Below are 71,003 nucleotides of genomic sequence, written 5' to 3' on the forward strand. Positions count from 1 at the left end.
GTCCTTGTCACCAGCCCCCTTGGCGGCGTCCTCGGCTTCAGCAGCATCCATCGATATCTGTGCGACGACCTCGTTCGCTGGTGGCCCCACAGCTGCAGCGTACGTACGCGCGCACTGTTCTTCGGAGTGTCCAAAGCTACGACATCAAGCGTAACATGGTACCTTGCACTCGCGACGGACGTGTCCGACACCCTTGCATCGTAGGCACTGCATCGGCCGTCCAGGCGCTACGACTAGGGCAAGTTCACCGGCAACTGGGATTTGGTGCAGGAGGTCATCGACTTTCATCACGCTCTTCAACTTCAGCAGAACGGTCCGAGACGTTGAGTCTTTGTCGCCTACTCCTCTGACCCGCCATCGTTCTCTCGTCACTTCCACGACGTTGCCAAAGGCCGCCAGCGCTGCCTTTATATCTTCGTCAGCCACCCAATACAGCAGCCAATGAAGGCGGAGTCGTACTTGTTGGTCTTGAGGGTCAACGATTACGCAGCAACGCCCCTTCACGTTGAGCTCTTTCAACGCCAGCATCCTTTTGTTGCTTCGTCACTGGAGAAGGTGACTGCCCATACGTGGTTGATCTGGTAGGCTCCTAGGGCCATGACCTCCGGCAGCAATGCAGTCGGCGCGAGTGCATCCCGAAAGTCTTCGACCCTATAGCGCCTCGCTCGCACGTCACCATGCAAAAACACGGTTTTTTTCACGACAGATTCCTTGGGCAGTGGTGGTAAAATATTCTGGTAGCTCGCTTCCTCGTTTTCGTCGATAAACATGTTACCGCGGCCGGCGGCCGTAAACGCCGCTCCTACGGAGCCCATGATCCACACGTCCGTACATCTCTGCTGCCGGAAGCGGAATCATGTATGAAGCGCACGTGATAACCACTATACCATGGGAACGGAGCGCGGAGACTGCTATTTCTCTCTATTTTCTTCTGCGTATTCGCGGTCGCAAAGAAAACAAAAGTGTAATGCACTGTTCCCGCCCGGGATGGAACCGGGGCCTTGCGCGTGTGAAGCGCACAAGATAACCACTACACCACGGGAACTTTTTTTTTTATCGCCGGCTTTGAGGTACACAAACAATACAGAAAAAGGAAAAACATGTCAACAAGGATTTTGCTGGCGCGACATATCAAAATTTTTTTCAATGCTGCAAGTTTATCTAACATGTCAATCCATGTTGGTTGTTCAGGGAGTGCCCGATGGACATCCCTGAACCGTACAACAGATTCAATGAAGTGATCACGTGTTGGTCGCGAATTGACATCAGCATTGTTGAACTGCGTTCTAGCTTTCCACAAACTGTGGAGGCCCAGGAGCGTTATAGCGTCATACGGAAAAGCCTCCGTTTCTACCGGTAAGAATCTTATTACATGTGGATCTAAAGGTAACTCTTTAAAGTCCTTTGTAGCACATCCCAGAAAAAGATGGGATCCCAGCAATCTATAAACGCATGCTCTATCGTTTCAGGTTTCTTGCATAAGAAGCATTTAATGCACCACGGGACAAAAATACCCCTGTTATGCATCCATGTTTTAACTGATAATGTGTTAGTGTGTAGTTTAAAAAAAAAGTTTTTACCGAAGGGTGGACTGGCATTCTTTTAACCCTTTTGAGGACATCTCCTGGGCCTCCACGGTTTGACATACGGTAAATCGGTACAGGGAGCATAGTGTCAATTAGGTCCTTATGCACTTTTTTTCCTAGAAATATTGGCGAGATACTGCACAGGAAACCGCACATGCAACATTCTGTACGCAAGCACGACTTCTCGCAGGTAACCCCTTAACGGAACCATGCATTGCACCATTGTAGGGGGCTCTAAAGCGGAATTTCTGTCGTTACTGCACCACGGGAACTGAGGACGGTGACGGCTATTTCTCTCCATCTTTTCTTCTGCGTATTCGCGATTGCAAAGAAAACAAAAGTCTAATGCACCGTTCCCGCCCGGGATCGAACGGGGGGCCTTGCGCGTGTGAAGCGCACGTGATAACCACTAGGGATTCTACTTCCGGCCGTGATAGCAAACGGACGCGTGTGGAATGTGCTCCGCCGGAGCGGTATCAGCGGCCCAGTCGGGCCGCGGAAACAGGTTTTCGCTGATGAAGCCCTGGACTATCAAGTTATTCTGCCGTCGCTGCCAACAGGTGCGTCTGTAGCGAATACTATTTTTCTTCACGGGGATTTGAAAGCCAGGCCTTAACGTGTCGAAGACTTTCGGGACATGTTGGTTCAGCTCGGAGTGCTTCCTGAAGTGATAGCTTTGGGGGCGTTCCAGATGAACCATGTTTGGGCAGTCACTTTAAAAGTGCAGAAGCTACGAAGAAGATGGTAGAAATTGGGGAAGTTCTGGTCAAGGAGAAACGGTGCCTTGTGGTTGACCCAGAAAATGAAGAAGTACGTATCAAGCTCTACTGGGTGCTACATAATGTTCCGGACGAAGAAATGCGCTCTCCTCTAGCACCGTACGGAAAAGCAAGCGATATCTACTAGGAGCGCTGGCGAGTGCACGGAATAGCTGACTAAGGCTTATCTACGCGCACGGTTGGTCTAAACCTCAAGCCTGGTGTAACTCTAGAAGATTTACCCCATCAGTTGCGGGTTGCAGGAATCATGGCTCTACTCGTTGCGGCGGGACGCCCGCCGCTATGCTTGAGGTGCCATGCCACTGGCCACATCAGGCGCGACTGCCGGGTGCCGCGTTGTGCCAAATGTCGGCGATATGGCCACGATGAAAGCGTCCGTGTGCGAACCTTCGCAAACGTGGCCGCAGTCAATGCAAGCGATGAACAGTCGACGGAACATCTAATGGACGAGGCAGACGCGGCCAAAACTACCCCCGAGGCGGACAGCTCGCGAACTATTGGTGCAGCAAACATGTCACATCTGAAGCAAAAGCCTGCAGTCAATATTGCGGAAGACACAGCCCTCGCTTCAACAGAGGCTGTAGAGACAGTGGCGATGGGCGCTCCAACGAGCGAAGACATTGCACCTGGCGCGAGTGTCGAGCAAAGCCCTGAGACTACAGACGTCATTATGGCGAGTACCAGCAGCCCTGCACCAAAACGACTCCATGAGGACGGCAAAGAAGGGCACAAGACCGACCAGAATGCAACGGATAAGCCGCTTGTGAAAACGACACCCCATGGAAGGACTACATTTAAACCCGCACCGAAAATACCGCTCGAGCCACGGCCCGAGCGGAAACCGCCGGCCCCGACGGTGTCGTGAAAATGTGTCGAGCCTTCTTTTTTTCCAACCGGGCACTATCAGCAGAAGGGACCGGAAAGACAGTGCATTGACGTCGTCACGGCGAAGTCTAAACTCTAATCAAAATGGCTGGAACGACTGGGATTTTCTTTAAAAATGTGATTGTTTTGCCGTCTTGTGATAAGCAAGGGATGCTATGCGGTTTGCGTTTATAAAAAAATGGCTGCTACTCTCCAAACGCCTCTTTATGTAGGCACTCTTAACGTGCGGGGCCTGTCGACACGGAGAAAACAATACCAGCTGAGTCGACTTTTTATGGAAAATGAAGTGGACGTAATTGCCATACAGGAAACGAACATCGAAAGTCAGGAAGGAATAAACCGCATGGTTGAACCTTTTAGGGCGTACTACAACGTATGCGTTGCGCATGCAGTAGGTACAGCCGGTGGTTGTGCGCTGTTCTTGAAGCATTCCACAGGAATATCTGTTGATAGTGTGTACGCGTGTGACACTGGAAGACTTATTGTGTGTGACATAACGTTGCAAGCCCAGAAGTTCCGAATAGTTTGTTTACAGGCCCCAAATGCACAAAGTGAGCGCAGATTGTATTTTGAAAGTGTTGAACATTATGTGAATTGTGACAGGGCAATGATAATGATGGGGGACTTTAATTGCGTATCCAGAGTAGAAGACAGGACAAGAGATGCACCGATACGAGATGCGAGTGTGTCAGTACTAAATGCGCTGACTGAAGGTCACCTGTTCGAATATGTAGGGTGCTTCCTGTCAAATGGCACATTGGCTCGGTTTACCCACTACCAGGGGGACAGCCACGCTAGATTAGATCGTATTTATGTTTCGCCAGATTTGGAACCCGTCTGCAATAAGTATGACATTAAAAACGTTTTCTTGGTGTGTGCGCTAGGTCCGAGAAAACCAGCGAAATTTAACTGGCAGCTGTTGAAATGCAATGTTAAACTCCTCATTTATGAGGTATATATGAAGGAAACAAAAGGAAAAATTGGAGACCTGCTGGCAAATGAACCGGAGTGTTATGCGGAGGCATGGGAACATGTTAAGGAAAACTCAAAAATCTCAGCCATCGAAAGAGCCGGGGCATTGCGGAGGAAGTAAAACAAAGAAGAAACTGAGCTCCAAAGCCAGCTAGATTTTTATTTGAATGCAGAAGCTACAGCCTCGGGTAACTTTGCCAGAGAAATAAAAGAAATTAAAAGCAAACTAGAAATTATTAATAGAGAAAAGTGCAGGGGCGCAGTTGTACGAGCGCGTGCGGAAAAAATGTAAATGGGTGAAACCCCGACCAAACGCGCTCTATCAGATGAAAAAGCTATGCGTCGCGCAACGAAATAAAAGTGATAATGTACAGAGATGAAGTTGTGAAAGACGAGGAACTGATACGTGGCGCATTTGTTGAATATTATCGGGATTTTGTTGGCCACGAACCACAGATTGTGGAACGTTTTCAAAGCGGTTGCTTGAGACACATGCCAAAACTTGAAGCAGAAGTTAAAACGAATCTCGAAGCGCCAATCAGCATTGCAGAAATTTAGGCGGCAATCGGTGAATTGAGTGCAGAGAAATCGCCAGGCCCTTATGGTTTACAAGGCTTTTAAAACGAGATAGCAGTTGTCCTCCATAACGTAATAAAAGAGGCATACAGAACTAAGAAGTTGCCTCCTTCTTTCAGGCAGAGCCATGTCGTACTTTTTCCAAAAACAGAGGATCCAGCGGCCTTGCTCTCTGTACGAGCGTATCGACCGATAACTCTAACGAACACGGGCTACAAGATCTTCGCTAATGTTTTAGGTAAGAGTCTGCAAAGTGTTATAACCAGGCTTGTGGGGCCGCATCAGACTTGCGGCATAACAGGAAGGTCGATTGTAACAAACATACACGTGGCTAGAACCGTCCTGGAGTGCTGTGATGCATACTGCGGGAATGTCGCCATGGTACAACTGGATTTAGAGAAGGCATTCGACAGAGTTGAGCATAAAGTCCATTTCAACATTCTAGAACACATCAATGTCGGGAAGGTCCTATCAGAAGGTATAGAAATGTGTTACGCAGATATTTCTAGCAGGATTAATATTAATAAATCACTAACTGCCAGTTTCCAGATAAAGTCCTCTGTTAGGCAAGGATGCCCTTTGTCTCCTTTACTGTTCGCGCTGTACCTGGAGCCTTTCTGTTTGAAAATAATGTCATCGAGTGCAGTAAAAGGTTTTAGGTTGAGCACAAGTGAGGTTAAGCTAGTTACGTACGCTGACGATATTGCAGTTTTCTGTTCTGACCAAGAAAGTGTCAGGAATGCCATCAGTGTGGCGAAGAGTTTTTGTAAAGTGACCGGAAGCGTTATGAACAGGAGCAAATCTTTGGGCTTTTAGCACGGGGATTGGGACGATAACCCGGACGTCTTTGAAAGCATGCAGTAGACGGTTTCGCTATCGAAATACCTCGGGGTGCCTTTAAATCACTACAAGGACACTGCTCATTACTGAAGAAATGAAGCGGAACAAATAAAAGAAAAATTGACCAAATTTGGAGGGAGAAACTTATCTATATTTGCAAGGTCAACAGTATGTAACCTTTTTCTTGTAGCCAAGATTTCATACGTTCTGCAAGCACTGTGTGCGACGAGAGCAAGCATTCAAAGACTCCACAGGGTGCTAGGAGTGTATATATGTGGATCAACTTGGCAACGTACAAGCCATACAAACTTATTGCGGTCAGTGAAAAGTGGTGGACTGGGCTTGGCGCATTTGTTTCTAAAACAGGTAGTATCCAGATTTCTCTTTATGCGAGAGCAAAGCAATGCTTTCCTACGTGCTGTGATTCAAATGCGATTGTGTGACGTTATGCTAGCGTTTATTGTGTCCTCCGATCCGGTTAAGGGGCCGAAAGTGCGAGGCTTCCTGCGAGAAGTTGTCTGGTCTTAGGAGTTCCTCCGGCACGGTTCTCATTACCGTATCTAAGCAATGTCACACAGAAGAAACTGTACAAAGATGTTGTTGATGTATGTATGCCAGAACCACTGTATCGCACCATGTTGTCAACAGGAGCAGGTAAAGACTTACTGAAAAGGGAGAAGCGGATGCCAGTACGGTCCACGGTGAAAACGCTCTTCTTTTACTTGCACACCGGAACTCTGCCCGTTAATCCGTGGTTAGAGCAAAAGGGTATCTTCGTGCCTTGGACGATAAACTGCTTATTGTGCAAGCAACCAGAAACTATCGACCATATTTTTCTGGATTGCGTAGATGCCACCTTCTTATGAGACATACTGCAACGTACTTTAAAAAAAGAGTTACCGATTACCCCATATGGCATCAGCTTCCTCCCAACCGATAATGATGAAGGGGTGCCGTATGACATGTTTATGACTTTATGTCTTCACAGCATCTGGAAAACAAGAATGGCAGTGTATCATGCAGATATGAACGCCCAGCCAGCCACAGAGTACTTCAAAGAAAGTATCGCGTTTATTCGTAAGATGTATACAGCACAGATTCATCCACCAGCATGGATGCCTGTATTAGATGCTCTTGTCAACTTGAAGCGGTTTTAAATACCGACGATTGCACAAAGAGGGCAAGCGTTTTTAATTACCTTATGTAGTGTGAATTTGTGATTGTATCGCTTTGTTTCAATCCTGAGAAAGGTAATAAAAAAGGAGTGATAACCACTACACCACTGGAACGGAGCAAGGAGACTGCTATTTCTCTCCCCCTTTTCTTCTGCGTATTCGCGATCGCAAAGAAAATGTAATTCACTGTTCCCTCCAGGGATCGAACCGGGGCCCTTGCGCGTGTGAAGCGCACGTGCTAACCACTACACCACGGGAACGTTTTTTTTTTAATTTAATACCGGTTTTCGACATAACACTGAATATACAAATACTACACACATGTCAGGAATACAAGCTTGCGGGGAAGAAAAAAAAGAAAAAAAATAACAATAATGCCGACTGTCCGTATGGGACCGGCGTCGTCAAATTAAAATTCATTTATGGCTGTCAGAGCTTCTAGCCTCGACAGCCAATCCGGTGCACATTCTTGCAATTTCTGTACATCAACGAACCGCGACATACATTCTCTAAAATATATGTGAACCGGGCGGGCGTCGGCATCGCAATGGTACCCTGCCATGCGAGCCCGCCATATACAGTGGAGTGCATTCAACATAATAAAGTCGTATGGAACTCCCTCTTCATCCTTAATTGGCAGATACCGGATCCCTTGGGGGTCTACAGGTAATTCTTTCTTCAGTGTTCGCTTCAAGACGTCCCAGAAGAACACAGCCGCCCAGCAGTGCAAGAACACGTGATCGATGGTTTCGGGCTTCTTGCAGATCAAGCAGTGTGAACCCCACGGCACAAGACAGCCTCGCTCTTCCATAAATGTCTTCACGGAAAGTGTTCCAGTGTGGAGCTTAAAAAAGAAGGTTTTAACCCCTGGTGGCACCTGCATGCGTTTCACCCGTTTAAGGACGTCTTGTCCTGGCCCTCCACTGTATATGGCTCTGTATAAGGGCACTGGGAACACAATGTCGCACACATCATTATACAGTGTTTTCCTTTTCACTTGACATAGATAATCTTTTGAAAAACGAACTGAAAGGAAGCGCACACTGTCGACCACTTCCTTAAGATAACCCCGAAGTTTTCCGGTCATGCTTGCCGTACTAACAACATACGCCGGCAATGCGTCGCTGAACCTGAGTTGACATACGGTGCGCAGAAAAGGATCGCGCACATCTCGAAAAAACAAAAAGCGGTTGACAAGTTGTCGAACAAAAAGATGTGCCAAGCCAACACCCCCGTCCACAACTCTTCTAAACAAATTGGTTCGGCTAGCTCTCTCCCATGCTGATCCCCAGATGAAGACCGCGAACACTCTGTGCAGCCTTTGCACATTTGCCCTGGAACAATGCAACACTTGCATAACATAATATAACTTCGCTATAAAAAACATATTACAAATTGTCGCCCTTGAAAAAATAGACTGGTTAGTGCTTGTCCATCTGTCCACTTTTTCTTTCGTTTCATTAGTTCGGTTCCTCCAGTACTCATCGCTGCTCTTGTACCTGTCGAGGGGAACACCAAGATACTTCGTCGAAGTTTTCACCCAGTTGACATTGGCGAAGTATTCCGGTGCCGAAGACCACTCCCCCTGCCACAGCCCGAGGGATTTGCCCCAATTGACTTTGCTGCCCGCGACGTCACAGAAATGTTTTACTACAGCAATTGTTTCAGTCACACTTGGTTCGTCTGTGCAACACACTGCAACGTCATCAGCATACGCTAGCAGCTTCACTTCGGATTCTGCCAATCTAAAACCACGTATATTGTTATTTGCGGTAATGGCCACAAACATTGCTTCTATGTATATAGCAAATAACAGTGGACTGAGGGGACAGGCTTGGCGCACTGAACGCATGATGTTAATGGGGGCCCCCAGCGACTTATTAACAATTAACCTTGTAGTGCAGTTCTGGTACGCCAAGGCCACACCCTCAGTGATGATGGTACCGACATTTACATGATCCAATATGGAGAACAAAATAACGTGAGCGACGCAATCGAACGCTTTCTCAAGATCAAGCTGAAGAACTGCAACGCCGCCACCGGTGACGTCACTGCACTCGAGCACACACCGCATCTTATGGATGTTAGAAAAAATTGTTCGCCCTTTGATTCCACAAGTTTGATGGTCTGTGACGATTTCCTTTATGACACTTTGAAGTCTGGTCGCTAAAATCTTCATAAATATCTTGTAATCCACATTTGTTAGTGATATGGGCCTATAGGATGATACGAATCTCAGTTTATCTAATTTATCGTTCTTCGGAATTAGAATGGTGTGCGCTTTCCCAAAAGAAGGTGGCAATGATTTCTGCTCGTACGCTTCATTAAATACTTCTACTAATAAAGGGGCCAGTTCTCTTTTCAATGTCTTATATAAGGCGGCACTGAGTCCATCTGGTCCCGGTGACTTGCCCAAGTTTAAATCGTCGATTGCCTTTTCGACCTCCCTCTCCGTTATTTTCCCTTCTAATCGCTCCATAGCTTCATCACTCAAACGCGGCATGCGGTGCAGAAAGTCCGCTTTGAAACCCTCTAAATTCGCTTCCTGAAATGCAAAGAGCGACTGATAGTATTGGAAGAAGGCGTGTGCTATGCTCTCGTTGTCGTCAACAACAGCTCCATTCATTAAAAGTTGATCGACATGGTTTCGTCTTCCGTGTGCCTTCTCTAAACCGAGCGCCCTTTTAGTGGGCGTCTCCCCTGCCGCCAGTGCATCTGCTCTTGCTCGCACGATGGCACCTTGATAACGTTCTTTGTCGAACTGTTCAAGCTTTTCCTTGACGCTCCGCACATCGTCTTTGTACAGTCCAGGCTCTCTGCACTCAAGCGTTATCAGCTGCTGAAGTAGTGTTCGCAAACCCTTTTCTTTATATTCCCTCTCAAATTTGAGGCAGCTTGACCTTTCTAAGGCTTTCATTTTAACTTTTTGTTTAACACATTCCCACTTTTCTGCTATTGTATCAGCCGCATCTTCGCGTATTTCATTAACCGCATCCCGCACTGCCTTTACAAAAGATGCATCATTTAATAACAAGTCATTGAGTTTCCATAGATGCCAATTAAATGCATGTTCCCTTTTCCTTATACCTATGTTACATTTTACCAGGCAGTGATCCGAAAATGACACGGGTACAACGCAATAACCGTGGCATCTTGGAATCGTGTCCAACGAAATGTACATGCGATCCAGTCGCGCATGACTACTGCCTTGAAAACGCGTAAATGTCACTTGACGCTCCCCTTCCAGACATTGAAAAACATCATCAAGTTCATTTTCATTAATTAATTTTGACAAAACGTCACTACTTCTATCACGCACGCCGGCATTGTTGGCTCGGTCTCTAGCACTCAACACACAATTGAAGTCCCCTAATAACACAACGCGCTTATTACAGCAAACATATTGTGAGAGGTTCGAAAAAAAGAGGACACGCTCGTCTACAGAATTCGGCGCATAAACGCATATGACGCGAAACTCAAAGTCAGAGATCGTAAAGTCACATAAAACAATCCTTCCATCCAGACAGGACCACACACTTTGAATATGTAAACCCGGCAGCTTCTTCACAAAAAGAATGCACCCCCCGGAGGTGCCTACCGCATGACTCACCACCACAAAGTACCTAGTCGTGAATCGTCGCACCATGCTCCCGGTCTCCTCCTCTCCGTCAACCTTGGTTTCCTGGACGGCTAGTACGTCTATGTCATGGTCCGTTACCAACCGTAGGACCTGACATTGCCTACGACTAGCCGCCAACCCTCGCACGTTAGTGTGGCAATACTAAGTGACGGTATTTCATCCATCTTCATCTAGCGAGAAAAGTAGGCCCGGAGCATGGTGCTTACCCTTCACGACCAGCCCTTGGCTAGCCGCCTCCGGGGCCATCCGGCTTCCCGGCATTGTTTGTCGTCGACACTTTGATCACAGGCTTTCTTTCAGGCGGCACATTCGGCTTTGGTTTCAAGCCCACCCGCCTCCCCTGGGGCGTCTTTGTCGGTGGTCCCTCGGTGGTGCTGGTCGCACCCTCGCCTTGGTCCTTGGTCTGGTCGTGGGGGCGTTTGACCGGGCCGCCAAGAGTCTCAGTCCGGTCGCCGTCTTTCACAGCCTCGTCCTGCTGCATTGCCGTCATACCGTTGTCGGGCGGGTCTTCACTAATGGTTCCCGTCGCGGGGCCCACAGCAGTCGCGCCCTGCGCCTTCCCACTCCGCTTCTCAGTACCTTGAGCAACCGTGCCTTCTGCGCCGACGGTCGACGTCTCGCCGACTGCCGCTGTCGGTACCAGGTCTCCGATGCCTGTAGCGGCGTCCTCCGTCTCGACCACGTCCATGACGTGCTCTGCGGCCACGTCGTTCACTGCTGGGCTTGTCACGGCGGCGTAGGATTTGACGCAGTCGGCGTCAACATGACCGAATCGTCTGCAGCGAGAACAGCGCGGAACTTTACACTCCCGGCGGACGTGCCCCGTGCCTTGGCAGCGCAGGCACTGCATGGGTCGACCAGGGACGACCACCAATGCCAGCTCTCCGCCGACGCGGACCTGATGAGGAAGGTCTTCCATTTTCACGCCGCTTTTCAGCTTTAGAAGCACAGTCCTGGTTGTCGACATCTTGTCGCCCAGGCCATGGACGCGCCACCTTTCCCGGCTTACCTCCTCCACCTTGCCGAAAGCCATGAACGCCGTCCGTATGTCCTCGTCTGCAACGCCATAGAGCAGCCAGTGAAGCCTAAGCTTCACCTGCTGGTGTTGCGGGTCCACGATGACACACCGTCTTCCCTTCACTTGCAGTTCCTTAAGGGCCATGAGGCGCTTCGTCGCAGTGGCGTCAGACAGGGTCACCGCCCAGACGTGGTTTATCTGGTACGCCCCTATGCATACCACGTCCGGCAGCAGTCCCGTCGGCAGAAGGGCGTCTCTAAAATCTTCGACCTTGTAAGGTCTGGCGCGTACATCACCGTGTAAAAACACGGTGTTAAAGGCAACTCGTCCTTTCGGCAGCTGAGGCAAAATAAACGGATAATCCTTATCGTCGTCGGTGATCCTGTTTCCGCGACCAAAAGTGGTCGCTGTCGCTGCCCCGGAAGAGGCCATGACCCTACGATCCGAACAGCTCGGCTGCCGGATGCAGAATGGCGGGAACGTTTTTTTTTATTTATTACCGGTTTTTCTCAGAACGTGCAGGTTACACACATTACAGTATCGCAATTGCAATACTAACAAAAAGAAAAGAAAGAAAAGAGTCACACCGTACAACAAAGCCGTTTGCTCTATTGGACAGGCGTTGTCAACTTAAAATTCCTTCATGGCTGTAAGAGGTTCTAGCCTCCACAGCCATTCCGGAACACATTGCTGCATTTTCTGTATTTCTATAAATCGCGACATACATTCTCTGAAATAAACGCGAGCGGGCCTAGCGTCAGGATCACAATAGTACCCTGCCATACGAGCCCGCCATATACAGGGGAGAGCGTTCAACATAATAAAATCATATGGAACCCCGTCATCATCCTTAATTGGCAGATAGCTTATCCCTTGGGGGCCACCGGTAACTCTTTTTTCAGGGTTCACTTTAAGATGTCCCAAAAAAAAAAACCTCCCAACATTCCAAGAAAACGTGATCTATGGTTTCCTGCTTTTTGCAGATCAAGCAATGCGTTCCCCATGGTACGATACAACCTCGCTCTTCCATGAAAGCCTTCACGGAGAGCGTTCCGGTGTGAAGCTTAAAAAAAAAAGGTTTTTACCCCTGGTGGCACCTCCATGCGTTTTACCCGTTTAAGTACATCAAGTCCTGGCCCTCCACTGTAAATGGCTCTGTACAACGGCACTGGGAAAACAATGTCGCACACATATTTATACAATCTTTTCCTTTTCACTTCGCAAAGGTATTCCATGGAAAATCGAACATAAAGAAATCTTACGCTCTCGACCACTTCCTTAAAGTAGCCACGAAGTGATCCGGTAACGCTTGCCGTACTAACAACATGTGCCGGCAAAGCGCCGCTCAACCTGAGCTGGCATACGGTGCGCAGAAAAGGATGGCGCACATCGCGAAAAAGCAAGAATCGGTTTACCAGTTGTCTAACAAAAAGATGAGCCAAACCCACACCCCCGTCCTTCACTCTTCTAAACAAATTTGTTCGGCTGCAACTTTCCCATGTTGACCCCCAGATGAAAACAGCAAACACTCTGTGCAGCCTTTGCACATTTGCTCTCGAGCAATACAACGCTTGCATGGCATTATATAACTTAATGACAAAAAACATATTACAGACTGTCGCCCTTGCAAAAATAGACAGCTTCGCACCCTTCCATCTGTCCGCTTTTTCTTTCATTTCATCGGCTTGGCTCCTCCAATATTCATCGCTACTATTGTAGCTATTGAGAGGAACACCCAGATACCTCGTCGGCGTTTTGACACAGTTGAGGTTCGCGAAGTTGTCCGGTGCAGACACCCATTTCCCGTTCCACAGGCCCAATTTATTCTACTACCCGTGACATCACAGAAATGTTTCACTACCGATACTGTTTCCGTTACACTTGGTTTGTCTGTACAACACACTGCAATGTCATCTGCGTATGCGAGCAACTTCACCTCTGTCGCTGCTAATCTGAAACCACGTATTTTGTCATTTCCGTTAATTACTACACACATTGCTTCTATATAGATGGCAAATAACAGCGGACTGAGGGGACAGCCTTGGCGTACTGAACGCATGATGTTAATGGGGGCCCCCAGAGACTTATTGGCAATTAATCTTGTTGTGCAATTCTGGTACGCCAAGGCCACGCCCTCAGTGATGATGGAACCGACATTAACATGATCCAAGATGGCAAACAAAATAACGTGAGCGACACAATCGAACGCTTTTTCCAAATCGAGCTAAAGAACTGCAACGCCACCATCGGTGACGTCACAGCACTCGAGCACGCACCGCATCTGATGGATGTTCGAAAAAATGGACCGCCCCTTGAGGCCGCAAGTTTGGTGGTCTCCGACAATTTCCTTGATGACGCTTTGAAGTCTCGCAGCTAAAATCTTCATAAAGATCTTGTAATCAATGTTTGTTAGTGATATAGGTCTATAGGATGACACGAATCTGAGTTTGTCTGTTTGATCACTCTTAGGGATTAGTATTGTGTGCGCTTTTCCAAAAGATGGGGGCAATAATTTCTTCTCGTACGCGTCATTAAATACATCTGCTAACTATGGGGCCAGTTCTCTTTTGAAAGCCTTATATAACCCCGCACAGAGTTCATCAGGCCCAGGCGACTTGCCCGAGTTCAAATCGCCGATTGCCTTTTCAACTTCGTGCTCGGTAATGTTGCCTTCCAATCGTCCTTTAGCGTCATCTGCCAGTCTCGGCATCCGCTGAAGAAAATCGGCTTTGAAACTCTCTACATTCGCGGCCTGAAATGCAAAGAGCGACTGGTAGTACTGAAAGAAGGCACGACCTATGCTTTTGTTGTCCTCAACAACAACCCCGTTCATTAAAATCTTATCGACATGGTTTCGCCGTCCGTGCGCCTTCTCGAGTCCAAGCGCCCTTTTTGTGGGCGTCTCCCCCGCCGCTAATACATCTGCTCGTGCTCGCACGATGGCACCTTGGTAACGTTCTATGTCGAACTGTTCAAGCTTTTCCTTGACGCTCCGCACATCGTCTTTGTACAGACCAGGCTCTCTGCACTCAAGCGTTATCAGCTGCTGAAGTAGCGTTCGCAACCCCTTTTCTTTAGATTTACTCTCAAACTTGAGGCAGCTTGACCTTTCTAAGGCTTTCATTTCAACTTTTTGTTTAAAACATTCCCACATTTCACCTATTGTTTCAGCTGCATCTTCGCGTATTTCATTAATGGCATCCCGTACTGCCTTTACAAAAGACTCATCATTTAATAACAAGGTATTCATTTTCCACATCTCCCAATTAAACTCATGTTTGCGTTTCCCTATACCGACCTTGCATATTACGAGACAGTGATCTGAGAACGATACGGGCACTACAGAATACCCGTGGCATCTTGGAATTGTATCCAGCGAAATGTAGATTCGGTCCAATCGCGCATGGCTACTGCCCTGAAAACGTGTAAAAGTAACGTCACGCCCCCCTTCCAGACACTCAAAAACGTCATCGAGTTCATTTTCACTAATTAGTTTTGACAAGACTTCACTGCTTCTGTCACGCACACCGGCATTATTGGCTCTGTCTCTAGCGCTCATTACACAATTGAAGTCTCCTAACAGCATAACGCGCTTATCGCATCGAACATACTGCGAAAGGTTCGAAAAGAAACGGGCACGCTCTTCTACTGAATTGGGTGCATATACGCATATGACGCGGAACTGAAAACCGCACAAAACAATATCGCAAAAAACAATCCTTCCAGACTGACAAGAAAAGGTACTTTGAATCTGCAGTCCAGGCAGCTTCTTCACAAAAAGAATGCACCCCCCAGCCGTGCCTAACGCATGGCTTACCACCGCAAAATACCTAGTCGTGAAACGGCGCACCATGCTCCCGGGCTCCTCCTCCCCGTCAACCTTAGCTTCCTGGACGGCTAGTACGTCGACATCGTGATCAGTGACCAACCGTAGGACCTGACTACGACTAGCCGCCAACCCTCTCACGTTTAAGGTGGCAATATTAAGGGACGGTATCTGAGCCATGTTGAGCTAAAGTGAAAAGTAGGCCCGGAGCATGGTGCTTAACGTTCACGACTAGCTCTCGGCTAGCCGCCTCCGGGACCTCCCGGTTTCCCGGCGTTGCTTGTGGACGGCACTTTGCCCGCAGGCTTTCTCTCAGGTGGGATATTCGGCTTTGGTTTCAAGCTCGTGCGCCTCGCAAGAGGTGTCTTTGTAGGCGGCCCTTCGTCGGTGCTGGTCGCACCCTCGTTCCGGTCCTTAGTCTGGTCGTGGGGTCGCTTAACTGGGGCACCAAGAGTCGCAGTCCGGTCGCCATCGTGGACGGCCTCGTCCTGCTGCATCGCCGTCGCGCCGTTGTCGAGCGGGTCTTCACTACTGCTCCGCGTAGACTGGCCCATAGCGGTTGCGACCTGTACCGTCCCACTCGGCTTCAGGGTAGTCTCAGCCACCTTGCTGTCTACGGCCAAAGTCGTCGTCCCACTGGCTGTCGCTGCCGGGACCATGTCTAGAGTTCCTTTAGCAGCGTCCTCCGCCTCGGCCACGTCCATGACGTGCTCTGCCGCAACGTCACAAGTTACTGGGCCTGTTACGGTGGCATAAGATCTTACGCAGTCAGCGTCGACGTGGCCGAAACGTCTGCATAGAGAACAGCGGGGGACTCTGCACTCACGGCGGACGTGTCCCGTGCCGTGGCAGCGCAGGCACTGCATCGGTCGACCGGGCACGACGACCACGGCCAACTCGCCGCCGACGCGGATCTGATGGGGCAGGTCCTCCACTTTCATGCAGCTTTTCAATTTGAGAATGACGGTCCTGGTGGTTGAGGTCTTCGTTGCCATGCCTTCGACGCGCCACCGCTCCCGCCTCACCTCCTCCACCTTGCCGAAAGGCGCGAATGCCGTTCGGACGTCCTCGTCGGCAACGCCGTGCAGCAGCCAGAGAAGCCTTAGCTTCACCTGTTGATCCTGCGGGTCAACGATGACGCACCGTCGTCCCTTCACTTGGAGTTCCTTAAGGTCCAGAAGCCTTTTTGTGGCAGTCGCATCGCTCAGGGTCACTGCCCAGAGGTGGTTGATCTGGTACGCCCCTATGCATACCCCATCAGGCAGCAGGCCCGTCGGCAGAAGGGCGTCCCGGAAATCTTCCACCTTATAAGGCCTGGCGCGAACATCACCATGCCAAAATACGGTGTTAATCACCACTTGTCCTTTAGGCAGTTGCGGCAAAATAAAGGCATACTCCTTATCGTCGTTTAGCCTGTTTCCGCGGCCAAAAGTGGCCGCTGTCGCTGCTCCACTGGAGCCCATGATTCTGCTGACCGCTCAGCTCGGCTGCCGGAAGCAGAATGCACACAACGGGGACGTAGCGCGGAGACGGCTATTTCTCTCCCTCTTTTCTTCGCGTATTCGCGATCGCAAAGAAAACAAAAGTGTAATGCACTGTTCCCGCCCGGGATCGAACCGGGGGCCTGGCGCGTGGGAAGCGCACGTGATAACCACTACACCACGGGAACGGAGCAGAGAGAGGTATATTGCTCTCCCTCTTTGCTTCTGCGTATTCGCGATCGCAAACAAAAGTGTAATGCACTGTTCCCGCCCGGGATCGAACCGGGGGCCTTGCGCGTGTGAAGCGTACGTGATAACCACTACACCACTGGAACGGAGCACGGAGAGGTATATTGCTCTCCCTCTTTGCTTCTGCGTATTCGCGATCGCAAACAAAAGTGTAATGCACTGTTCCCGCCCGGGATCGAACCGGGGACCTTGCGCGTGTGAAGCGTACGTGATAACCACTACACCACGGGAACGGAGCACGGAGAGGTATATTGCTCTCCCTCTTTGCTTCTGCGTATTCGCGATCGCAAACAAAAGTGTAATGCACTGTTCCCGCCCGGGATCGAACCGGGGGCCTTGCGCGTGTGAAGCGCAGGTGATAACCACTACACCACGGGAACGGAGCACGAAGAGGTATATTGCTCTCCCTCTTTTCTTCTGCGTATTCGCGATAGCAAAGAAAACAAAAGTGTGATGCACTGTTCCCGCCCGGGATCGAACCGGGGGCCTTGCGCGTGTGAAGCGTACGTGATAACCACTACACCACGGGAACGGAGCACGGAGAGGTATATTGCTCTCCGTCTTTGCTTCTGCGTATTCGCGATCGCAAACAAAAGTGTAATGCACTGTTCCCGCCCGGGATCGAACCGGGGGCCTTGCGCGTGTGAAGCGCACGTTTTTTTTTTTTTTATTTATTGCCGGTCTTCGACATTACTCAGACGGTACAGTTAGCACACACTTGTGTATCACAAATTCCAACCGTTGGAGGAGGAAAAAAAACGGAAGGTGCGTAAGGAAAGAAACCGCACAATAAAGCCGTCTGTCCATATTGGACTGGCTTTGTCATACTAAAATTCCTTCATGGCTGTCAGGGGTTCTAGCCTCGACAGCCAATCCGGTACACATTCTTGTATTTTATGGATTTCAATAAATCGCGATATACATTCCTTGAAGTAAGCACGAGCTGGCCTAGCATCAGGATCGCAATGGTACCCTGCCATACGAGCCCGCCATATACAGTGTAGAGCATTTAACATAACAAAGTCATAGGGAACCCCGTCGTCATCTTTAATGGCCAGATACCTGATACCTTGGGGGTCCACCGGCAGCTCTTTCTTCAGGGTTCGCTTTAAGACGTCCCAGAAGAAAACTGCCGCCCAGCAATGTAGGAAAACGTGATCTATATTTTCGGGCTTCTTGCATATCAAGCAGTGCGACCCCCAAGGTACGAGACAACCCCGTTCCTCCAGAAACGTCTTCACGGAGAGCGTTCCTGTGTGTAGCTTAAAGAAGGTCTTTACCCCTGGTGGCACCTGCATCTGTTTTACTCTTTTAAGTACATCCTGTCCTGGCCCTCCACTGTATATGGCTCTGTATAAGGGCACTGGGAAAACAATGTCGCATACATCTCTATACAATGTTTTCCTTTTCACATCACAAAGGTAATCATTTGTAGAACGAACAGAAAGGAAGCGTACACTGTCAACAACTTCCTTGAAATAACCACGCAGAGTTCCAGTCAAATTTGCCGTGCTAACAACATGTGCCGGCAAAGCGTTACTCAACCTTTGCTGACATACGGCGCGCAGAAAAGGATCGCGAAAAAACAAAAATCGGTTTACAACTTGACGAACAAAAAGATGCGCCAGGCCCACACCCCCATCCTTCACTCTTCTGAACAAATTTGTTCGGCTGCACCTTTCCCATGTTGATCCCCAGATGAAAACTGCGAACACTCTGTGCAGCCTTTGCACATTTACTCTAGAACAATACAGCGTTTGCAAGACGTAATATAACTTAGTCATAAAAAACACGTTACAAATTGTCGCTCTTGCAAAAATGGACAGGTTAGTACTTTTCCATTTGTCTACTTTTTCTTTCAGTTCCTTGGTTTGGTTCCTCCAGTATTCGTCGCTGCTATTATACCTGTCGAGGGGAACACCCAGATACCTGGTCGGAGTTTTCACCCAGTTCACGTTCGCGAAATAGTCGGGTGCAGAAAAGCAGTCCCCGTGCCACAGCCCTAGCGATTTGCCCCAGTTTACTCTGCTACCCGTTACGGCGCAGAAATGTTGTACTACAGATATGGTTTCCGTTACACTTGGTTTGTCAGTGCAACACACTGCAATGTCATCTGCATATGCGAGCAACTTCACTTCGGTCGCTGCCAATCTGAAACCACGTATTCCGTCATTTTCATTAATTGCTACACACATTGCTTCTACGTAGATAGCAAATAATAGCGGACTGAGGGGGCAGCCTTGGCGCACTGAACGCCTGATGTTAATGGGGGCCCCCAGACACTTGTTAACAATTAATCTTGTTGTGCAGTTCTGGTACGCCAAGGCCACGCCATCAGTGATGATGGAACCGACATTAACATGATCTAAGATGGCAAACAAAATAACGTGAGCGACACAATCGAACGCTTTCTCTAGGTCGAGCTGAAGTACTGCAACACGGCCACCGATGACGTCACAGCACTCGAGCACACATCGCATCTTATGGATGTTTGAAAAAATAGATCGCCCTTTGATGCCACAAGTTTGATGGTCTGCGACTATTTCCTTGATGACGCCTTGAAGCCTGCTAGCTAAAACCTTCATAAATATTTTATAATCGACGTTTGTTAGTGAAATCGGTCTGTAGGATGACACAAATCTGAGTTTGTCTATTTGATCGCCCTTCGGTATTAGAATGGTGTGCGTTTTTCCAAAGGAAGGTGGTAATGATTTCTTTTCGTATGCGTCATTAAATACATGCGCAAGCAAAGGCGCCAGCTCTCTTTTAAAAGCTTTATATAGACCCGCGCTGAGTCCATCAGGTCCCGGTGATTTACCCAAGTTCAAATTGTCGATTGCCTTTTCGACTTCTCTCTCCCTTATTTTTTCCTCTAATCGCTTTTTTACGTCATCGCTCAAACGTGGCATGCGATGCAGAAAACCTGCTTTAAAACCCTCAACATTCGCTTCCTGAAATGCGAAGAGCGAGTGATAGTACTCAAAGAAGGCGCGCTGAATGCTATCACTGTCTTCAACGACATTCCCATTCACTAAAATCTGCTCGACATGGTTTCTTCGTCCATACGCCTTCTCCAAGCCGAGCGCCCTTCTTGTGGGCGTCTCCCCTGCCGCTAGTGCATCCGCTCGTGCTCGCACGATGGCTCCTTGATAGCGTTCCTTGTCAAACAGTTCAAGTTTTTCTTTGACGTTTCGCACATCGTCTTTGTACGCACCAGGCTCTTTGCACTCAAGCGTTAGCAGCTGCCCAAGCAGTGTTCTGAAACCCCTTTCTTTGATTTCCTTCTCGAATTTTTTACAACTGGATCTTTCTATTGCTTTCATTTTAATCTTTTCTTTAAAACATTCCCACTTCTCGACGATTGTTCCCGCAGCATCACATTGAACTTCATTAATCGCATCCCGTACTACCTGTAAAAAGGGCTGGTCATTTAGTAACAAGGCATTCAGTTTCCACATATCCCACTTAAATACATGTCGCTTTTTCATTATACCTACGTTACATTTCACAAGGCAGTGATCTGAAAACGACACTGTTACTACACAGTAACCGTGGCATCTTGGAATCATATCCAATGAAATGTACATTCGGTCCAAACGCGCATGGCTGCTGCCCTGAAAACGTGTAAAAGTCACTTGATGCCCCCCTTCCAGACATTCATAAATATCATCGAGTTCATTTTCATTAATTTAATTTGATAACACTTCACTGCTTCGGTCACGCACACCTGCATTATTGACTCTGTCTCCAGCACTCAACACACAATTAAAATCCCCTAACATCATCACGCGCATATTACAACAAACATATCGTGAAAGGTTCGAAAAAAAACGGGCGCGCTCATCTACTGAATTCGGCGCATATACGCATATGATGCGGAACTCTGAATCACCCATAACAATATCACAAAGAACAATCCTTCTTGACTGACACGAAAAAATGCTCTGAATCTGCAGTCCAGGCAGCTTCTTCACAAGAAGAACGCACCCTCCAGCCGTGCCTACAGCATGGCTAACCACCGCAAAATACCTAGTCGTGAAACGTCGCACCATGCTCCCGGTCTCCTCCTCTCCTTCAACCTTAGTTTCCTGGACGGCTAGTACGTCTATGTCGTGGTCAGTGACCAAACGTAGGACCTGACTTTGCCTACGACTAGCCGCCAGCCCTCTCACGTTTAATGTGGCAATCCTCAGGGACGGTATTTGAGCCATCTTGATCTAAAAGAAAAGTAAAGTAGGCCCGGAGCATGGTGCTTACCGCTCACGACTAGCCCTCGGCTAGCCGCCTCCGGGACCTCCCGGTTTGTTGGTGTCCTTAGACGTGGCCGCTTTGTCGGCAGGCTTCCTTTCAGGCGGTACATTGGGCTTTGGCTTGTAGCCCATCCGCCTCCCATGAGGCGTCTTCGTCGGTGGTCCCTCACTGGTGCTGGGTGCCCGATCCTCGCGGTCCTTCGTCTGGTCGTGGGTGCGCTTGACGGAGGCAGCAAGAGCCCCAGTACGGTCGTCATCGGTGACTCCCTCGTCCTGCTGCATTGCGGTCGCGTCGTCAGTTGCGTCTTCACTGACGTTTCCCGTCGCCTGCCCCTGGGTCGTAGCATCCCGTTCCGTCCTACTCGGCTTCTGAGTAGCCTCAGCCGCATTGCCGTCTACCTCCAGAATCGTCGTCCCACTACTTGTCTCTGTCGACACCATGTCACCGGTTCCTTTAGCCGCGTCCTCCGCCTCGGCCACATCCATGAGGTGCTCTGCCGCAACATCATTCACTGGTTGGCCTGTCACAGCGGCATAGGACTTCACGCATTCAGCGTCGACGTGGCCGAAACGTCTGCACCGGGTACAACGCGGTACTCTGCACTCACGGCGGACGTGTCCCGTGCCGTGGCAGCGCAGGCACTGCATCGGTCCACCGGGAACGACGACCAAGGCTAACTCTCCACCGACGCGGATCTGATGGGGGAGGTCTTCCACCTTCATGCTGGCCTTCAGCTTGAGAAGGACGGTCCTGGTGGTTGAGGTCTTGGTTCCCATGCCTTCAACGCGCCACCGTTCCCGGCTCACCTCCTCCACCTTGCCGAAAGCCGCGAAAGCCGTCCGGACGTCCTCGTCGGCAACGCCGTAGAGCAGCCAGTGAAGCCTAAGCTTCACCTGTTGGTCCTGCGGGTCAATGATGAGGCACCGTCGTCCCTTCACTTGAAGTTCCTTCAGGGCAAGCAGCCTTTTCGTTGCAGTTGCATCGCAGAGGGTCACTGCCCAGACTTGGTTGATTTGGTACGCCCCTATGCATACCACATCCGGCAGCAGGCCCGTCGGCAGAAGGGCATCCCTGAAATCCTCCACCTTGTACGGCCTCGCACGTACATCACCGTGCAAAAAGACGGTGTTAATCACCAGTTGTCCTTTAGGCAGCTGCGGAAAAATAAAAGCATAATCCTTATCATCGTTGAGCCTATTTCCGCGGCCAAAAGTGGCTGCTGTCGCTGCTCCACTGGAGCCCATGATCCTGCTGACCGCTCAACTCGGCTGCCGGAAGCAGAATGATTGCGTGTGAAGCGCACGTGATAACCACTACACCACGGGAACGGAGCACGAAAATGTATATTGCTCTCCCTCGTTTCTTCTGCGTATTCGCGATAGCAAAGAAAACAAAAGTGTGATGCACTGTTCCCGCCCGGGATCGAACCGGGGGCCTTGCGCGTGTGAAACGCACGTGATAACCACTACACCACGGGAACGGAGCACGAAGAGGTACATTGCTCTCCCTCTTTTCTTCTGCATATTCGCGATAGCAAAGAAAACAAAAGTGTGATGCACTGTTCCCGCCCGGGATCGAACCGGGGGCCTTGCGCGTGTGAAGCGCACGTGATAACCACTACAGCACGGGAACGGAGCACGAAGATGTACATTGCTCTCCCTCTTTTCTTCTGCGTATTCGCGATAGCAAAGAAAACAAAAGTGTGATGCACTGTTCCCGCCCGGGATCGAACCGGGGGCCTTGCGCGTGTGAAGCGCACGTGATAACCACTACACCACGGGAACTTTTTTTTTCTTTATTGCCAGTACTCGACATAACACAACACAAATTCCTAAATGATATAAACAAAGACCAAAGAAGCAAAAAGGGATGAATACACAAACGGAACAAGGAACAGTAATATTTACATTCGCTGCCGTCCGCTACTGTGGCACGACGTTGTCGGATTAAAATTCCTTTAGTGCTGTAAGGGGTTCAACCCTCGACAGCCACTCAGGAACAGGCCGTTGCATCTTCATCACTTCCACATACCGTTGCATGGATTCACAAAAGTACAGACGCGCCGGTCGGGCATCCGGGTCACAATGGTAACCCGCCATTCTTGCGCGCCATAAACAGTGGAGGCCCGTAAGCATGATCAGGTCGTACGGGAAACCTTCGTCGTCATATACTGGCAGAAACCTGATTCCGTGGGGATCTATAGGTAGCTCCTTTTTTAGAGTCCTTTGTAACACGTCCCAGAAAAAGACCCCTTCCCAACAGTGGATGAAGACATGATCTATGCTTTCTGTTTTTTTACATATAAGGCAGTGGGTTCCCCATGGCATGTAGAACCCACGTTGTTCAAGGAAGAATTTAACAGGTACAGTACCAGTGTGTAATTTAAAAAAGAACGATTTAGTGGCTGGTTGAACTGGCATCTTCTTCACCCTTTCCAATACATCTAGGCCTGGGCCTCCACTGTACGGGGCTCTGTACATAGGTACCAGCAAAACACTGTCACATAAATCACGATATAACTTTTTCCGTTTTACACTCCACAAATATGCACTTGAAAAACGAACACGCAAAAAGGAAACACTCTGAACTATTTCCCGAAAGAAACCACGGACTGGTCCTGGCATTATTTCCGTACCTACAACGAATTCGGGAAGTGATCTTGACAGCCTCATTTGGATCACCGTGCGCAGAAATGGGTCGTTTGTATCTCGAAAGAAGGAGAATCTATTCACCGGTTGACGCAGGAAGAGGTGCGCCAACCCCAGACCACCATCCTTCACGCGCCGGAAGAGATTATCTCGGCTACATCGCTCCCAGCTTGATGCCCACACGAATACAGCGAACACGCGGTGCAGTTTCTGCACATTAATACGAGAGCACTGTAGTACCTGCATTACGTACCAGATCTTTGTCACGAGAAACATGTTGCACGCTGTAGCTCTCGCGAATATTGACAAGTAATAGGCGTTCCATCGGTCGGCTTTTTCTTTTAGTTGTTTTGTCCGCTCCTTCCAGTACTCGCTACTGTCCTTGTAGGCATCAAGGGGTGCTCCAAGGTACTTCACTGGCGTCGTGACCCAGTTTACGTTCGAAAAGTGGTCTGGTGCAGACGCCCATCTTCCATGCCAAAACCCCAAACATTTCTGCCAGTTAACGTAGCTGTTAGTGACGTTACCAAACTTTTTGACGATATTCACAGTATTCAATACACTTTGTTTGTCCTTACAGCACACAGCCACATCGTCAGCGTATGCCAGTAGCTTCACTTCTGCTGATTGAAGACTAAACCCCTTAATACATTCATTTTCAATGATGGCCAGACATAGCGTTTCTATGTAGACACAAAACAGGAGTGGACTGAGTGGACAACCCTGGCGAACGGAGCGCTTCACGTTAATGGGGGCCCCCAACATCTGATTAACTATAAGTCTGGTATAGCAGCTCCGGTACGCCATGGTCACCCCTTCAGTGATTATGTGGCCAAAATTAACGTGTTCAAGGATGGTAAGCAATATGTCGTGAGAAACACAATCAAACGCCTTCTCCAAGTCTAGCTGGAGGATGGCTACTGCATCGCACATGGCGTCACAACACTCCAGCACACACTTCATTTTATGGATGTTAGTGAAAATGGTTCTTCCACGAATACCACACGTCTGGTGTGGGCCGACTACTTCCTGAATAACTGACTGGACCCGTCGTGCCAACACCTTCATCAATATTTTGTAGTCGCAGTTAGTAAGCGCTATGGGTCTGTAGGAGGAAAGTTGCTTGAGCTTTTCGGTCTCTTCTGTTTTCGGTATTAGTACTGTATGGGACTGGCCAAAGGATGGTGGAAGTATTTTCAGTTCATATGCTTCCTTGAAAACTGCTGTTAAGATAGGAGCTAGGTGGCTTTTGAACGATTTGTACCATGCGGCACAAAGACCGTCTGGACCTGGCGACTTCCCAGGATTCAGGTCTTCGATGGCTTTCATCACTTCATGTTCTGTTAATGGTCGTTCTAAGGTTTCTTTAACCTCACTCGACAGCTGTGGGATTCGTTGCAAAAATAATTTCTTGAAATCGTGCATGTTGACAGGCCTGAATGTAAAAAGTTCTTTGTAATGCTCAAAGAAAGCACGCCCTATATTATTGTTATCCGTTAATACCACCCCTTCATATTCGATAGCCTCAATCTGCTTACGTCTCGAGTGCTTTTTTTCTAACCCCAGTGCTCTTTTCGTTGGCGTTACCCGCATGATAGCCTTTCTGCTCTGGCGCGCACTAGCGCACCTCGGAAGCGATCTTCGTCGAATACCTCGAGCTTCTTCTTAACGGCGCGCATATCTTGTTGATAGGCGCCAGGTTGCATGCATTCAAGCTTCGCAAATTTTTCTAGCAATGTTGTTAAATCCTTTTCTCTGGCCTTTTGTTCATATCGCAGTACGCTACTTCTTTCGATTGCCTTCAATTTAATGCTTTGCTTCAGCAACTCCCATTCCTCACCAAATTTCGTAGAACTGTGTGTTCCAAAAGAATTCAGAGTAGCCACTACATTTTCGTTAAAAGTTTCATCCCGTAACAGCTCTGCATTCAATTTCCACAGTTCCCAGACGAACTTGTTTCGTTCTTTCTTCCTGCCCACCGTGCATTTTACCAGGCAGTGGTCAGAATATGATATGGCCGTAACTGTGTAGCACTGGCATTTTTCAACTAAATCATATGAAAGATAGATACGGTCTAAGCGTGCGTGACTTGTGCCCTGAAAGTGAGTGTAGCTTACGTCTCCGTGACCGCGAAAACATTCTGCGATATCTTCTAATTCGAATTCGTGTGTGATCTGCGCCAGGATATCACTACTTTTGTCACAAACCACGCGACGCGTAGACCTATCCTCAGCTTTCAATACGCAGTTGAAGTCGCCTACACAGGCTATCATTTCTTGCACATGTAAATGATGCTTTAAACTCAAAAAGAAATTTGCCCTCTCTTGCACAGTATTAGGCGCATAAATGCAAAACACGCGCCATTGGACATTACAATAGCTGAAGTCACAAAAGACAAGTCGACCAGAAGTACAGGAGAAGTAACCATCAATAACAAGACCAGGGAGCTTCCTCACGAACAGCACACACCCTGCCGAAGTCCCTAAGGCGTGGCTCACTACCGTATAGTAGTTATACGTGAACCTTTGCACCATGCTCCCGGTCTCCTCCTCGCCGTCTACCTTGGTTTCTTGCACGGCTAAAACGTCGAGGTCGTGGTCCACTAGTAGTCTGTAAACCTGACTCTGTTTCCTTTTGGCGGCCAGACCTCGAACGTTTAGCGTGCCGAGGCTAAGCGACGGGTTGGTAGCCATTATTGGTGAAAACCGGAGGGGAGAAGGCCCGGAGCATGGTGCTCACCTTAACGTCTAGCTGACCGCTAGACGCCTCCGTGGCCATCCGGCGGCCGTCGCCCGGGTTCCTCTTTGGTCGGCTTCGGGGTAAGCCTACGGTCAGTCTCCAAGTTCGGCTTAGGCTTGAGGGTGGAGCGCCTTCCAGGTAGCGTCTTAGCGGGTGGTGCCTCGGAGTCACCGCCAGCCTTTCCGTCGACTTTCTCCTCGTGCTGCAGGGATCTCTTGACCGGTGCCGAGACGGATTCGACGCGGGCGCTAGCAGGGGTCGCGTTGTCGTCCGCCTCTGCCTGCGTTGCATCCGTAGCTGGCTGGTGGCTCTCATTTTCATGCGGGGCCGTCTTCACGCTCTCGACTGTTGCTGCTGGTTCTTTGGGGGGAGGGATATTCCTTCCTCCTTCGGCTTGCTTGGTCGTCACGCCGGTTTCTGCCGCCACTTTGCCGTTTCCAGCTCCCGTGGCCGCTTCCTCCGCCTCGGTCACGTCCATTACATGGTCTAACGTCGACGGCTCGCTCTCCGCCGAACCCGCGGCTACTGCGTATGAACGCACACAGTCCGCGTCGTTGTGTCCAAAAAGCCTGCACCGCGAGCAACGGGGAACCTTGCATTCACGACGAACGTGGCCAGAGCCTCGGCAGCGCAGGCACTGCATGGGACGTCCTGGGGCTACCACCAGCGCAAGCTCGCCGGCGACGCGGATCTGGTGGGGCAGGTCGTCGACTTTCATTCCTGCCTTCAGCTGCAGCAGCACTGCTCGGGTCGTCGAGCCCTTGTCGGAAACGCCATCCACTCGCCAGCGCTCCCGGGTCACTTCCGTCACCTTGCCGAAGGAGGCCAGCGCGGTCTTGACGTCTTCGTCGTCCACCCCATGCAGAAGCCAGTGGATACGAAGCTTCACCTGTTGTTCCTTGGGGTCGATGACCAGGCAGCGACGCCCCTTCACCTGCAGCTCCTTCAGGGCCGCCAGCTTTTCGGCAGCCTCGGCTGTCTTCATCGTCACCGCCCATACATGGTTGATTTGGTATGCTCCAAGGGCGACGACGCCAGAGAGCATACCAACAGCTTGAAGCGCGTCTCGAAAATCTTCTACACGAAACGGGCGAACACGAGCGTCGCCGTGCAAAAAAACTGTGTTCAAAACAATACGTCCTGTAGGTAGGCGAGGCAAAATTATCTGGTAATCTTTATCTTCTTCCGTCGAAAGCCTGTTGCCGCGGCTAACAGCCGCATATGCCGCTCCATTGGAGCCCATACACCACGGGAACGGAGCACGAAGATGTATATTGCTCTCCCTCTTTTCTTCTGCATATTCGCGATAGCAAAGAAAACAAAAGTGTGATGCACTGTTCCCGCCCGGGATCGAACCGGGGGCCTTGCGCGTGTGAAGCGCACGTGATAACCACTACACCACGGGAACGGAGCACGAAGAGGTATATTGCTCGCCCTCTTTTCTTCTGCGTAGTCGCGATAGCAAAGAAAACAAAAGTGTGATGCACTGTTCCCGCCCGGGATCGAACCTGGGGCCTTGCGCGTGTGAAGCGTACGTGACGACCGCTACGCCATTTCTTTTTTTCTTGATTGCCTGTTTGCAGCACAAACCAAGAACACATTCAAATGCTAAAACATGTCAACCACACTTTGGCTAACATTATATATTAAAATCGCTTCAGCTTGATCAGTTCATCACGAATAGCCACCCACTCGGGAGGCTCACTCTGGGCACGATATATTTCCCGAATATACGCAACACTTTCGATGAAGTTTATACTCGCGGGACGGGTATCGACATCCGAGTTTCGCACTGCCATTCTCGTTTTCCACAGACTGTGGAGGCCAAGGCGTATAAACATATCGTACGGAACTCCTCCTTCGTTATCGGTTGGCAAATATCGAATACCAAGAGGTGTAATGGGTAGTTCTTTTTTAAGTGTACGTTGTAAGACATCCCAATGAACTATTGGATCCCAGCAATCGATGAAAACGTGTTCAATGGTCTCTGGGTTTTTACAAAGTAAGCAGTTTACTGTCCATGGCACATATATTCCTCTTTCGTCTAACCATGTTTTTACGGGTAGCGTGTTTGTGTGTAGCTTAAAGAAAACCGTTTTTTGAGAGGGTCTAACTGGCATTTTTTTCACCCGTTTCAGTACATCATCTCCTTGGCCTACCCAGTTTACAGACCTGTACAATGCAATTGGCAGCACTGTGTCAACTAAGCCTTTATACAGTGTTTTTCTTGTCACAGAGCACAGATATTCCATGGAAAACCGCACACGCAATATACGAAGTGAATCAACCACTTCGCGCAGATATCCCCTAATACGTCCTCCCTTCACATCACTGGTCGTTACAACATACTGCGGCAGTGCTTTTCCCAAACGGACTTGAATTACTGTGCGTAGAAAATCATTTCTCTGATCCCGAAAAAAAGGAAAACGCGACACAATTTGTCTGATAAACAAATGCGACAGGCCTAGCCCACCACTTCGAGCTGAACGAAACAAATTGGTTCTGCTTATCCTCTCCCAACTAGAGGCCCATATGAATACGGCAAAAACACGACGCATTTTTTGCACACTTGAACGACACATTGATAACACTTGCATAATATACCACACTTTCGCTACTAAAAAGAGATTGCACACAGAAGCGCGTCCAAACATTGACAAATCTCGGCCAAGCCAACCCTTTGATTTTTCACTCATTCTATCAGCTTCATCGGAGCAGTACTGTGCGGTGTCATTATAGTGCTCGAGCGGCACACCCAAGTACTTAGTTGTCGTTGTTGAGCACCGGGCGTTTGCAAAGTGAGCTGGTATAATGTCCCAATGACCGTGCCATATACCGATGCTCTATTGCCAATTGATCTGGGATCCAGATTGTTCACAGTAGTTCTTTACAAGACGTACAGCTTCAAGAACGCTATCACGATCCTCGCAGAAGACTGCGATGTTATCAGCGTATGCCAGTACCTTCCCAGGTAACACACAAAGTCTTGAAAACGTCGTATTAAGGGATTCAACGTCTGAAAAGGATTTTTGACCAAAATCGACGCATCAAAGACGTTCCAAACAAGATAGCTTAAAAACGAGGGGTGAATACGTTTTGATAACGTTGGAAGCCAGACAGCTTAAAAACGAGGGGTGAATACGTTTTGCAAACGACTCAAAACGCCACCGCCACGCCACGGCGCGTCAGACTCTTTAGCGGCTTCTACAATATTCAACAACCCATCAACGCGATCCAACCTTGCGCAAGGTGGCGATACCGTCGTCAAATCATGTGACCAAGGTGGCCACGTGATTCGTGATGCCGGGCAGCCGGGCGAGCCGGGGCATAGTCGCGTCGTCATGGCGTCGTCACGTCACCGCACTCGCATTGCGCTGTGGTGTGTTTGCGGCTGTTCTCAACGTGCTGCCGCTGCCCTTTGCTATGTAAGTGTTGCAGTGTTTTGCTGTCAAGAAAACGATATTCTGTGATCAGTTTGGGTTGTGCGATATGTTTGTGTGGTTTTAATTTGGAAATCAGTAGTGTTTTCAATTGTTATTTGATCAAGGCGGCCACGTTATTCGTGAAGCCGGGCATAGTTACGTTATCGCACTCGCATGGCACTATGGTCTGTTTACGACTGTTCTGAATGTGCTGCCGCTGCCCTTTGTCATGTAAGTGTTGCAGTGCTTTGCTGTCAAGAAAACGACATTCTGTGATTAGTTTGGGTTGTGCGATCTGTTTGAGGCGGGCATAATAACGTTATCGCACTTGCATTGCGCTGTGGTATGATAGCGGCTGTTCTGAATGTGCTGCCGCTGCCCTTTGTCATGTAAGTGTTGCAGGGTTTTGCCGTCAAGAAAGCGACGTTCTGTGATTAGTTTGGGTTGTGCGATCTGTTTGTGTAGATTAATTTGGAAATCAGTAGTGTTTTCAATTGGAGGGCGCGGAGTGGAGGGCACTAATCAGCTCTTCAAGTTCACTGTCATGTTATGTGAGGCGCCTTTTCACTGACGCTGTAATTAAGGCATTAAGGGCAGTATAAGGACGAAAGTTAGAGGGACGAAATCGTGCCTGTGTGTCCCTAGCGTCGGGGTCGGCCGCTATGCGTGATCCTAACAAGAAAGCATTTTGCAGAATGCGAAGAAAGGCGGCAAAATTTCTGTCTGTGCGCACCTTGCCGATCTCCGCAATAGAGTCATCATCGTGGTATTTTAGTCTCCCGTTTAGCAAGAGTGTTGCAGACAAGGGAACTGGTTCAAACAGGCTTTTTTTTAATGATTCACTACTAGTGCGGTATCCCAAAAGGTGAGGTCAAGTGCTCACCCTATTTTCTTCCCTCGCGCTACAGCGCACTGACAGAATTTTGCGTGCACCATACCGTGCTTTTATCGTTTGCGCTTCAGGTTCTCGATTGTGTTTTCGCCCCCTTTACCCACGTGATGGGTATTTCATGGTATTACCGTGTACCACATGTGTCCATATATTGTGTCCAATATATGAAACGGCCAAATTCGATTTTATTTGACGCCTCAAATGGTAGTAATGTATTGAGTCCCTTGTAGCTTTGTGCTTGTTATCAATTTTACTATTTGGCGAATGGATACAGCATGTACGCTGCATAACTCGCTTGTGCATACTGCATACGTGAGTCGAGTATGCTCTTGGTATAAAATAACTTGTATGCTTTAGGTAGTACGATTGTTTGCAGTTTGGGAAATGTGTCGGAATGTACGCTGTGCGACCTTCGCGCTTTACGGCGGCCTGCCGAGTTCGTGCGGGTGCCATGTGTGCGCATGGAGTTCGCGAAGCGCTCTCGCAGTTTTTTTTTAAATATATATATACATGTGTTCTGTTCGCGCGCTTCGCACAACAGGGCATGTCGCAGTTCTTTGTCCTTGTGCAACACATTTTCCTAGCGTACGTCTGTGCATTATTTGGTACCGGTTTCACACGGGGCTCTTTTAGCCGCTATCCAGTCCGTTACAAATCGAATTTCTCGGTCGTGATGGCTCCTCTGCGCAAGCTACGAGAGTGAGCCAGTCGCATCGATAATTTCGATCCGGATCGGGCTTGATCGCGATCGAGAGTGGTCGTGTGACACCGGTTTTACACATGGCTCCCACATAGGGAACACTTTTAGTTCAATGCTACTGAGTGAAGAGCAAGTGCATATATATGCCAGTGGTGGTATGTGGGCAAGTCTTTCTGGTGAAGCCAATACTTGTGCATTCAAAATATTTCAATTACCAGCGTAGTGCATCAATGTGTCTACTTCGACAAAATGGTAGTGCAGATATCTGAGCATACCTGTCCAGGGCAGCAAGTACGTGTGTCTACATTGAAACCACTACCAGCATGTGCGGCAGTTCTATTTTCAGCAGCGGGACTGCACAATAATCAGTAGGATGCTCTCAAGCTGTTTATCTATGAAGCTCTGCCTGGACTGTGCCAAATATTTTTGGACGTGAAAGTGGGGGTGAATTGGTAAACATCAGTGGAACTGTGCCTGGACTTTGTGGCAAATGTTTTTGGATGTGAAAGTGTGAGTGAACTGGCAAAGAATTTGCTCTGGGCTACATGTGTTAAACGTTTTTCTCATTCAGAGTGCTTTTTTTTACTTTAGGAGACTGGAGATGTGCGCAAAGTGGGACATGTCAGTGTGCTAATTATTGTATTTGCTGGCTTGCAAATTATTCGTTGCAACTTTGTTTTTGCCAGAGAGGTACAACTTTGCCTCTTGTAAAGGGCTTTTTAGATAAAACACTTACTATTTATTATGACCATTGCTTGCTTTGTTACACAAATGCAGCTTCCAGTGCATTCCAGTTTATTTCCATGTTTATGTAAGTTTCCAATATGAGGCTTGCATATTCATTTCTCACGTTCTGGAGTGGCAAGATGCAGCATTACTGTCTCATCGTTCGCTGTACTACAGTAGTGTTCACTTAATTGTTACACTGAATCCCCCGTTTAAGTATTCTGTACTAATTTCACTTGATTGCTTTTTTGTTCTATGGTTATTTTTTTCTCGCCATTACCTTCTTTGATATATCCTAAAGGCAATATTTCCAATTTTGCATTGTTCCCATTTTTTTTTATTTCTGTCACAGGATTGTTTTATGATGGTATGCGGTGGTATTTCTTTTTGTGCTCTTTTCAAGCTTCTAGATGATTGGTAACATTGCTTGGAGGCAGTTACCATCCAATTCATACTCTTGCATTTTTCAGTCTACTTCTTCCATTCGCTCCGATGTCACTTCTGCATAACTCTAGTCCATCTAATAGCACGCGCACTTTACTATGATAAATTAGACACTTTAGTACACTCCAGGTTTTTCTGTTCATTTTTGTATGTGTACTTGGAATTTTGTTTATGTGCTAGTGAATGTTCACTTTCGAGTTCATTACGAATCCTTTCTGTGACTTTTGTCATTGTTGATGTAGTTTTATTTCTATTTGCATTTCTCACACAGTTTGTTCGAACCTTGCATAAGCATTACATTTTAATAAAGTGTTTTTGCTTTGTCACAATGTTCTCATTTCATGCACTCTTGGCATGAAGGGCTTGGTCTGGCCACCTGCCAAGACGTGGCCATTTGTTCTTTGCAGGATGACATTCCCATTGTGGTTGTAAGCATCGTAGCTTACTAAAGGCGGTATTAAGGATTTCTTATTCCTAACAGGCTCATTTTCGTGCGACTTGGTAGACGATGCGCCGGCCATGCGGGGAACAGTGCTTGGCACTGCGCCATGGCTCTTACAGTCAACACGGACGCTTCTACTCATCTGGGGCGCGATTGGAGATCGTTGTTCGAAACACCCGATCACTTTCACCTCACGCGATTGGCCTAGGCCGTGCCAACGGGTGCGGCTGACGACGTCTGCGCGGCATAGGCCAGTCGCGTGAGGCGAAACTAAACGCGTGTTTTGAACAACGATGTATCATCGCGCCCGTCACCCGCGAAAATTAGCTTCAGATGATCGTAAACCTTTCAAGACCGCTTCTAGACCAGCTTTTTGATAACGTCCTAAAAACGTTTAGAAATTGGTTACGAATAGTTTTGGCAAAGGGATTACTTGTGTCTTTCCCAATCCTATTTCTAGACCAGCTTTTCGAATACGTCTTGCAGACCTGTTCTAGATCGTCTCAAGAAAGCAATTAAGCCGGACATTTCCCGCCGAAGTTCTCTCATTCGTGTCTTCTTTAACCCGTTTTTATCGTCTTGGATAAACGCTACGAAAACGTTACGTATCTCTTTTGTGCTGCCTGGGTTGACTTCAGAAAGCTGTAGCCGAAATCCTCGGACGTTGTCATTGCGTATCACTGCTCAACAGAAAGGCTCGTCGTACAATGCAAAAAGCTATGGACTTAGTGGACACCCTTGTCTAAGGGAAGATCTTAGTGACAGCTTCTCGCAGAGGGACTTATTAATTATAATCTGTGTCGTGCATTGGTCGTAGGCCATTTTGACGCCATCTAAGATTACTTTCCCTACGTTAACATATTCCAAAACAAGAAGAAGAGCATCGTGGGACACAGGGTCGAAGGCTTTCGCCAGGTCGAGTTGCAACAAAGCAACGCGTCTAGCGAAAACGTCCCAACACTCTAGAACGCTTCGCGCTACGTGGCCGTTTGTAGTAACAGTGCGGCCTTTTATGCCGCAAGTTTGATGCGGACCGACAATATTTGTAATGACTGTTTTAAGTCTCTTGACCAATACCTTCATGAGTATTTTATAATCGGTATTTGTAAGGCTAATTGGCCTGTACGCCCCAACCGATAAAAGCGCCTTGTGGTCATCTGTTTTCGGTATTAAAACCATGTGTCCACTTCTGAATGGAGGTGGCAGTCGTTTATATTTATGTGCCTCAGAGTATACATGCTCCAACACTTGAGCAAGCCCAGGTGCAATTGCCTTATAAAAGGCGGCTCCTAAGCCATCGGGACCCGGTGATTTGCCTGCAGGAAGTTCTTCGATCGCGTGTTCTATTTCTTGGACGCTTATCGGTTTCTTGAAACTGGCTTTTACGTCGTCATCAACGCGCGGCATAAAATTCATGAAATTTGCTTCAAATTCAGCTCCCACGTGGATTGGGATGCCGAACAACTTGCGGTAGTGTTCGGTAAAGGCCTGTTCAATCATATTCGAGTCGGAAGTAACCTCATCCCGATAATTAATCTATCTTATTTCATTTTTCCTTGCGTACCTCTTTTCATCGGCAATGGCGCGTTTGTTCGGCGTTCCATCAACCCATAGTCTTTCCGCCCGTGCCCGAATAACTGCTGCTCTATATTTTTCCGTGTCAATGGCTTCCGTCGCGCTTTTAGCTCTTCTGATTTCATCACTAGATTTTCCAGGTTTCGCAATGTCCATAAAAGTCAGAAAATTTAGTTCCTTCTGGAGCTCATTTTCTTTCATTTTTTCATTGCGTCTTCTAACAACTTCTTTAATTGAACTACTTCAATTGCAACCATTTTCACGCGAACCTTAAAGTCTTCCCATACTTCTGCCCAAGGTACACTCTCATTACTCAACATGTTTTTAATTTCGCGCTTTACATCGTTTATAAATTAGTCATCACTTAGGTGTTTTTTGTTAAATTTCCAAAGTGCCCAATCGAACCGCGGCTTTTTTGGCTTGGCACCGAGTGCAAACCACACTATACTGTGATCGCTAAAGGACACCGGCTTCACGACATAGTTATCGCATAGAGGCACAAGATCTAACGAGATGTAAGCTCTATCAAGTCGTGCCTGGCTATCTCGTTGATAGTGTGTAAATTGCGGCTGCAAAGTACTGGCCAAAAGGCGACCAACGTCTTCTATGTTGTAGTCATTTACTAAGGTGTTCAATATCACTGCACTAATGTCCTGCGGGAATTTACGTTTAGCACGATCTTCTGCATGACACACACAATTAATGTCACCAAGAAAGATGATGTACTTGTCACAACGAAGGTACTCTTCTAGATTCGAGAAAAAACCACATCTCTCATTGATATCATTTGGCGCATACACACATATAATCATCCATTGGGATCCATTAAAAGAAAAATCAAGAACAATAAAACGCCCACTTTCGCTCACAGTAACCATATCTTCATTTATACCAATACCCCTTCGAACCAAGACAGCGCATCCACCAGACGTGCCGACAGCGTGACATGTGCATATGTTATAATATGTTCTGAAAGGTGTTACCATTTTGTTTGTTTGCTCCTCGCTTTCAACTTTCGTCTCTTGTATAGCTATAATATCGAGTTCATTTTCAACGCATAGTCTGCTGAGCTGGTACTGCCTCCGTCTTGAAGCGAGGCCGCGTACATTAATAGTAGCAACTCGTATTCTCCTCTTCAAATCCATTGTTAATAGGCGGGAAAGGTAGGCATAAAAGAAAAACGTATATAATCACACGCAGCACTTCTAGGTCTACTTATAGTTTCGTCTACAAGTGCTAACGGACAGAGCAGCTATTTCGCGACACATTGAAGTGCAGTCCATAAAATACCTTGCTTGAGCAGCAGCTGACCTCCCCGACCCTTCGGTAGCGTTGGGCTGTCGCAAGCTCGGTCTGAGTGTCTTTGCAGGCACAAGTCCCTACGGCTACTTTGGCGTCGGCGCCGCCGTTCTTTTGTCCGGCGGGATATTCGGCGTCGGCCGTAATGACGGCCGGCGCGTTACCACCGACTTTGGCGGCGGTTCCTCGCTGTTCGGTTTGCCAGTTTTCCCGCCGTCGCTTGTTGATTCTTCGTGTGTTCGCTTCCCGACCGCCACAATAGCATTGGTAACGTCCATCGCTGCGTCGTCAGCTGATGCCATAGTCGAAACGGCAGGCGTTTCTTTGGCCGCGATGTCTTGCTTATGAACGTCGACGGCCAAGCCCTTGCTCACAGGTCGCGTAGGCGTTCCTGGCACACCCACTGCTCCGGCAGTCGTTTGCCCCTGCGGTTTCGGTGGTTGTGTCGCTGTGACTTTCGCCTCGTTGGCGCTCCCGGCAGAGGCTTCCTCGGCATCCACTTCGTTCATAAGCAGTTCAGCGCTTTCATCTGCAGCCGTCGGCCCCGTCACGTTTGCGTATGTCCTCACGCACTGCGACTCGTCATGGCCATGACGGCGACAACGTGCGCAGCGAGGGACGCGGCAGTCGCGCCGGATGTGCCCTGTGTTGCGGCAACGAAGGGACAGCGGTGCTCTTCCAGGAATCACCACGAGAGCTTCCTCACCGGCTATCCGTAACAGATGAGGCACGTCGTCCGCCCCCAAGCCCTTGCTCGGCATCAGGGGGACCAGGCGCGTTGAACATTTATCCTGAAGGCCGTGCACCCGCCACCGCTCTCTTGCCACATCCGTGACTCGGCCGTAAGGCACCAGGGCTTCACGAATGTCCTCGTCCGGCACGTTGTGTAACATCCAGTGCACCTTGAGGTGCATTGCTTGATTTCCAGGGTCGACGACAATGCATGGTCCATCCTTCACCTTCAAGTCCTTTGCCCGCAGCAGTTCTTTCACTCCTTCACTACTTTTGAAAGTCACGGCCCAAACATGACTCATTCGATACGCCCCTAGGGCGACAACGTCAGACAGCAACTTCATGCTCGACAGCATGTCACGGAAGTTTTCCGCCTTTCGCATATCAGCATGCAAAAATAAAGTATTCGTAACAAGTCGCCCTGTTGGTAATTGAGGCAGTAGCACCTGATAATCAGGATCCTCTTTAACAAAAAACCTAAAACCTCGGCCCTGCTGGGCCGCTCCGACGGAGCTCATGACAGCCACGTCCGTACACTACAGTGGCCGGAAGTGGAATCAGACGACCACTACACCACGGGAACGGAGCACGGAGAGGTATGTTTCTCTCCCTCTTTTCTTCTGCGTATTCGCGACCGCAAAGAAAACAAAAGTGTAATGCACTGTTCCTGCCCGGGATCGAACCGGGGGCCTTGCGCGTGTGAAGCGCACGTGATAACCACTACACCACGGGAACTTTTTTTTCTTTATTGCCAGTCCTCGACATATCACAAATCAAATTCCTAAATGATATAAACAAAGACCAAAGAAGCAAAAAGGAATGAATACACAAACGGAACAAAGAACAGTAATATTTACATTCGTTGCCGTCCGCTACTGTGGCACGAAGTTGTCGGATTAAAATTCCTTTAGTGCTGTCAGGGGTTCAACCCTCGACAGCCACTCAGGAACAGGCTGTTGCCACTTCTGCACTTCGACATACCGTTGCATGCATTCACAGAAGTATAGACGCGCCGGTCGGGCATCCGGGCCACAATGAGAAGCCGCAATTCTTGCGCGCCATAAAGAGTGGAGGCCCGTAAGCATGATCAGGTCGTGCGGGAAACCTTCGTCGTCACATACTGGCAGAAACCTGATTCCGTGGGGATCTATAGGTAGCTCCTTTTTTTAGAGTCCTTTGTAACACGTCCCAGAAAAAGACCCCTTCCCAACAGTGGATGAAGACATGATCTATGCTTTCTGTTTTTTTACATATAAGGCAGTGGGTTCCCCATGACATGTAGAACCCACGTTGTTCAAGAAAGATTTTAACAGGTAGAGTACCGGTGTGTAATTTAAAGAAGAACGATTTAGTGGCTGGTTGAACTGGCATCTTCTTCACCCTTTTCAATACATCTAGGCCTGGGCCTCCACTGTACGGGGCGCTGTACATGGGTACCAGCAAAACATTGTCACATAAATCACGATATAACTTTTTCCGTTTTACACTCCACAAATATGCACTAGACAAATGAACACGCAAAAAGGAAACACTCTGAATTATTTCCCTAAAGAAACCACGAACTGGTCCTGGCGTTGTTCCGGTGCCTACAACGAATTCGGGAAGTAATCTTGACAACCTCATTTGGATAACGGTGCGTAGAAATGGGTCATTTGTGTCTCGAAAAAAGAAGAACCTGTTTACTAGTTGATGCAAGAAGAGGTGCGCCAACCCCAGACCACCATCCTTCACGCGCCGGAAGAGATTATCTCGGCTACATCGCTCCCAGCTCGATGCCCACTCGAAAACAGCGAACACGCGGTGCAGTTCCTGCACATTAATCCAAGAGCACTGTAGGACCTGCATTACGTACCAGATCTTTGTTACGAGAAACATGTTGCACGCTGTTGCTTTCGCGAACATTGACAGGTGACCGGCGTTCCATCGGTCGGCTTTTTCTTTCATTTCTTTTGTCCGCTCCTTCCAGTACTCGCTACTGTCCTTGTAGGCATCAAGGGGTGCGCCAAGGTACTTAACTGGCGTCGTGACCCAGGTGACGTTCGAAAAGTGGTCTGGTGTGGACGCCCATCCCCCGTGCCAAAAGCCCAAACATTTCTGCCAGTTCACGAAGCTATTAGTGGCATTACCAAACTGTCTGACGATACTCACAGCGTTCAATACACTTTGCGTATCTTTACAATATACAGCCACATCGTCAGCATATGCCAATAACTTCACCTCTGCTGCATGGAGGCAAAATCCCTTAATGTATTCATTTTCAATGATGGCCTGACACAGCGTTTCTATGTAAACACAAAACAGGAGTGGGCTGAGTGGACAACCCTGGCGAACGGAGCGCTTCACGTTAATGGGGGCCCCCAGCCTTTGATTAATTATAAGTCTCGTATAGCAACTCCAGTACGCCATGGTCACCCCCTCAGTGATTATGTGGCCAAAATTAACATGTTCAAGGATGGTGAGCAATATCTCGTGAGAAACGCAATCAAACGCTTTCTCCAAGTCAAGCTGGAGGATCGCAACTGCATCACACATGGCATCACAACATTCCAGCACACACTTCAACTTATGAATGTTAGTGAAGATGGTTCTTCCGCGAATGCCACACGTCTGGTGTGGGCCGACTACTTCCTTAATGACTGACTGCATACGCCGTGCCAGCACATTCATCAGTATTTTGTAGTCGCAGTTAGTAAGCGCTATGGGTCTATAGGAGGAAAGTTGCTTGAGCTTCTCGGTCTCTTTTGTTTTAGGTATTAGTACTGTATGGGACTGGCCGAAGGATGGTGGAAATATTTTCATTTCGTATGCTTCATTGAAAACTGCGGTCAAGATAGGAGCTAGGTGGCTTTTGAACGATTTGTACCAAGCGGCGCAAAGACCGTCTGGACCTGGTGACTTGCCAGGGTTCAGGTCTTCGATGGCCTTTATCACTTCCTGTTCAGTTATCCGTCCTTCCAACGTTTCTTTAACGTCACTCGACAGCTGTGGCATTCGCTGCAAAAATAAGTGCTTGAATCTTTGCATGTTGACGGGCCTGAATGCGAAAAGCTTTTGGAAATGTTCAAAGAAGGAACACCCTATATTCTTCATATCAGTTACTACCACCCCGTTATATTCGATGGCCTCAATCTGTTTGCGTCTGGAGTGCTTTTTTTTCTAATCCCAGTGCTCTTTTCGAAGGCATTTCCCCGCATGCTAGTCTTTCTGCTCTCGCACGCACGAGCGCGCCTCGATGACGCTCTTCATACAAAACCTCGAGCTTTTTCTTAATATCACGCATATCTTCATGATAAGCGCCGGGTTGCATGCATTCGAGCGTCACAAATTTTTCCACTAATGTTCTTAAATCCCTTTCCCTTGCCTTCTCTTCATATCGTAGTACGCTACTTCTTTCAATTGCCTTGATTTTAATAGTTTGTTTCAACAGCTCCCATTCCTCGCCCAATTTCATAGAACTGTCTTTTCCAAAAGAATTCAGAGCATTCACTACCGTTTCGTTAAAAGTATGATCCCGTAGAAGCTCAGCATTCATTTTCCACAGTTCCCAGACGAATTCTTTTCGTTCTTTTTTGCGGCCCACCCTGCATTTTATCAGGCAGTGGTCAAAAAAGATACGGCAGTAACTGCATAGCACTGGCATTTTTCTACTAAATGATATGATAGATAGATACGGTCTAATCGTGCCTGACTTATTCCCTGGATGTGGGTGTACCTCACTTCTCGGTCAGCCCCGAAACACTGAGCGATATCCTCTAATTCAAATTCGCGTATGATCTGCGCCATGATATCGCTGCTTTTGTCGTAAATTACGCGTCGCGTAGACCTATCTTCGATGTTCAATACACAATTGAAGTCCCCAACACAGGCTATCATTTTGTGCACAGAGAAGTGGTGCTTCAAGTTCAAAAAGAAATTTACCCTTTCTTGCACCGTATTAGGCGCATAAATGCACAACACGCGCCATTGGACATCGCAATAGCTGAAATCACAAACGACAAGTCGACCGGAAGAGCATGAGAAGTAACCGTCTATAACCAGGCCTGGAAGCTTCCACACGAACAACACACACCCCGCCGAAGTCCCCAAGGCGTGGCTCACTACCGTATAGTAGTTGTACGTGAACCTTTGCACCATGCACCCGGTCTCCTCCTCGCCGTCTACCTGGGTTTCTTGCACTGCTAAAACGTCGAGGTCGTGGTCCACTAGCAGTCTATACACCTGACTCTGTTTCCTTTTGGCGGCCAGACCTCGAACGTTTACCGTGCCGAGGCTAAGCGACGGGTTGGTAGCCATTACTGATTTAAACGGGAGGGGAGAAGGCCCGGAGCATGGTGCTCACCTTAACGTCTAGCTGACCGCTAGACGCCTCCGTGGCCATCCGGTGGCCGTCGTCCGGGTTCGTCTTTTGTCGGCTTCTGGGTGAGCCTACGATCAGCCTCCAGGTTAGGCTTAGGCTTGAGGGTGAAGCGCCTGCCGGGTAGCGTCTTAGCGGGCGGCGCCTCGGAGTCACCGCTGGCCTTTCCGTCGACTTTCTCCTCCTGCTGCAGGGACCTCTTCACCGGTGCCGAGACGCTTTCGACGCGGGCGCTAGCAGGGGTCGCGTTGTCGTTCTCCGCTGCCTCCGAAGTATCAGTAGCCGGCTGGCTGCTCCCATTTTCTTTCTGGGCCAACCTGACGCTGATTAGTGCGGTTTCTGGGTCGTCGGGAGGAGGGACATTATTCGGTCCTCCTTTAGTCGGCGTCGTCGTCCTGCTCGCTTCTGCCACCTCATTGCCGCTTCCAGCTCCCTTGGCCGCTTCCTCGGCCTCGGTCACGTCCATCATGTGGTCTGATGTCAACGGCTCACTCTCCGCCGACCCCGCGGCTACTGCGTATGAACGTACACAGTCCGTGTCGTTGTGTCCGAAAAGCCTGCACCGGGAGCAACGAGGAACCTTACATTCTCGACGAACGTGACCAGAGCCCCGGCAGCGCAGGCACTACATGGGGCGACCTGGGGCTACGACCAGCGCAAGCTCGCCGGCGACGCGGATCTGGTGGGGCAGGTCGTCGACTTTCAGTCCAGCGTTCAGCTGCAGCAGCACAGCTCGGGTCGTCGAGCCCTTGTTGGAAACGCCATCCACTCGCCAGCGCTCCCGGGTTACTTCCGTGACTTTGGCAAAGCAAGCCAGCGCAGTCTTTACATCTTCATCATCCACACCATGAAGAAGCCAGTGAAGACGAAGCTTCACCTGCTGTTCTTTAGGGTCGATGACCAGGCAGCGACGCCCCTTGACCTGAAGCTCCTTCAGTGCAGCCAGCATTTGGGCCGCCTCGGCTGTCTTCATCGTCACCGCCCATACGTTGTTGATTTGGTACGCTCCAAGGGCGACGACGCCAGAGAGCATACCAACAGCTTGAAGCGCGTCCCGAAAATCCTCTACGCGAAACGGGCGAACACGAGTGTCGCCGTGCAAAAAAAACTGTGTTTAACACGATGCGTCCTATAGGTAGCCGAGGCAAAACAATCTGGAAATCCTTATCTTCCCCCGTCGAAAGCCTGTTGCCGCGGCTAACAGCCGCATATGCCGCTCCATTGCAGCCCATGATTCCGCGATCCGTTTAGCTCGGGAGCAGGAAGCAGAATGTCACCACGGGAACGGAGCACGGAGAGGTATATTGCTCTCCCTCTTTTCTTCTCCGTATTCGCGATAGCAAAGAAAACAAAAGTGTAATGCACTGTTCCCGCCCGGGATCGAACCGGGGGCCTCGCGCGTGCGAAGCGCACGTGACTACCACTACACCACGGGAACTTTTTTTTTCTTTATTACCGGTTTCGCAACAACAATACAGTTACAACACACGAAAAGTCAAGACGGGGTTACAATACAATTTGTCAACACATTGAGCGAAAAGCCATCGGTCGTGTTCTGACTGACGTTGTCACTTAAATTTCCCTTAGTGTGAGTAAGGGTTCTACCCTGGCTACCCAGGAAAAAGACCCCCATTCTTTTGTTTTTTCCACTTCTACTAACCGAGCAATGCTCTCTCGAAAGTACAGCGTTGCTGGTCTTGCATCCGGTTCACAGTAGAAGCCGGCCATTCTTGAGCGCCATATACTGTGCAGGCCTGTCAGCATGATTAGATCGAAAGGTACTCCTTCTTCGTTGTCTATCGCTAGGTACCTAATTCCATACGTGTCTAGTGGGAATTATTTTTTGATTGTCCTCTGCAACACATCCCAGAAGAACACCGCTTCCCAACAGTGAAGGAAAACGTTGTCGATCGTTTCCGGCTTTTTGCAAATAATGCAGTGAGACCCCCATTGCATATAAAACCCACGCTCCTCTAAGAAGGAACTTACAGGGAGAGTTCCGGTATGCAGTTTGAAAAAGAAAGTTTTTGCACTTGGTGCTGCTTGCATTCTTTTAACCGTTTGAGTACGTTATGACGCAGGCCTGCACTGTATATCACCCTGTACAACGGTATTGGCAACACTATATCTCATAAGCATTTATACAGTTTCCTCTCTTTAACAGAATATAAGTAATCATTAAAAAAACGCACACTCAAAATTCGCACACTCGCTACCACTTCCCGAAAATAACCTTGTGCCGTCCCCGTCAGGACTTGCGTGCTAGTAACATATTCCGGTAGCAGTCGCCCTAATGTGGCCTGGCACACCGTTTGCAGAAATGGGTCGCTGACTTCGCGAAAAAAGGAAAATCTATTAACTAATTGTTTGAGAAAAAGGTGCCAGTCCAAGTCCCCCACACTTTACACTCCTGAACAAATTTGTGCGACTGCACCTTTCCCACGTAGAACCCCACACAAAGGTCGCAAAAACCCTATGCAGTTTCAGCACATTTACCCTAGAACAGTGAATCACTTGTAACACATAGCATACTTTAGCCACAAAGAACATCTTACACACGGTTGCCCTCGCAAACATGAAGAGATAATTCGCCCTCCAAGCATTCGCCTTTTCGCGTAAGAGTTCTGCTTGTTGCTGCCAGTAATCATTACTGTTTTTGTAGGACTCAAGCGGCACACCAAGGTACTTCACAGGCGTTTTCTGCCATACAACATTGGCAAAAATGCCCGGGGTGAACGGCCACACGCCGTGCCAAAAGCCCAGACACTTTCCCCAGTTTACTCGGCTTCCTGTAACGTCGCTGAAAAATTTAACACTTCGAATGGTTTCTTCAGTGCCTTCGTAGTCAATAAAACATACCGTCACATCATCGGCATATGCGAGAAGTTTTACCTCTGAAGATTGTAAACGAAAACCACGGATAGAATTATTTTCAATTATTGACAAACATAAGGTTTCAATATATATACAAAACAAAAGTGGACTGATGGGACAGCCTTGACGCACGGAACGCTGCACTTTAATGGGGGCCACCAATTCTTTGTTAATAATTAGTCTCGTAGAGCAGTTCCGATACGCCAGAGCTACACCATCCGTGACGATGGATCCGACATTAATGTGTTCCAACATTGCAAACACTATAGTATGCGCTACGCAATCAAATGCCTACTCCAGATCCAACTGAAGTATGGCCACACACGCTTCAAGGGAGTCACAACATTGAAGAACTGAGCGCATCTTGTGAACATTCGTCGCTATAGTGCGACCCTTAATTCCACACGTTTGGTGTGGGCCGACTATGTCTTTAACAACCGACTGAAGTCTAGCTGCTAAGACTTTCATTAGTATCTTATAGTCTACATTTGTGAGTGCTATTGGTCTGTACGATGTTACACTTTTCAACTTATCTACATCCTCTGTCTTCGGAATTAACACCGTGTGTGATTGACCGAAAGATGGCGGTAACGCCTTACCATCGTACGCTTCGTTAAAAATTGCTACAAGTACTGCTGACAATTCCTTTTTAAACCGCTTGTACCACACAGCGCAAAGCCCATCAGGGCCCGGTGACTTGCCAGGATTCAAATTGTCAATTGCGCGTTCCACTTCAAAAACAGTTATCGGCGTTTCTAATGCAACCTTTCTTTCTTCAGTCAGTTGAGGCATTCTTTTCAAGAAGTTCGTCTTAAACCGTTGTAGGTCCACATGCCTAAATGCGAACAGATTTTCGTAGTGTTCAAAAAACGCACGTGCGATACTATCATTATCTGTAACTTCGTTACAACCCACCTCAATCACGTCCATATGATTACGTCGAGCGTGCGATTTTTCCAGTCCGAGCACTTTTTTGTGGGCGTCTCCCCTATCGCAAAAGATTCGGCTCAAGCACGAACTATCGCTCCGCGATAGCGTTCCTCATCATGCAGTTCAAGCTTCTGTTTAATATTCCATATGTCGCTTTTGTATGCTCCCGGTTATTGGCACTCCAGTTCTGTCAGCTTTTCCAAGATTATTCGCAGTTCCTTCTCTTTCTTTTTTGTTTCATGCATTATTGCGACGGAACGATCGATAGCTTTCATTTTATTGCACTGTTTAAACTCTTCCCATCGATCTTTTAATTCACCCTCGCCGCTCATTAGAATTTTTTTGATGCAGTCCGATACATATTCTCCGAAACTTTCGTCAGTAGTTAAGTTTGAATTCATTTTCCACAGCTCCCAAGAGAAGCTGCCGCGTTTTTTCTTCCTTCCTATGTCACATTTAACGAGACAATGATCAGTGAAGGAAATAGGATATACACTGTAACTATTACACATTGGTATTGCTTGAAGCGACAAGTAAATACGATCTAAGCGCGCATTGCTGTTTCCTTGAAAGTGCGTGAAACGCACATCTCGCGTCCCTATCATACATTCCGCCACTTCCGCTAATTCGCATTCAGTAATTATCTCGTTCAAAACATTCCTACTTTTATCGCTCCTTAATCCTCTATTAGACCGATCTCGGGCACTGAGAACGCAATTAAAATCACCAAACAGCACCATCTGCTTTTCAGAAGATATATACTGTTTTAACATGGAAAAAACAAAGCCCGTTCCTCCAACGCATTTTGTGCATAAATACATACCACCCGCCATTCAATTCCATGCAAAGCAAAATCACAGAAATATAATCTACCAGATGGACATGAATAAAAACCTTGCACCGTTATACCGGGTAATTTTCTAACAAACAGCACGCAGCCCGCCGACGTCCCTAAGGCGTGGCTCACTACCGCGTAGTACCGCGGCGTAAACCGCTGCACCATGCTGCGGGTCTCTTCATCACCATCTACTTTTGTCTCTTGCACGGCTAACACGTCAAGGTCATAGTCCACCAGCAGCCTACACACTTGGCTCTGCTTTCGCTTGGCGGCCAGACCTCGAACGTTTAGCGTGGCCAATCTAAGCGACGGGCTGGGAGCCATGATTATAGGTCTAGTGAAAAGATTTGGCCCGGAGCATGGTGTTTACCTTTAGCGCCTAGCACACAGCTAGACGCCCCCGGAGCCGCCCGGCGGACCGGTACCACTGGAGAGCGGTGGCGGCTTCTTCTTGGACTCCTTGTCTGCGTTAGCGGTGTTCGGTCGTGGCTTGTAGCTGCTGCGCCTGCCTGTTGGCGTCTTCGAAGGCTTCCCCACTTCCTTGGTTCGCTGCACTGCTGTCTGCAGCCTTCTCAAGAGGCCGTTTGACTGGGGCTCCGAGATTGCTGCTCATAGGGTCGTTCTTCAGCGACTGGTCCTCAGCTGTCGTCATTTGCTCGCTAGCTTCCGTTAGGCTGCTCTTGCTTTCTTCCTTGGTCTTTTCTGCTGACTATTTTGCCGCTCCTTCCGTAGAGTTTTCTCTGTCCGGTCGTGTCCCCGCGCCCGCATCAGGTGCAAGCACACCGCCTACAGCACATGGGGTTCCCTCGTCTCCTGCCCCTTTCGCCGCGTCTTCGGCCTCGGCCGCATCCATTACCAACCTTGTTGTGTTGTTGCCTTCGGCTGGCCCAGTAACACAGGCGTATGTACGTACGCACTGGTCCTCGGCGTGTCCAAACCGACGGCATTGCGAGCACCGGAAATCTTGCAGTCTCGTCGTACATGACCAGTGCCTTGACAGCGCAAGCACTGCATTGGCCTGCCAGGAACGACGACTAGGGCCAGCTCACCGGCGACCCTAATTTGGTGCGGGAGATCTTCCACCTTCACGCCGCTGTTGAGTTGAGCAAGACGGACCGGGTAGTCGTCCCCTTGTCGTTGATACCCTGAACGCGCCATCGTTCTCGGGTGACTTACCCGCCGTGGTTGCTCAGTGGCTATGGTGTTGGGCTGCTGAGCACGAGGTCGCGGGATCGAATCCCGGCCACGGCGGCCGCATTTCGATGGGGGCGAAATGCGAAAACACCCGTGTGCTCAGATTTAGGTGCACGTTAAAGAACCCCAGGTGGTCAAAATTTCCGGAGTCCTCCACTACGGCGTGCCTCATAATCAGAAAGTGGTTTTGGCACGTAAAACCCCAAATATTATTATTATTCTCGGGTGACTTGTACGGCTTTACCGAAAGCCGCCAACGCCGTTCTTACATCCTCATCGGCCAACACGTATTAACCAATGAAGACGCAGCCGGAGCTGAAGAGCTATATTGTTCTCCCTCTTTTCTTCAGCGTATTCGCGATAGCAAAGAAAACAAAAGTGTAATGCACTGTTCCCGCCCGGGATCGAACCGGGGGCCTTGCGGGTGTGAAGCGCATGTGACGACCACTACACAACGGGAACGGAGCTGAAGAGGTATATTTCTCTCCGTCTTTTCTTCTGCGTATTCGCGATAGCAAAGAAAACAAAAGTGTAATGCACTGTTCCCGCCCGGGATCGAACCAGGGGCCTTGCGGGTGTGAAGCGCATGTGACGACCACTACACAACGGGAACGGAGCTGAAGAGGTATATTTCTCTCCGTCTTTTCTTCTGCGTATTCGCGATAGCAAAGAAAACAAAAGTGTACTGCACTGTTCCCGTCCGGGATCGAACCGGGGGCCTTGCGGGTGTGAAGCGCATGTGACGACCACTACACAAAGGGAACGGAACTGAAGAGGTATATTTCTCTCCGTCTTTTCTTCTGCGTATTCGCGATAGCAAAGAAAACAAAAGTGTACTGCACTGTTCCCGTCCGGGATCGAACCGGGGGCCTTGCGGGTGTGAAGCGCATGTGACGACCACTACACAACAGGAACGGAGCTGAAGAGGTATATTTCTCTCCCTCTTTTCTTCTGCGTATTCGCGATAGCAAAGAAAACAAAAGTGTAATGCACTGTTCCCGTCCGGGATCGAACCGGGGGCCTTGCGGGTGTGAAGCGCATGTGACGACCACTACACAACGGGAACGGAGCTGAAGAGGTATATTTCTCTCCCTCTTTTCTTCTGCGTATTCGCGATAGCAAAGAAAACAAAAGTGTACTGCACTGTTCCCGTCCGGGATCGAACCGGGGGCCTTGCGGGTGTGAAGCGCATGTGACGACCACTACACAAAGGGAACGGAACTGAAGAGGTATATTTCTCTCCGTCTTTTCTTCTGCGTATTCGCGATAGCAAAGAAAACAAAAGTGTACTGCACTGTTCCCGTCCGGGATCGAACCGGGGGCCTTGCGGGTGTGAAGCGCATGTGACGACCACTACACAACAGGAACGGAGCTGAAGAGGTATATTTCTCTCCCTCTTTTCTTCTGCGTATTCGCGATAGCAAAGAAAACAAAAGTGTAATGCACTGTTCCCGTCCGGGATCGAACCGGGGGCCTTGCGGGTGTGAAGCGCATGTGACGATCACTACACAACGGGAACGGAGCTGAAGAGGTATATTTCTCTCCGTCTTTTCTTCTGCGTATTCGCGATAGCAAGGAAAACAAAAGTGTAATGCACTGTTCCCGCCCGGGATCGAACCGGGGGCCTTGCGGGTGTGAAGCGCATGTGACGACCACTACACAATAGGAACGGAGCTGAAGAGGTATATTTCTCTCCCTCTTTTCTTGTGCGTATTCGCGATAGCAAAGAAAACAAAAGTGTAATGCACTGTTCCCGCCCGGGATCGAACCGGGGGCCTTTCGGGTGTGAAGCGCATGTGACGACCACTACACAACAGGAACGGAGCTGAAGAGGTATATTTCTCTCCCTCTTTTCTTCTGCGTATTCGCGATAGCAAAGAAAACAAAAGTGTAATGCACTGTTCCCGCCCGGGATCGAACCGGGGGCCTTGCGGGCGTGAAGCGCATGTGACGACCACTACACAATAGGAACGGAGCTGAAGAGGTATATTTCTCTCCCTCTTTTCTTCTGCGTATTCGCGATAGCAAAGAAAACAAAAGTATAATGCACTGTTCCCGCCCGGGATCGAACCGGGGGCCTTGCGGGTGTGAAGCGCATGTGACGACCACTACACAACAGGAACGGAGCTGAAGAGCTATATTTCTCTCCCTCTTTTCTTCTGCGTATTCGCGATAGCAAGGAGAACAAAAGTGTAATGCACTGTTCCCGTCCGGGATCGAACCGGGCGCCTTGCGGGTGTGAAGCGCATGTGACGACCACTACACAACAGGAACGGAACTGAAGAGGTATATTTCTCTCCCTCTTTTCTTCTGCGTATTCGCGATAGCAAAGAAAACAAAAGTGTAATGCACTGTTCCAGCCCGGGATCGAACCGGGGGCCTTGCGGGTGTGAAGCGCATGTGACGACCACTACACAACGGGAACGGAGCTGAAAAGGTATATTTCTCTCCCTCTTTTCTTCTGCGTATTCGCGATAGCAAAGAAAACAAAAGTTTAATGCACTGTTCCCGACCGGGATCGAACCGGGGGCCTTGCGGGTGTGAAGCGCATGTGACGACCACTACACAACGGAAACAGTTTTTTTTAATAACTTTTATTCAGAAAAGGCATGTACATACATAAAACCCAAGTCGGTCTGCTTGACCAGCGTGGTTAATTAAAAATTTTTCATTCGTACCAACTCATCAAGTACCGAAATCCAATCTGGTGGCTCGGTTAAAGTACGATATACCTCGCGCGTGTAGGTTATGCTCTCTATAAAGCTTTCTCTGGCTGGCTTTGCTTTGGGGTCTGCGTGCCTGACTCCCATTCTTGTGATCCAAAGGCTATGTAGCCCCAGTATCATGATCGTGTCATAGGCGAAGCTGTTTTCATTCTGTACTGACAGATATCGAATTCCGTGTGGTGTTATCGATAACTCTTTCTTCAGGGTTCGTTGCAAAACATCCCAAAAAAAAAGGACTGGATCCAAACAATCAATGAACGTGTGTTCCATTGTTTCTGGTTTCCTGCACAAGAGGCAGTTTGTTGTCCATGGTACAAATATTCCATTTTCATCGAGCCATGTTTTTACAGGAAGTGTGTTGGTGTGTAATTTGAAAAAGAATGTTTTAGCAGCTCCTCTAACAGTCATTTTTCGAACTCTTTTTAATACATCTTGCCCTGGGCCTGCAATGTTTGGCGATCTGTATAATGGTACTGGCATGATTACATCGATTAAATCTTTATATAGTTTCTTTCTCGATACAAGGCTTCTATCGTGTTTTAAGTATCCTAAGCTACGTGACTGATTCCCTGAAGTAACCTTCTACACCACAGTCGATGGCAGCCGCACTAGGCACAACAAATTCGGGAAATACATTCTTAAGGCACATTTGCATCATCGCTCTCAAAAACGGGTCTCTCGTGTCCCGCAGGAACATAAAACGCGACACAATTTGTCGGATGAACAGATGAGAAAGGCCGAGGCCTCCGTCTTTCACTGGGCGAAACAGATTAGTGCGGCTGATTCTCTCCCAACTGGAGCCCCAAATAAAAACCGCAAATATTCGGTGTTCTGCACGTTGACACGTGACATTGACAAAAACTGCAACACATACCACACTTTGGCAATCAAAAAAACATTGCACGCACTGGCCCTAGCAAACATCGATAATTCGCGGCCTTGCCACCCTCCAACTTTTTCCTTCACCCTTGGCGTCAGGTCATCCCAGTAATCCGCAGTTTGTTTACATTGCTCGAGAGGCACGCCTAAATACGTAGAAGGACTTCTTGCCCACGTGATGGTCGCAAATCTTTCTGGTTTAAAGTCCCATATTCCGTGACAGAAACCGACACTTTTTTCCCAGTTTATCGCGGAACCTGTCGGTTTGCAAAAATCTTTGGTGACGCTTATGGCTTCTTCTATGCCATTGCTATCAGTGCAAAAGATTCCTACATCATCAGTGTAGGCAAGGATTTTCACATGATGCGTCTGAAACCTTAAACCATGTACTTTTTCATTAATAATAAGACTGAGGCAGAAGGGTTCAAGATAAAGAGCGAAAAGCAGCGATGACAACGCACATCCTTGTTTTATAGATGACCGGACGTCAATACTCTGGGTGAGGTTCTTGTTAACTATGATGCGTACAGTACAATCATTATAAGCCATGTTTAAACCTAATAACACTTTGCCATTATTGACATGTTCAAGCACAGAGAAAAGAACATCGTGTGTGACACGGTCGAAAGCCTTGGCGAGATCGGGTTGTAACATAGCAACTCGTCCCGAGATGGCATCACAACATTCTAGAACACTGCGGGCTACATGCACATTTGTACATATCGAACGTCTTTTTATTCCACATGTCTGGTGCGGTCCAACGAGAAGCATAACGCTTTGCAAATGTTTAGCTAAAATTGTGGTATAGATCTTATAGTCCACATTTGTAAGAGTTATTGGGCGATAGGCCCCTACTGATAACAGTCTAGTTGGATCATCGGTTTTCGGTATCAAAACAATATGGGCAGCGCGGAAGGAAGGCGGTAACCCTTTTTCCTCATAGGCTTTGCTAATAACGTTATGCAAAATTGGGCTGATTTCTTCAATGAATATTTTGTAAAAGGCTGCTCCTATTCCGTCCGGCAAAGGTGTTTTTCCTGGGGTTAATTCTTTTCTGGCACTTTTCACTTCCTCTATACTTATTGGTTGTTCTAATCGCGTCTTACATTCTTCATCGAGCTTAGGCATTAGATTAATAAACTGGGTTCTCAGCCCAGTTCTATCGCCTTTTTTATTCGCAAATAATTCGCTGTAATGTTCGACAAATGCCTGCTCAATTTTACTCCTGTCTGATGTCTGTTCGTTACGGTAGTTGATCTGTCGTATTTCGTTTTGAGCGGTGTAATTTCTTTCGTCACACATCGCTCGCTTATTGTTCGTTTCACCAAACCATATCTTTTCCGCTCGCGCCCTTATCACTGCTGCTCTGTATTTTTCGGTTGCACTTACTTCTAGTTGGCTTTTCACTTCGCGAATTGCTTTTATATACATGCCGGAATTGCCGCTTTCCATACATATAAGAAAATCGAGTTGGCACTGGAGTTCTTTTTCATTACACTTTTGCTTTTGACTAATACTGGTTCCCCTTTCAATCGCAATAATCTTGACGTCGTTCTTAAAGTTTTCCCACTCAGCTGCCCACCCATGTGGCCCTTTGGATGTCATTTGTTTAAGTCTTTTTGTTACACACTCCATAAATTTTTCATCTTGCAAAAGTTTCACGTTGAACTTCCACAAAGCCCAATTAAAACGACTTTTTCTAAGGTTGGTTCCTAGTGTAGTCATGACAAGGCTATGATCGCTGAAAGACACATGTTTCACTTCGTAGTGGCCACAATGTCTTGCAAGGTCAACTGTGACATAGATTCTATCCAGCCTAGCACAGCTTCCGCGCTGGTAATGGGTATAGATAGGACTACTTCCTCTTAACAATAAATAACCGAGGTCTTCTAAATAATATTCCTGGAACAGTGAAACAAGCACTCGCGAACTTCTATCTCGTACAGGGGTGTTCTTTCGCTCGATCTTCTGCCAAACATACACAATTAAAATCACCAAGCACAATTAAGTATTTATCACTTTTTAAAAATTGTTCTAAGTCTTCAAACAAGACAACACGCTCATAATCGATGTTTGGCGCATATATACAGACAACACGCCATTGCCTTGCGCAGTACGAAAAGTCAACAACAAGCAACCGTCCCGCCTCTGACGCAACTACTTTTTCATCTTCAATGCCCACGTTGTTCCTTATATAAACTGCACAACCACCAGAAGTGCCTATCGCATCGCTAACACAAACATTGGAGTGCCTTCGAAAAGTTCCCACCATTCGATCCGTCTGCTCCTCACTTTCTATCTTTGTTTCTTGCACGGCTTACGTATAAGTTATTTTCCAGAAAAAGTCGGTTAAGTTGATTTTGCCTTTTCTTAGTCGCCAATCCCCGTACATTCAAAGTGGCAACACGTAAGGGAAGAGCTAGTTTTTGTCCTTAATTTGTGAAGAGCACTCGTATCGGGCAGTGTTTACCCCAGAAGTCAAGGATGCAGGGGAGTCTTCACTCAGTTGTGGCACTAGTGGGTCAGGATGAACTCGCTGACCGTCGCCTGCTTCCTCAACCGAAGTTCGGTAGCTGGACGGGACAGCATCGTCTAGGCGGCGTCGCTTATTCGGTGCCATCTTGCTCACTCACCAAGGGGAAGCGGATCCCCGCATTTATTTCGGCGGTTTATCCCCCAGGTGTCTATCAGGAGGAATGTTTGGTTTCGGCTTTAACGACGTCCGTCTCGTGAACGCCGTTTTCAAAGGCGGCCCCCCGCCACCTGCACCACCCAGATGGTCCGGTTCGCCGACACTGTCGCTGTGCATGCGCTTTGCCGGCGCCTCTACAACACCTTCCATTGTTTGACACTGCCCTGTCGGTGTTTCATTTGGCGACGTCACCATAGCTTCACTAGAAGATTTCGCTTGATGAAATTTTCCATTCATTTTGTTGTGCGCGTCGTCACTGTTTGCACCGGCCAGATTTTTTTCACACGTTATTGTTTCAATAGCTGGCTCACGTTGTTGTACCGCTGCCGGATGCGTTTCCACAGGTTTTTGCTCCTTCGTCACCGTGGCAGCTGCTTCTTCAGCTTCAGCCTCGTCAATGATATTATCCAATATGTCAGCGTCCTTTCTGTGGCCCATTATATTTGCGTTCGTGGGCACGCACTCGCTTTCGTCATGGCCGAAGCGTCGGCACCGTGAGCATCGCGGGATCCGGCAGTCGCGGCGGATATGCCCTTTACCCTGGCAGCGCAAGCAAAGTGGCGCCTTGCCTGGAATAGCTACGAGAGCAGGCTCCCCAGCGACACGTACTTGATATGGAATATCTTCAGTCGTGACCCCGGCCTTCAGCTCGAGGTTCAGGACGCGCGTTGTCGTACCTTTTTCAGAAATGCCAAGGACACGCCAGCGCTCCTTTGTCGTTTCCATAACCTCGCCGTATGGCTCAAAGGCCACACGTATGTCGTCGTTCGTCACATTAGGGAGGACCCAGTGGATTTTCACTCGGACATCTTGGTTGTTTGGGTCTATTACCAGACATTTCCTGCCTTTCCCAGTAATATTCCCCGCAGTCAACAACTTCTTCATGCTTTCATGGCTCTTGAACGCAACAGCCCACACATGATTAATCTGAAATGCTCCTAAGGCGTCAACCTCAGGCAGCAGTTCCAAACGTCCAAGGGCATCCCGGTAGTCTTCAACTCTGTACGGCCTTGTTTGTAGGTCACCGTGCAAAAAAAAGTGTATTCAAAACAATACGACCTTTTGTAAAATGAGGCAGGAGCACTTGGTAGTCCTGGCTGTCTTCCATGCCGTCCCTGTTTCCGCGGCTAAACTGGGCCGCTAACACAGCCCCGTTGGAGCACATGAAAAAGACGTCCGTAGGCTTTCGCGGCCGGAAGTGTAATCCACACCAAGGGAACAGAGCACGGAGAGGTATATTTCTCTCCCTCTTTTCTTCTCCGTATTCGCGATCGCAAAAAAGAAACAAACGTGTAATGCACTGTTCCCGCCCGGGATCGAACCGGGGGCCTTGCGCGTGTGAAGCGCACGTGATAACCACGACACCACGGGAACGGAGCAAGGAGACCGCTATTTCTCTCCCTCTTTTCTTTTGGGTATTCGCGATCGCAAAGAAAACAAACGCTTAATGCATTGTTGCCGCCAGGTATCGAAACGGGAAGCTTGCACGTGTGGAGCGCACGTCATAACCACTACACCACGAGAACTTTTTTTTTATTGCCTGCTATTAGAGTTGTCGGACGATCCCACCGCTGTCAACCAGATGTCGGAGTCGTCGGAGGATCTCACCGCTGCCACCATCTGAAGGAGTTGAAGGTCGTAGGGAGGAACTGGGTGAACAGGATTTATTTACATTATTTACATCTTAGACAAGACGTACATCGACAGTCTAGCGTGACTCCCATATGGAGCCCGCAAGACCAACATACAGCAAACAGCTTACGAGCACAGAGCTCACGAGTACATTTTGAGCATGACAACGAGCACTCAGCTCAATACGGCGAGCATACCCTAGCAGCCGACAAACGCTGCTTATAAGCACTTGATCCCCCCCCTTGATTCCCAGTGGACGGAAACGTTCGTCCAGTCATCGTTCGACGTCACCGTTCGACGGCACCGTTCGACGTCACCGTAGATGACACGCCCTTTTGGAGGATGAGGTCTGTCATACACGTGCCGCACACACACACAGGTGTAAAGATCCGGAGCCGACGTCAGAGGGGCTTCGTAGAACTCTGCTTTGTCCCTGGTGGCGGGGCCGAGTACCACATTCCTGAGCTGACCTCGTGCCACGTGGCTGCCGGTTTATTCGCAGTTCTCTGAAGGGCACCCCGTCCGGTTGGATAGGAACAGGTGCAGCGGGCAGAAAGCTGGCACGTTGCCACCCCGTCTGGCCATTCCTAACACTGCTTGGCACATAACACAATTGTATACAGTGCAATCTCACATATAAAAGTGCTGTCACATCACTTTCAGCACGTGGGGGGTTAAAAATGCAGTCCCTTCATCATAGATATTTCCCCTAAAAGGGGGTACCAGTCAGGCTTTTCAGTTTGAAAGGCGTACACTTCTCTTAAGTATTCTACACTCTCAATGAAATACTCTCGTGCCGGTCGCGAATTCAGGTCCTCATTGCGCACAGCCATCCGCTCCCTCCACACGCTGTGTAGTACTAGTGCCATGAACATGTGGTAGGGCACACCCCCTACGTTCTTGACAGGCAAAAAACGGATGCTGTACGGTGTAAGGGCAAGTCTTTTTTCAAGGTCCTCTGAAGGATGTACCAGAGAAAGACTGCATCACTACAGTCCAGAAATATGTTTTCAACTGTCTCCGGCTTTTTGCAGATGATGCAGTCTACACACCAGGCAAGAAAAATGCCTTTTTCTCGCAGCCAAGGTTTTGTAGCTAGTGTGCCGCTGCGTAGCTTGAAAAATAACGTTTGGGCTGATGGTTAGGACAGGCATCTTTTTAACTCTAGCTAAACTATCGTCTCCTGGACCTCTTGGGTACAGTGATCGGTATACAGGCAACGGAAACATGGTTTATACAAGATATTTGTATAATTTCTTAGGCGTCACCTCATAGAGATATTCGATCGAAAAGCGTAGCTTTAGGATTTCGAAAGCATCTATGATTTCACGCATATAACCCCTCGGCCGTCTTTGTTCGACATTGACCGTTGAAACAAGAAATTCTGGCAAATAATTTGGCAATCGCATATGTAACATTGTTCTAAAGAAGCAATCTCTTTGATCGATGATGATGTGTAGTGTTTTATGGCGCAAGGGCCAGGTTTGGCCAAAGAGCGCCATGGCAAGTGGTAGTGTTAACGATGTATTACGGAAGATGTGACTTGGCTGTAAAGTGGCCTAAAAATAGCCGCTGTAAAGTGCGTAAAATCTACGTGCTATAAAATATGGCGATGATTAATGACGAATACTATGAGCATTAAAATCAATCGTAGGAGAATGATAAAAATATAAAAATATAGGATGGTAAAATTTCTTGGAGCACTGCTGCCTCGCCAGACCTTTGAAGCACAAGGGCCTAGAAGCATGTGCTGTATGAAAGAGCTATCACAGCGGCATCCTCTGAAGAGAGGACCAGCTACGAACATGTGGGGCTAACAACACGCAAGACAACATCTTTCAGAAAACTTAGGACTGTGTTGGTGTTAAATAAAGGTTCTGGCCGAGTAGCATTACGGGATGTAGGGGGATGTGCCGCCGGTATGCATTGGAAAAATGTTTCCTTCTCTCAGATTAGGCTGCCCGACACTCCAGGAGGACATGGAGGACGGTCAGCCTCTCCCCGCATCTACCGCAGGTTGGAGGCTCGTTTCCCGTGAGTAAAAAGTTATGTGTGCCAAAAGTGTGTCCCATTCTTAGACGGCAGAATAGGATATCTGTCCGGCGGGATTTTGTTACAGGAGGCCAGAAACCTAATTGTGGCTTTATTACATGCAGTTTATTATTTATTTCTTCGTCCCACATGCGTTGCCAGTGGTTTCGTAGTTTCCTTCTTAACAAAGGCTTCAGGTCTGTGACAGGGACCGAAGCAGTAGGGTTAACTGCATGCAATGAAATTGATGTGGCCATCTGGTCGGCTAGAACGTTTCCCTCGATGCCCCTATGTCCAGGCACCCAGCATATAATGACATGTTGGTTAGATACGTATGCTTTACATAGTGCGGAGTACAGTTCAATAAATACTGGATTTTTGTGATTACAGAAAGACATCAAGGCCTTCACAACACTGAGGGAGTCCGTATATATAACTGATTTCTGGAGTTGTGATTTATTTATATGCTTTACGGCCGACAGCAGTGCGTAGGCCTCAGCCGCAAAGATACTAGTTTCCGGATGCAGTACGTCGGATTCCGAGAAGGATGGACCGACGGCTGCATAGGACACCCCGTCGTGTGACTTTGATGCGTCTGTGTAGAACTCCGTGCAGGAGTATTTGTGCTGGAGTTCCCGGAAATGCATTTGGATTTCAATCTCTGGAGCATGCTTTGTGACTTCCACGAAAGATATATCACATTGTATGAGCTGCCACTCCCAAGGAGGTAGCAGCTTGGCTGGATGCATTAGGCGAAGCTCGAGGAGTGGAACGTGCATTTCTTCACTAAGCTCCCTCACACGCAGCGAGAAAGGCTGTCTTACAGAGGGACGATTGCGAAAGAGTGTAGCATATATGTCATGTCATTAATGGTATTAAAACAGGGATGTTGAGGATTTGAGTGGACTTTTAGAAAATATGTTTGGCTGATGTATGTTCTCTGCAGATGAAGTGACCACTCATTTGATTCTACATATTAACTTTGTATGGGACTCGTTCTGAAAGCGCCAGTGGCCAGTCGGATTCCTAGATGGTGGACTGGGTCTAGCATCTTTAGTGCGCTCGGGGCGGCAAAGTGATAAATCATGGCGCCATAGTCTAGTCGTGATCGAATGAGGCTTTTATATAGAGTCATTAAGCACTTCCTGTCACTACCTCATGTAGTCTGGGATAGAAGTTTAATTATGTTCATTGTTTTTGGGCATTTTTCTTTAAGATGTTTAATGTGGGGGACGAAAGTGAGTCTGTAGTCAAGTATGACACCTAGAAATTTGTGTTCCTTGTTTAAAGGTATCTGTTGTCCACGCAGTTCTATGCAAGCTTGATCTGGGATAAGTCCTCTCTTTCTTGTAAAAAGAACACAAGAGCTTTTATTAGGATTGATCTTAAATCCATTACTGTCTGCCCACATTGACACTTTGTTCAGGCCATACTGTACCTGTCTCTGGCAGACTGCGAGGTTACAATATTTGAAAGCTATTTGAATGTCGTCCACGTAGACAGAGTAAAAGATGGCGGGTGGTAATGAAGCACGAAGCGTGCTCATCTTCACGATAAAAAGCGTGCAGCAGAGCACGCCTTCTTGGGGTACACCCGTTTCTTGCGTAAAAGGACGTGAGAGTGCATTGCCGACTTTTACCCGGAAGGTAAGATTTGACAGATGGCTTTCTATTATATTAAGCATATTACCGTGGATGCTCAATTCTGACAGGTCTCTTAAGATTCCGTAACGCCACGTGGTGTCATACGCCTTTTCCATATCGAGAAATATCGAGAGGAAGAACTGTTTATGTATAAATGCGTCCCGGATATTTCCTTCAATACGTACAAGATGGTCGGTTGTGGAGCGCCCTTCTCGGAAGCCACACTGATTGGGATCAAGTATTTTGTTCTGTTCAAGGAAATGGATCAGTCGCCGATTTATCATTTTTTCAAATACCTTACACATGCAACTTGTGAGGGCTATCGGGCGGTAGCTTGCCACTGAGGAAGGATCTTTGCCTTGTTTTAAAACAGGGACCACAATGGCTTCTTTCCATGCGGTCGGAAGGTACCCTGCGTCCCAGATAGTGTTGAAAAGTGTAAGTAGTGTCACTTGCGTGTCATTGTGTAAGTTTTTCGGCATTTCGTACATGATTCTATCAGATCCTGGTGCTGAGCTCTTGCATGCTCTCAAGGCAGCTCTCAATTCGGCAATACTGAAAGGACGGTTGTAAGGCTCATTCTCTCGACATTTTCTTGTTAATGGCTTACGTTCTTCTATTTGTTTATATATGAGAAAAGATTACGAATAATTGTTTGAACTTGACACGCTCTGAAAGTGCTCCGCAAGTGAGTCTGCCTGATCTTGCAGTGTATCGCCCTGTGTATTTACCAGAGGGAGTGAATATGTTTGTCGCCCTCTAACTCTATTTACCCTGTTCCAGACTTTGGTCTCGTCTGTAAACGAGTTAATGCTCGATAAATACTTCTGCCAGCTTTCTCTTCTGGCCTGTCGGCGGGTTCTCCTGCCTTGGGATTTTACTTGCTTAAAGTTGACTAGATTCTCTGCAGTGCGAGAAGCGCGTAGTAACCCCCACGCTTTGTTTTGTTTATTACGAGCGATCCTACAATCTTCGTTCCACCACGGGACCCGCCGTTTACATGCCAAGCCATTTACTTCTGATATGCATTTAGATGCAATATCTATAAGGAAGGCTGTGAGATACTGCACAGCAGCATCAATTCCTAAAGAAGACATGTCATTCCATGAGATACTAGTGAAGTTTCGGAACTTCTCCCAGTCGGCTGTATCGATCTACCACCTAGGAGCCTGTGGTAGACATTCTTTTTCTTTATGTGTTTTTAGCACTATACCTGGCTCCGGACAGGCCGCCATTGGAATCTGAACCTGGCAACGTTTAACGTTAGAACGCTATCTAGCGAGGCGAGTCTAGCAGTGTTATTGGAGGAATTAGAGGGTAGTAAATGGGATATAATAGGGCTCAGTGAGGTTAGGAGGACAAAAGAAGCATATACAGTGCTAAAAAGCGGGCATGTACTGTGTTACCGGGGCTTAGCAGAGAGACGAGAACTAGGAGTCGGATTCCTGATTAATAAGGAAATAGCTGGTAACATACAGGAATTTTATAGCATTAACGAGAGGGTGGCAGGTCTTGTTGTGAAGCTTAACAAGAGGTACAAATTGAAGGTGGTACAAGTCTATGCCCCTACATGCAGTCATGATGACCAGGAAGTCGAAAGCTTTTATGAAGACGTGGAATCGGCGATGGGTAAAGTCAAAACAAAATACACTATACTGATGGGCGACTTCAATGCCAGGGTAGGCAAGAAGCAGGCTGGAGACAAGTCGGTGGGGGAATATGGCATAGGCTCTAGGAATAGCAGAGGAGAATTATTAGTAGAGTTTGCAGAACAGAATAATATGCGGATAATGAACACCTTTTTCCGCAAGCGGGTTAGTCGAAAGTGGACGTGGCGGAGCCCCAATGGTGAGACTAGAAATGAAATCGACTTCCTACTCTGCGCGAACCCTGGCATCATACAAGATGTAGACGTGCTCGGCAAGGTACGCTGCAGTGACCATAGAATGGTAAGAACTCGAATTAGCCTAGACTTGAGGAGGGAACGGAAGAAACTGGTACACAAGAAGCCAATCAATGAGTTAGCGGTAAGAGGGAAACTAGAGGAATTCCGGATCAAGCTACAGAACAGGTACTCGGCTTTAACTCAGGAAGAGGACCTTAGTGTTGCAGCAATGCACGACAATCTCATGGGCATCATTAAGGAGTGCGCAATAGAAGTCGGTGGTAACGCCGTTATACAGGAAACCAGTAAGCTATCGCAGGAGACGAAAGATCTGATCAAGAAACGCCAATGTATGAAAGCCTCTAACCCTACAGCTAGAATAGAACTGGCAGAACTTTCTAAGTTAATCAACAAGCGTAAGACAGCGGACATCAGAAACTATAATATGGATAGAATTGAACAGGCTCTCAGGAACGGAGGAAGCCTAAAAACAGTGAAGAAGAAACTAGGAATAGGCAAGAATCAGACGTGTGCGTTAAGAGACAAAGCCGGCAATATCGTTACCAATATGGATGAGATAGTTCAAGTGGCTGAGGAGTTCTATAGAGATTTATACAGTACCAGTGGTACCCACGACGCTAGTGGAAGAGAGAATAGCCTAGAGGAATTCGAAATCCCACAGGTAACGCCAGAAGAAGTAAAGAAAGCCTTAGGAGCTATGCAAAGGGGGAAGGCAGCTGGGGAGGATCAGGTAACAGCAGATTTGTTGAAGGATGGTGGTCAGATTGTTCTAGAGAAACTGGCCACCCTGTATACGCAATGCCTGATAACCTCGAGCGTACCGGAATCTTGGAAGAACGCTAACATAATCCTAATCCATAAGAAAGGGGACGCCAAAGACTTGAAAAATTATAGACCGATCAGCTTACTGTCCGTTGCCTACAAAGTATTTACTAAGGCAATCGCAAATAGAATCAGGAACACCTTAGACTTCTGTCAACCAAAGGACCAGGCAGGATTCCGTAAAGGCTACTCAACAATAGACCATATTCACACTGTCAATCAAGTGATAGAGAAATGTGCAGAATATAACCAACCCTTATATATAGCTTTCATTGATTACGAGAAAGCGTTTGATTCAGTCGAAACCTCAGCAGTCATGGAGGCATTACGGAATCAGGGTGTAGATGAGCCATATGTAAAAATACTGGAAGATATCTATAGCGGCTCCACAGCCACCGTAGTCCTCCACAAAGAAAGTAACAACATCCCTATAAAGAAAGGCGTCAGACAGGGAGATACGATATCTCCAATGCTATTCACAGCATGTTTACAGGAGGTATTCAGAGGCCTGGAGTGGTAAGAATTGGGGATAAAAGTTGATGGAGAATACCTTAGCAACTTGCGATTCGCTGATGATATTGCCTTGCTTAGTAACTCAGGAGACCAATTGCAATGCATGCTCACTGACCTGGAGAGGCAAAGCAGAAGGGTGGGTCTGAAAATTAATTTGCAGAAAACTAAAGTATTGTTTAACAGTCTCGGAAGAGAACAGCAGTTTACGATAGGTAGCGAAGCACTGGAAGTTGTAAGGGAATACATCTACTTAGGGCAGGTAGTGACCACGGATCCGGATCATGAGACTGAAATAACCAGAAGAATAAGAATGGGCTGGGGTGCGTTTGGCAGGCATTCTCAAATTATGAACAGCAGGTTGCCACTATCCCTCAAAAGGAAAGTGTATAACAGCTGTGTGTTACCAGTACTCACATATGGGGCAGAAACCTGGAGGCTTACGAAAAGGGTTCTGCTGAAATTGAGGACGACGCAACGAGCTATGGAAAGAAGAATGATGGGTGTAACGTTAAGGGATAAGAAAAGAGCAGATTGGGTGAGGCAACAAACGCGGGTAAACGACATCTTAGTTGAAATCAAGAAAAAGAAATGGGCAGGGGCAGGACATGTAATGAGGAGGGAAGATAACCGATGGTCATTAAGGGTTACGGACTGGATTCCAAAGGAAGGGAAGCGTAGCAGGGGGCGGCAGAAAGTTAGGTGGGCGGATGAAATTAAGATGTTTGCAGGGACAACATGGCCACAATTAGTCCATGACCGGGGTAGTTGGAGAAGTATGGGAGAGGCCTTTGCCCTGCAGTGGGCGTAACTAGGCTGATGATGATGATGATGAGCAGTATGGTGAAGTGGTCGCTCCCGTAAGGATTGTTGGTAACTTCCCATTCGAGTTCAGGCAGTATACAAGGGTAAACTAGGCTGAGGTCAATTGAAGAAAATGTTCTTAAAGTTCTGGTTTTCGGCCGCGATGCCGACCACCCACCATTGAGCCCAACAGGGGGACGTGACAGGAGTTCCTGCTAGAGAAACCTTGCCAACGCCAGCCGTACATCGCTGCTATAACCAAATACAGCATAACCAAGGCTGGCTAGCTACACAAGGTTAACCCTTGCCGCCGGGAAACTAGGAAGTGAGGAGAAGTGATGAGATGACAGGAAAGATGAGAAAGGCGAGAGAGAAAGACGAAGATTCGAGAGGAGGACAGGAAAAGGAGACTGCCAATTTCCCCGGGTGGGTCAGTCCGGGGTGCCGTCTACGTGAGGCAGAGGCCAAAGAGGTGTGTTGCCTCCGCCGGGGGGCCTTAAAGGTCCAAACACCCGGCATCGGCTCAACCCCCAGGATCCCCCTTTCCCCGGACACGGCTCAGCCGCGCACGGCTACACGCGGGAGGGTCGAACCCTCCTGTGCTCAGGTACGTGGTGTCGCAACACACCAAACGCCTGCTGACGCAGACGCCCCTGCGGGGTCTCTTTGATCGCGTAAGAAAATAAACCTAGTCATGATCTGCCGCAAGAACAGGTGGACTAGGCCGAGCCCCCCAGTGCTCAGAGATCGAAACAAATTTGTGCGACTGGTTCTTTCCCACGTAGAACCCCAAACAAATACTGCCATCACTCTGTGTAGCTTTTGAACTGCATTACGTGTCATAGATAACACTTGAAGGACATGCCACATTCGCGAAACAAGAAATATGTTGCACACAGTTGAGCGCGTAAACATTGGAAATTCTCTACCACCCCATTTTTGGTCTTCTCGCGTAGTTGCTCCGTTTCATTCTTCTAATATTCTGTCGTGTCCCGATAGTGTTGGAGCGGTACACCTAGATACTTATCAGGCATCGCCGTCCATGTGACATTTTCGAACAATGAGGGTGTAATTCGCCAATTTCCATGCCAGATACCGAGTCATTTATTCCAGTTAATTCTGATACCGGAGCACTCACAGAATATCTTGAAATGATTTATTGCCACTCTGACACTTTCTTTATTATTACAGAACACCGCGATATCATCTGCATAACTAAGCACTTTGACTTCCGCGGTCATCAAGCGGAAACCACGAATTCGTTCATTCCGAAGTACTTTTTGACAAAGAGGTTCTAAATAGAGTGCGAAAAGTAATGCTGACGCAGGACATCCTTGTTTTACGCTTGATAATACCTGAATGCTTTCGCTGAGATGTTTGTTAACTACAATCCTCGTAGTGCATCCAATGTACGCCATTCGTACCCCCTCCAAAACTACAGATCCTACTTTTACGTAGTCGAGAATGCACAAAAGGATCTCATGACTCGCGCGGTCAAAAGCCTTCTCGAGATCGATTTGTAGCATCGCTGCCCTACTCTCAAAATCTTCACAAGATTCTAAAATATTCCTTGCAATGTGAATATTCGTCGTTAGAAATCTGCCTTTGATGCCGCAGGTCTGATGGGGCCCTACGATTTCTTTAATAACAGTTTGAAGTCGCCTGGCCAACACACCCATAAAAAGGTTATAATCAACATTGGCTAAGGTTATCGGCCGATATGATCCGATAAACTGCTGTTTTGGGGGAACTTCTGATTTGTGAGACAACACAATATGTGGTCTGCGGAACGACGCTGGTAATTCTTTCTTTTCATATGCCTCATGTAAAACGTCGCATAAGGCTTCTGCCACAGGGCTTTTAAGTTTCTTATAGAATGCTGCGCTTAGGGCATCCGGACCAGCTGCCTTTCCAGAGGTCATTTTTTCAATTGATTTTTCAATTTCTTTGACGGTGATAGGTGCCTCTAAGCTTGCTTTTACATCGTCGTCGAGTTGCGGCATAAGTGATAGGAATTCCGTCTTGAATGTGCTACTGCCCTATTTCATGCTTCTTAATAATTCGCGATAATGTTCCACAAACGCTTGTTCAATTATTGCTTTATCGCCCGTGACGGCCTTTTGATATTCTATTGCCTTGATTTCGTTTTTAGTCGCGTAGCTCCTCTCACCTGCCAGAGCACGTTTCATGGGCATCTCGCCACACCAAAGCCTTTGGGCGGGTGCGCGCACCACAGCTCCCTTATATCTCTCTACGTCTACAGTCTCCAACTTTCTTTTCACATCTTTAATTTCTTTACTGCGCATGCCCGGCTGCATGCTTTCTTGACAGAGTAATATATCTAACTGGCACTGCAACTGCTTTTCTTCCTTCATTTGGCGGTGTTTTACAAGATGCTCTTTGAATCGCTTTCATTTTGACTTTTTCTTTAAAACACTCCCATTTATAAATTAAACTGCCCGTGTTACACTCGAAAACTTCGTACAATTCAGTTTTAACGTTCTCTACAAACGTGTCATCATCGAGTAGCTTCTCATTCAATTTCCATAGGTCCCAGCTAAACCTCTGCTTTTCTTTCTTATTGATGGTGAACATGATTCGGCTATGATCGCTGAATGAAACGTGCTTCACACTATATAATCTCGGCACAAGGGGAGTAACGCAGTAGATACGTAGGCTCTGTCAAGCCTCGCCTGACTGCTAAGCTGTTAATGTGTGAACTGCGAGCTCTGAGACAGCACACATCCTACGTCATCCAACTCTAATAAGGCACTATGTTCATGCACCGGCGCTTTGGTTGCCCTATCTTAGGGAACGCAAACACAGTTGAAATATCCGAGAAGAATTGTGCACGACAGGTGCACTTCAAGGTTCTCGAAAAATATTTTGCGCTCTTGCTCCCTATTTGGTGCATATACACAAACAATCCGCCAATTCGCGCGCGAAAAAGAAAATCGCACACAATTATTCGACCCAAATTGTCAACATGTAAACACTCTACTACAATACCAATGCTGTTCTTCATAAAAAGCAAGCAGCCACCAGATGTACCATCAGAATGGCTGACACATACATCGTATCGGGAGCGGAAAGACGAAAGCATGCGGTCTGTCTGCTTGTGGGACTCGATTTTTGTTTCCTGCACGGCGGTAATATCAACGTCATTCTCAAGCAAAAAAACGGCGCAACTGATACTGTCGCCTCCTAGGGCCAAGTACTCTAATGTTGAGCGTTGGTACGCATAAGGCTGTTTCTAACTTAAAGGGCATGTTATCGCTATGGGCCGGCCTACCACACGGTTTTTACTTCAAGTGGATGCTCGCCAGAAAACAAGGAAATCGCGCGACTTACAGGCGTCTCGGCTTTTTTCATGTTTTTGCGTCGCGGCTCCTATACAACACTGTCACATATGTCTCACATATTACTGTCTCTCCAAAAATCACGACAATCTCACCTACCCAGGTGATGTAGACGGGAGAGGCGGCTTGGCCTCTGCCCGTGGGTCGACCAGAATTTTTGGCCGCGGTTTGAAAGACGGTCGCCTAATCCGCGTTGTCTTCGTCGGTGGTTCTCCACCCTCGCCGCCATCGGGAGTACTTGTCACGTCTCTACTTTCATCCCAAGGGCGCTTGCCGGCCAGGCCGCCGACTGCGCTCTCGCTGTCGTCCATGTTGTCCTGTCCAGCTGTAAACTCTGTTCCCTTGGCTGAAGTTTCACACGATTCTGGCCTCTCTGAGGCCGTTGCATTTCCAGGTTGTACCTTCGACGGCTGCTTTGCAGGTTCTTGCCCCGTTGTCGCGTCCGGCCCTCTTATTGTGGCCGGGTCTGGCGTCGCCAACGCTATGTCGCACCCTCTGCCGCCCGGACTTGCTGCATATTCAGCGTCAACCTCGTCCATGAGTAGCTCGGACGCGTCGCCACCATCCACGGGCCCGATTACGCAGGCATAGGAAACCGTGCTGTCGTGCTCCTCATGACCGAACCTCCGGCAGCCGCCACAACGCGGCACTCGACAGTCACGATGAATGTGCCCTTTTCCTCTGCAGCATAGACAAACGGGCGCTCTTCCCGGCACAACAACAAGGGCTTGCTCGCCACTCACGTTCACTTGATGAGGCAGGACGTCAATTTTAAGGCCCACCTTCAACCTCAGCGTTACCAGACGTGTCGTTGAGCCCTTGTTGGCCACGCCGTGTACCCGCCACCGCTCCCTGTTGACTTCCGTCACTTGGCCGTACGGCGCTAACGCACGTTTCAAGTCTTCGTCGAGTACATTGTGGAGCAGGCAGTGTACCTTCACCCTCACATCTTTGTTGGCTGGATCGATGACGAGGCAGCGAGAATTTTTCACCTTGAGGTCACCGACGGCAAGGATCCTTTTCACAGCATCCATATTCCTGAACGTCACCGCCCATACATGGCTCATACGATACGCCCCTAAGGCAACAACCTCGGAGAGCAGCGTCAGACGGGCCAGTGTGCCGCGGAAGTCTTCCACTCGGACGTCAGCATGTAAGAAGAAACAGTATTCAAAGAACTCGCCCTGTAGGAAGGTTCGGCAATAAAACTTCATAATCATTCTCAACGTCATAAGACCTGTTACCACGGCCAGAAAGTGCCGCTGTAGCCACCCCTGAAGGGCCTGCCATCCTGCGTCCGCTCAGCTCGGCTGCCGGAAGCAGCTTAAACCACTGGAACGGAGCACGGAGACGGCTATTTCTCTCCCTCTTTTCTTCTGCGTATTCGCGATCGCAAAGGAAACAAAAGTATAATGCACTGTTCCCGGCCGGGATCGAACCCTAGGCCTTGCGCGTGTGAAGCGCACGTGGTAACCACTACACCACGGGAACGGAGCACGGAGACTGCTATTTCTCTCCCTCTTTTCTTCCGCGTATTGGCGATCGCAACGAAAACAAAAGTATAATGCGCTGTTCCCGCTCGGCATCGAACCGGGGGCCTTGATGCATTCTGCATCCGGCAGCCGAGCTGTTCGGATCGTAGGGTCATGGCCTCTTCCGAGGCAGCGACAGCGGCCATCTTTGGTCGCGGAAACAGGATTACGGTAGATGATAAGGAATATCCACTCATTTTGCCTCAACTGCCAAAAAGACGAGTTGCAATTAACACCGTGTTTTTGCACGGTAATGTGCGTGCGCGACCATAAAAGGTCGAACATTTCAGGTACGCCCTACTGCCGATGGGCCTCCTGCCGGACTTGGTATGCATAGGGGCGTACCAGATAAGCCACGTCTGGGCGGTGACCCTGAATGATGCGACTGCGACGAAAAGACTGGTTTCCCTAAAGGACCTGCAAGTGAGGGAATGACGGTGCGTCATCGTGGACCCGCAGGACCAGCAGGTGAAGCTTAGGCTTTACTGGCTGCTGTACGGTGTGGCCGACGAGGACGTCCAGACAGCGTTCGGGGCTTTCGGCAAGGTGGAGGAGGTGAGCCGGGAGCGGTGGCAAGTCGAAGGCATGGGGAACAAGGCGTCGACCTCCTGGCCGGTGCTTCTCAAGCTAAAAAACGGCGTTAAATGTAAGACCTTCCTCATCAAGCCTGCGTCGGCGGAGAGTTAGCCTTGGTGGTCGTGCCCGGTCGACTCATGCAGTGCCTGCGCTGCCAAGGTACGGGGCACGTCCGCCGAGAGTGTAAAGTTCCGCGCTGTTCCAGGAGCAGACGTTTCGGCCACGTTGACGCTGACTGCGTCAAATCCTACGCCGCCGTGACAGGACCAGCACCGAGTGACGTTGTGGCTGAGCACGTCATAGACGTGTTCGAGACGGAGGACGTCGCCAAAGGAACCGGAGACTTGGTTTCGACAGCGACATTCGGAGGGTCATCTACCGCTGGTGCTGAAGGCATGGTGGCTGAGGCTGCCGAGAAGGCGGGCAAACCGGTACAGGTCCTGCTTGCAGTGAGCCTTGCTACGGGGGGCGTTAATGAAGACGCACCCGACAACGACACGACGGCAATGCTGCAGGACAAGGAAGTCAACAACGGTGAGCGGTCTGTGACTCTTGGTGCCCCAGTCAAGCGCGCCCACGACGAGACAAAGGACAGAGACGGTGGTGCCACCAGCACTAGCGAGGGGCCCTCGACGAAGGCGCCTCAAGGAAGGCGGATGGGCTATAAGCCAAAGCCCAATGTACCACCTGGAAAGAAGCCTGTGGGAAAAACGGCCTCGCCTGACGACACAAACAAGCCGGGAGGTCCCGGAGGCGGTTTGCCGAGGGCTAGTCGTGAACGGTAAGCACCATGCTCCGGGCCTGCTTTTTTCGCTAGCTGAAGGTGGCTGAAATACCGTCCCTTATTATTGCCACATTGAACGTGCGAGGCTTGGCGGCTAGTCGTAGGCAAAGTCAGGTCCTACGGTTGGTCACTTACCACAACCTAGACGCACTAGCCTTCCAAGAGACTAAGGTTGATGGAGAGGAGCACACCTAGAGCATGGTGCGACGGTTTACGCACAGATATTTTGCGGTGGTTAGTCATGCGGTAGGCACATCCGGGGAGTGCATTCTGTTCGTCAAGAAGCAGCCTGGACTGCAGATTCCAATTGTATTTTCCTACGAATCTGGAAGGATTGTTTCTTGTGATGTTGTGATATGCAATACTGAATTCCGTGTCATATGCGTCTACGCTCCGAATTCAGTGGAGAAGCGCGTATCTTTTTTTCTAACCTTTCTAAGCATGTCCGTTGTGATAAGGGCGTTATTTTGTTAAGGGACTTTAATTGTATGTTGAATGCCAGAGACTGAGTGAATAATGTCGGTGTGCGGGACAAAAGCTGTAGCGTATTATCAAATCTAATACGTGAAAATGAACTTGACGATGTTTTAGAGTGTCTGGAAGGGGGGCGTGAAGTGACTTTTACTCGTTTTCAGGGCAGTAGTGATGCACGACTGGATCGAATGTACATGTCGTTGGACATGATTCCAAGATGCCACAGTTATTGTGTAGTGCCCGTGTAATTTTCGGACCACTGCCTCGTAAAATGTCACGTAGGTGTAGTGAAAACGAAACATGCTTTTAATTGGGATCTATGGAAAATGAATGCCTTGTTACTAAATGATCAGTGGTTTGTAAAAGCAGTAACGGAGGCGGTTAAAGAAATATTCGATGATGCAACGGAAACAATAACAGAGGAGTGGGAATATTTTACACAAAAGTTTAAAATTAAAGCCATAGAAAGATCGAGTTGCATAAAATTCGAGAGGGAAATGAAAGAAAAGGGCTTAAGAAGAGTGCTTGAGCAGCTGATAACGCTTGAGTGTAGAGGGACTGGTACGTACAAAGACGATGTGCAAAACATCAAGGAAAAACTTGAACAGTTCGACAAAGAGCGTTATAAAGGTGCCATCGTGCGTGCGCGAGCAGATGCACTAGCGGCAGGGGAGACGCCCACTAAAAGGGCGCTTGGTCTCGAGAAGGCCCACGGACGGCGAACCCACATCGATAAAATTCTAATGAAAGGGACTGTCGTTGAAGACAGTGAGAGCATTGGGCGCGCCTTTTTCGAGTACTACCAGTCGCTCTTTGCATATCAGGAAGCGAATGTAGAGGGTTTCAAAGCGCTTTTTCTTAATCGCATGCCGCGAATATGCGATGATTTCAAAGAACGATTTGAAGGCAAAATAACTGAGTGGGAAGCCGAAAAGGCAATCGTCGATTTGAACCCGGGAAAGTCTCCTGGACCTGATGGCCTCTGCGTTGGGTGGTATACGGAATTTAAAAGAGAATTGGCTTCATTGTTGGCTGATGTATTCAAGGAGAAATGTTTGCCCCCTTCCTCTGGAAAAGCGCACACCATACTAATACCCAAGAGTGATGAAATAGATAAACTAAAATTAGTGTCATTCTATAGGCCAATATCCCTAACAAATGTTGATTACAAGATATTTATGAAGATTTTAGCTACCAGACTCCAAGTCGTCCTCAAAAAAATAGTCGGAGACAACCAAACCTGTGGCATCAGAGGGCGAACGATTTTTTCTAACATCCATAAGATGCGATGTGTGCTCGAGTGTTTTGACGTCACCAGAGGCGGCGTTGCAGTTCTTCAGCTCGATCTCGAGAAAGCTTTCGATTGTGTCGCTCATGTTATTTTGTTTGCCATCTTGGATCACGTTAATGACGGTTCCATCATCATTGAGGACGTAGCCTTGGCGTACAAGAATTGCACAACCAGATTATTTGTTAATAAATCACTGGGGGTGCCCGTTAACATTATGCGCTCGGTGCGTCAAGGCTGTCCCCTCAGCCCACTTCT

At 48.3% G+C, this 71,003-nt stretch overlaps 16 non-coding genes across 16 annotated transcripts; all 16 read right to left on the minus strand.

Annotated features, from left to right (window-relative positions):
• Window positions 1-973: 973 nt before the first annotated feature.
• TRNAV-CAC (transfer RNA valine (anticodon CAC)) lies at window positions 974-1,045 on the minus strand. Its single transcript has one exon. It is a non-coding gene; the product is annotated as a tRNA-Val (tRNA).
• Window positions 1,046-7,000: 5,955 nt separating this feature from the next.
• Window positions 7,001-7,073, minus strand: TRNAV-CAC (transfer RNA valine (anticodon CAC)). Its single transcript has one exon. It is a non-coding gene; the product is annotated as a tRNA-Val (tRNA).
• A 9,820-nt stretch (window positions 7,074-16,893) lies between these two features.
• Window positions 16,894-16,966, minus strand: TRNAG-CCC (transfer RNA glycine (anticodon CCC)). The gene has a single exon. It is a non-coding gene; the product is annotated as a tRNA-Gly (tRNA).
• A 74-nt stretch (window positions 16,967-17,040) lies between these two features.
• On the minus strand, window positions 17,041-17,113 carry TRNAV-CAC (transfer RNA valine (anticodon CAC)). Its single transcript has one exon. It is a non-coding gene; the product is annotated as a tRNA-Val (tRNA).
• A 74-nt stretch (window positions 17,114-17,187) lies between these two features.
• On the minus strand, window positions 17,188-17,260 carry TRNAV-CAC (transfer RNA valine (anticodon CAC)). The gene has a single exon. It is a non-coding gene; the product is annotated as a tRNA-Val (tRNA).
• Window positions 17,261-17,334: 74 nt separating this feature from the next.
• On the minus strand, window positions 17,335-17,407 carry TRNAV-CAC (transfer RNA valine (anticodon CAC)). The gene has a single exon. It is a non-coding gene; the product is annotated as a tRNA-Val (tRNA).
• Window positions 17,408-17,486: 79 nt separating this feature from the next.
• TRNAV-CAC (transfer RNA valine (anticodon CAC)) lies at window positions 17,487-17,559 on the minus strand. The gene has a single exon. It is a non-coding gene; the product is annotated as a tRNA-Val (tRNA).
• Window positions 17,560-22,685: 5,126 nt separating this feature from the next.
• TRNAV-CAC (transfer RNA valine (anticodon CAC)) lies at window positions 22,686-22,758 on the minus strand. The gene has a single exon. It is a non-coding gene; the product is annotated as a tRNA-Val (tRNA).
• A 79-nt stretch (window positions 22,759-22,837) lies between these two features.
• TRNAV-CAC (transfer RNA valine (anticodon CAC)) lies at window positions 22,838-22,910 on the minus strand. The gene has a single exon. It is a non-coding gene; the product is annotated as a tRNA-Val (tRNA).
• A 79-nt stretch (window positions 22,911-22,989) lies between these two features.
• Window positions 22,990-23,062, minus strand: TRNAV-CAC (transfer RNA valine (anticodon CAC)). Its single transcript has one exon. It is a non-coding gene; the product is annotated as a tRNA-Val (tRNA).
• Window positions 23,063-28,000: 4,938 nt separating this feature from the next.
• Window positions 28,001-28,073, minus strand: TRNAV-CAC (transfer RNA valine (anticodon CAC)). Its single transcript has one exon. It is a non-coding gene; the product is annotated as a tRNA-Val (tRNA).
• Window positions 28,074-37,559: 9,486 nt separating this feature from the next.
• On the minus strand, window positions 37,560-37,632 carry TRNAV-CAC (transfer RNA valine (anticodon CAC)). Its single transcript has one exon. It is a non-coding gene; the product is annotated as a tRNA-Val (tRNA).
• A 4,984-nt stretch (window positions 37,633-42,616) lies between these two features.
• TRNAA-CGC (transfer RNA alanine (anticodon CGC)) lies at window positions 42,617-42,689 on the minus strand. Its single transcript has one exon. It is a non-coding gene; the product is annotated as a tRNA-Ala (tRNA).
• A 4,787-nt stretch (window positions 42,690-47,476) lies between these two features.
• Window positions 47,477-47,549, minus strand: TRNAV-CAC (transfer RNA valine (anticodon CAC)). The gene has a single exon. It is a non-coding gene; the product is annotated as a tRNA-Val (tRNA).
• Window positions 47,550-47,627: 78 nt separating this feature from the next.
• On the minus strand, window positions 47,628-47,700 carry TRNAV-CAC (transfer RNA valine (anticodon CAC)). The gene has a single exon. It is a non-coding gene; the product is annotated as a tRNA-Val (tRNA).
• Window positions 47,701-54,685: 6,985 nt separating this feature from the next.
• Window positions 54,686-54,758, minus strand: TRNAV-CAC (transfer RNA valine (anticodon CAC)). The gene has a single exon. It is a non-coding gene; the product is annotated as a tRNA-Val (tRNA).
• Window positions 54,759-71,003: the final 16,245 nt, after the last annotated feature.

This window comes from Dermacentor variabilis, unplaced genomic scaffold (genome assembly GCF_050947875.1).
Source record: "Dermacentor variabilis isolate Ectoservices unplaced genomic scaffold, ASM5094787v1 scaffold_13, whole genome shotgun sequence".
NCBI lineage: Eukaryota > Metazoa > Arthropoda > Arachnida > Ixodida > Ixodidae > Dermacentor > Dermacentor variabilis.